This window comes from Haemaphysalis longicornis, unplaced genomic scaffold (assembly GCF_048455015.1).
Source record: "Haemaphysalis longicornis isolate Haplotype H1 unplaced genomic scaffold, Haemaphysalis longicornis Haplotype H1 scaffold_10, whole genome shotgun sequence".
NCBI classification, from domain to species: Eukaryota; Metazoa; Arthropoda; class Arachnida; order Ixodida; family Ixodidae; genus Haemaphysalis; species Haemaphysalis longicornis.
This window is the reverse complement of record NW_027526204.1, coordinates 67,963,319-68,035,052: the sequence shown is the minus strand read 5'-3', so window position 1 is coordinate 68,035,052 and position 71,734 is coordinate 67,963,319. Positions and strand designations below refer to the sequence as shown.

The 71,734-nt window shown below is 46.9% G+C and overlaps 2 protein-coding genes across 2 annotated transcripts; both read left to right on the top strand.

The window, feature by feature from the left end:
* The first annotated feature begins 12,401 nt into the window (after positions 1-12,401).
* LOC144158670 (uncharacterized) lies at positions 12,402-45,470 on the top strand. The gene is made up of 5 exons (XM_077689703.1): positions 12,402-12,598; positions 21,160-21,307; positions 29,326-29,462; positions 36,745-36,856; positions 38,263-45,470. Exons 1-5 carry the CDS (start codon positions 12,517-12,519, stop codon positions 38,447-38,449), a joined length of 666 nt encoding a protein of 221 aa, XP_077545829.1. The 5' UTR covers positions 12,402-12,516; the 3' UTR covers positions 38,450-45,470.
* Positions 45,471-46,715: 1,245 nt separating this feature from the next.
* Positions 46,716-49,063, top strand: LOC144159884 (uncharacterized). The gene is made up of 3 exons (XM_077691541.1): positions 46,716-46,872; positions 47,003-48,393; positions 48,980-49,063. Exons 1-3 carry the CDS (start codon positions 46,716-46,718, stop codon positions 49,061-49,063), a joined length of 1,632 nt encoding a protein of 543 aa, XP_077547667.1.
* Positions 49,064-71,734: the final 22,671 nt, after the last annotated feature.

Here is a 71,734-nt window from a genome sequence, read left to right as displayed (position 1 = left end):
TGCGCCGGTCGGCTATGCTTCGTGGAGGCCCTGGAAGCGGCAGGAGCGGGCTTGAGTTGGAACTCCCGTGGCGCACTTGTACAGGCCGTTCCAGGACCGGACCGTGGCTGATGCCGACCGCCGGGCCAACGGGGCGTGCCTTCCCCTCCCACCAGGGACCGAGCTCTGCAAATGCGGGGTGGTGTTGCTCCACGAGTCTCACAAGAGGGGAGAACTTCATCGTGGCAGTATGCCGGTGGAGCCACGGCGGGCAGCGGCGGGCCACAGCGAAGAGGCTAAACGAATGCTCTGCAGGGCCGAGCGCGAACCTGCCTATGCAGAGTGGCTGCTCGCAGTCAGGCCGCTGGGGAATCAGCGCCTTCGCACCGCCGAAAGCAGCGACGGTCCACCACCAGGGACGAATCGAGGGTCTCGAAAGGAGTCGCTGCCCGCAGCCGGAGTGGCAGTGCCAAGCCGAAACAAGCCCGGGTCAGCGGAAACCCCAATACCACCGCTCTGGGCCCGATGCTGCCGCCGCCACCACCACCGTTGCCGGCGCCACGCCGGACAACACCGTCCCCTTCGCCGCGGCCGCCAGCTGCCAGCGCTCCTGCCCCGCTGGCCACCACCTCCGCCGCCGCCGCCTCAGAGGGAACGGACTGTGCCCCCAAGGCAACGCTCGGACCGCCCACATTACAGTCCGCACGGACAGTCAGGGAGCACTTCGAAGCTTCGCCTCGAATGACATTCCATCCCCTGTCCACACTAGCCTGACAACATATATGCACGCGCATCCCCACCTACACGTTTTCCTCGAATGGATCCCTGGCCACCAAGGCATAGAGGGTAATGAACGAGCTCACGCTCTGGCCCGCGACGCTCATTTCCCGGGCAGCCCTCAGCCGTGGCCTGAGGAATACAATCCAAAAGAGGATAGAGCAATGCACCATAAAAGGCGCCGCGAACATCTCGGCAACCTCCGCAAAGCAAGAATGGTACTTCCCTCCCCATCTAAATTTATGTCACGGAGACACGCTACATATATTAGACAGGCGCAGACATTGTCCCTCCCCTGTGATCTGTTCCTCCACTACATACAAAAGTCACCAGGCCGTCCGCACTGTCAGGTATGCGGTGGCTATCCGGACAATGAACATACATATTGGCGCTGTGTACGGGCGACCTCGTCTTCCACATTTCTTTCGACCAACTCCTTCCCCCCTGATATTCCCTACTCGTGGTCTAGCTGGGCCGCTCCCCCTGAAAACCTACGGGCAGCCCTGTGGTCCCTCTTGGCTGCCCACATTGAAACTCTTTGTGCACCTCCGCCAAGCCCACCACCGTCGGAGGACCGTGGAACACCCCCTTCCTCCGTGGACTGATAACTCCGCGGCTCGGACTTGAGCTGCCTAATAAAGTTTCATCTCTCTCTCTCTCAACGCTGCTCGTCCAGGGCACGGCACACTCAAGCCCTGCCGACCCGGAACCGGGAGCTCTCCGGCCGGCTGTGAAGGAGCCGGCCGGGGTCGATGTGTCGACGACGAGAGCCCCGACCAGCCTCGTCGAAGGTGCGGTGGGTGCTGTCGCCACGGACGCTGCCCTACGTGCCATGGACACCGGTGAGGAGCGACCGATAGTGGTGCTTGGCCATCAAGTGGCCGAGCCAGGGGAACCTGTCGGTGCGGTGGTGAACTGTGACAGCCTGCTGGCACTCGCGCAGGACATGGACATTGAAGTAGCTTACTCGGAGCTTGTGAGGGAATAGTTTTTTTAGGTAGTGAGATGTGAACCGGGTTGGGGGAGGGGTTTAAGGGTGGAGGAGTGTGGGAATGCTGAATTATTCCCGCATTCCTCCAAGGAGGTCCCGCTCTCGCGACGGGTGTCGCGGCGCGCCTGAGCGGCGGGAGGCGAGACACGGTTGTTTCGTTTTCCCGTGCGCCGCGTAGCCCGCGGGGCGCGCTGCTGACCGTCGAGGGAGCGGAGGAAGTGGGGGGTGGTGTCGTCTTCTGTTTTCCGCCAAAAAACCCGAGGGGACGCTCTCTCGGGTCCTGACCACGGAAGGAAACAGACGTAGGCCACCCCCGCTCCGTCGACCAGGGTCCCTTTGTTCTCTGTTGGAGCGCCCCCAGCCCGGATAAGCCTGACCGACCTTTTTTCTCTCTTTTTTAGGTTAGCGTATTAAGATCAGCCAGTGTGTTTTTGTAGTTTTTAGTTATTTAATAAATCTGTTTTATAGGGTTAAGGTCTCCGTTTTCGCCCGAACCCGCCGTGGCCGCTGTCCAGCGCGCCGCGGGTTGGGATCGCTACGTTTCTCGCGCAGGAGCCGCTAGGCGAAGCCCGCTTGCCAGGCTGAGCAAGTAAGGCGACACCATAGTGCACAGTGCGTTTCAAAAAAATGAACAAGACTGCTTCTGTACAATGAGTCTGAACGAGAGCAATAGAACGCGCGTGGTGCAATCCGCTTGGGATGATTAAGCATAAGGCTTAATAATAGCTCATGAAGGTGAACAACATTGTGCTGTTAACTGTGAAGTTGAGAACTATGGAAGCCGTTAAGTGAAATGCGATGGTAAATACCCGGGAAATGCGTGTGACAATTACCGACCTCATGCGAGTAACAGATTGGCGACATACGGAGTACTCCTGTTCTTAATCATGACAGAAAATTATCTATTGGGATAGAAGTTTGAGTGCCTTGGCGGAAGAAAAAAAAGGAAGAATGCTTTAAACCTTTGATGGCGCTGGAGCAACAACTCAAACAATATTTTTTCTCTCACACTTTGGGGTTTTTTTTGACATTTAACACCGTCTATCGACAGACAAAGGATTCCGGACCTTCAAAAATTAAAGAAGAGGGGGCAGCTCGTACTTCCGTGTGCTAAAAAACATTATTTACGCAGTGTAAACTCGCATCGAGTCCGGCTTGCTAAATGGGCTAGTGACAGGTAACCGAAATTGTGCCATTTCATTGTTATTGGAAATGATAGCAATACAAACTTTATGTTATTGTCTTCACTTGAACCATGAATCATGGTGATCGAGGTAGCTCTCTTGGTGAAGTGATATATGGGCAGCCAGTGCCCAGTGTTCCCCAGTGTGTCCCAGTGTGTCCTAATGTCCATCCTAATGAACTGATTTTTCTTCTGGCTTCACATTTGTGGTGTCGGAAGTGCTTTTAGTTCATAAAAAACGTCTCACACGCTTAAGGAAAATAATAAAGTTTTGGCCACCACAGGGTTAATGACCTACTGTTCTCGCTCATGCAGTAGAGTATCAGATATCTTGACAGCAGTTTATACCACAGATGGCCTAACATTCGCGATTCCAGCAATTGTGGAATGATACGTTACCCACCATGCGTTTCGTAGTGTTTTATTGTCTTCCATTTCTCCTTGAGGACACCACTGCCTGTTGAATTTTCTATACTTATTCGGTGGCAAGTTCATGATAGCATTCTTTTACGTGTGCAGGTGTATGATATGGAGAGTGCAGTGCGACAAGAAATCGTTCCTGGAATTTCATCTCGTAATATTGAGCGTGTGGTCGCGATATGTTCCCTTTGACTCTGAACTGGATAGTGTGGGGCAGACATCCCCAAGAGATTTTGAGCCCCCGAGTCATTCGTAAAGCACTGTACTGTATGTGATAAGGGCCATGTTTGCATTGCAATCCCGGCTTGTCTTATCGTGGTGCTATTTCCTTCTCGGGAAAGAATTATCGCTCATAAAGTTCGCTATCTACGCAAGTCGTGCTGGTAACACAGCACGTAGTTCTCTCAGGCAGAGTCGATTTTAGGTCGTGGATGCTATGAGGGGTAGTACTGCGTAAAGCACGAAAGTTGGTATAAATTTTGACAGTGTTTGCGGTACAGCATTCAAACGAGCAACGCACGTTTGAACGCACCTGATTATGAAAATATAAAAAAAATTGACGAATTTCTTTGAAAGTGACAGTTTCTAATCTCTCTCAGTCTTACACGCACGGAGGCACCCCACACACAGACGCACAAACCAACCAACCAACCGACCGACCGACCGACCGACCAACAAACAAACGAACAAACATGCTTCAGCCACCAAGGAAGAGGTTTTGGTAACGTCCGCTATGCTGGTGGCTGGCAAAGTGAAGGTGAATGCAACGCGGCTGCAACCAGAACGTCAGATAATTGCCGTTAAGTTGATGAAACCGTTAACCCATTTAACGCAAGCAACAAAGATTTAGAAGTGTATAGACCAAAGCGTAAAACTGACTCTTTAAAATCTCTTTTACTTCATCTACTTTACTGATCATTGGGTATACTTACGCACTGTGCTTTATGAGCCTAAATAATACTTGCGTTATTGATAATAATCCAAAAGTTCGCCTCGAAGAGAATTTACCTCGAGAACGATATTCGATAAATTTTTAGTTGAGCTCCTAGGCATCCTAAAAGCCATCTCGTGTTGCAGTCATGGGCAATTGGAATGCATGTACACCATAATATGAACCAGAACACGCAAAATTGAAGAATTCGGTTCGTGGAGATTACATAAAGAGGCGGTTGTTGTATATTTAGGAAGTCATTTTACAAACTTTACTGATGTTGTGGTGTGATGAAACCATTTGACTTTCATAGAAATAAATTGCACTGTTTGTGTGTTCCCGTTAATGTTTGCTCGTTTGCATTTCAGTTGTCCATCACTGTACAGCTAAATGTGAACAAACGATTAGTTGCAAGCTTGTCATGGCTGTTATCGTTAACAACTGATCTGCTTCATAGATAAATTGTGCGACGCGTCGGGTGGAAATCCGGCATTAGCGAGTTTTAGCGGACCGTTTAATATGCAAAGCATCTCTTTGGCGAAGGTGGTCAGGTTTGTGGCCTGGGTCTCTCTATCTTACATTTTATAGAGCTAAGAAATAAATCAGAAAGAAAGAATCCATCAGCCTACATGTCGCCCCATGAAGGACGAGCTGTGAAGCTGTGGTGTGTTCAACTTCAACCGACGCACAAAAGGAACGTTTGTTCGTTTGTTAGTAATTGGCGACGGAGCATACTTCGTAGTTAAACAGCTGAAGGAATCTTGTCAGGACCAGAGTTTTATTCTAGCGGACAAACATGGGGGCCGTCTGTTAACCACCCGTAAAAGCCCATGTATTGCGAAGAGACGGGAATTCCGCTATATCTGCTACTAACTGTAGGCTACATAATCGTGAAAATTTGCGAAAATGGCTAATTGTCATGGACTTTCTTCAGTATAGTCACAAAAAATAACAAGAGTTAGAGGCATTTTCTCTAACCATACACCCTTCGTAGAGTGCCATGTATTGTCAGCTTACAGGAATTATGTAACATTTACAACGTCACTGTTACCCGCCGCGGTGGCTCAGTGGCTAAAGCGGTGTGCCGCTGAGCACGAGGACGCGGGTTCGATTCCCCGGTCGCGGCGGACGCTTTTATGATGGAGGCGAAAAGCAAAAACGCCCGCGTGAACGAGATTTCGGCGCAGGTTGACGATCCCCAGGTGGTCATTACGCGGGACCCAGGTGGTCCCGCATAAAAGCAGTTTGCTTACGTGGGCTGGCACTTCTACCTGTTTGTCTTGAAGATGAAATACAATGTGCGCGTGTGTGTGTGTAAGTGCGTGCGTGTGGTCAAAATTAATCCGGACCCCTCAACTACGGCGCGCTTCATCGGCTGCGTTGCGTTGGTGCGTTAAACCCTACAATCAATCAAATGAACAATGTCACTGATAACTAATTATGACAAGTAAATGAAACTCGGCGTAATGACCGAGTCGTGCTTGCGACGAATTTCAATGTAATTTTTTCTAAGGTACCTACATTATGATGAGAGCTACTAAGAATCGCGAAAAACTGGGGACAAAAGTTTCTGGTGTCGATGCGACGCGTAGACGGACACAGTCGTCAACCACCACTGGAGGGTACCATATACAGCTCCGTCGTAAAATAGAACATGGATGTGATGTGACGTAGATGGAGCATTTCTAATTTGGCGGATATACTCTGTGGGCAGCTAATCGAAGGAATAGACGCTTCTCTTAAAAATGTTCCAAAATCGCTTCAGATATAGATAATATTTAAAAAGTGATGCCACAGCAATTTCAGTAAAAAGTTGCATCAATACAAATACTCGCAGCCGCCAAAGTCGATGTTTTTTCAGAGTCCTTGAGTTAGGGGGAGAGTATAAGCTGTTTTCTGCAATCAAACGCTCCCTACATAAGCATTCAGCGAATTTACGTTGAGAAATACGTTTCGCAAACAAAAAAAAGACACGAAAACTCGCTTGAGGGTATTCTCCCCAAAATGCAGTCCCTTCTACATTGTGAGCAAGTTGGAAGGCATTTCTTATCAAAGTGTGCCTGCTTGCTGAGTACGAGGGCAAAACGAACCAGGTTGGAGTTCTCCGGCGAAACATGTGAAAGCCTCAATATTACCACAGATACCGAAAATTAGAAAGCCTCATTATTTCCACAGATACCGAGATCGTATTTGGAAAAAGGAGGTAGAGTGCATTTTTTAGGTGAGTGATAAATTTTTGCGGGGCATTAGCTCCTGAAATATAGAGAAGCAAATTACTAAAGCGACTATGACGTGTCCCCGGAAGCCGGCGATGCCCTATTTGATGACTCAGCTCCGGCGGCCACCGGACACGTGCGATAACGATGCGTTATCCTAACAGTGCCGTTGCCTGTAAGTGCCATGGAGATGAGTAACATCCCACGTATAAAGAAATAGGGAGTGTGACGGAATCCCGTCTCGCCGGGAGGAGAGATTTGAAACAACAAAGAGACGCCGGCCAGTCCGAAACATCCTTCTTGACGTTCCGGCTTTAAGTATGGAAGCCTTGTTCACAATCTGCCAACGCAAGCTTTGTTCACAATCTGGGAATAAGGCTTCCGTGCTGGAAGGGGAACCTTCAAGCACAATTTTTGGGGCTGGCCAGCGTCGCTCTACTGTTTCGTCCTATGTTTGACGATTGTGAGGACGTCATAGGAAATGTTTTTTGGTGCGCTGGGAAACGGCCAGGGCATTTAACGTTGCCGGGACAATGCCAAAGGTTCGCAATGAGGTCTCGAAGGTTGTGCTCTGCGAGGCATACCAGACACACTGGAAACAAGGCGCGAGTGTGAATAGTATCCTGCACCATACGGAGACCGCTGTGAGCGCAGCACTGGCCCTAACAAAGCTGCGCGTAGCGCACGCTAAGGCATCGATAAAGTACTGCTGATTTCTGAAAGGAGTAGTGACACGAAATTTCAAGGCTCAGAAAACTATGTAAAATGCTTTCTTTTCATCAGGCGATATCTCCAAGCTAGTTTCAACAGTAACCATTCAGTATGATATTTTAAATCCGTTTTAATCTTTGCCCGCACGAAAAAAATTGGCCGCGTATCTGCTCCTTTCGTTGCAAATGTCGACCAAAGACGGTAGTCTTTATCGACTTTTGCCAAGTAAATGCCTCCCTTCGCTTTCCCGCTCACCTCTCATGTTGTTCCTGTTGCGTTGCGCTCCTCCCAAGTTTAAGACTCCAAAGGTTTGCTTAAATCATTTTAAATTTACCGCGTTCCATTGCTTCAGCCCGGGTGTCTCGATGCCAACGCTGCCGTACGGCGAAGACGCTCGTGAATCGAGGCGCCCTACTTCAACGTTTATAGAACCGCTTTTCCCTTTTCCACGTGCGTTGCAAGCAGAACGTGGAACCTATCTAGGAGAACCTTTCGTAACTGTTTCCGGTTGATTTCTTAAAATGTCGTCAGAAGCTATAGTGGCGCGGGCGACAGCAGGCGCCGGCGGAGTGAATTTTTTTCTGCAGTTGATCAAGTATTTAAATTCGCAAAAATCAATCATGTATGATTCTTTATAAAGGAACAATGCAAATATCATTTCTGTATTAATTAATTGTCTTATATTTGCGTAATGTCTTGTTCTTCTTCAACAATGTTGACAAGTATGAACATTACACCGGAGTTAGACGGGTAGATTTAGCCGTAACTATATAAGACTATTGCGCCAGCATTGATTTACTTTGGCCGGCTGGCTGAATCGAGTCACAGACAGACAGACAGACAGACAGACAGACATACAAACAGACCAAAATTTCTGGGTTTAAGTAGCCCAAGAAAGACTATCGTCTTTAAAAGCCAAGAGTAGTTCGACATGACATCACCTGCTCCTTGCCTCAAGGTGCCGACGTCGGGGCTCCCGTGACGTAGCAGACGCGCCGGCTGCGGTTGGTGGGCGCTGCTACGCCGTGTGCAACACGTCATGATTTTGAGACTGACGTCATGCTGCCCTGACGCATGGGGATGGTGAAGACCTCGGCCGGTCTGGGCCTGCGCGTGCGCTCACTCGCGCACGCGTCCAGGCCGTCTACGGTGACGTCACGTGCACCCTCCTGTCAAGGCGGCCGCTCGGCGTTTGTTTCGTCGAAATCGAAAGTGACACGAATCAACGACGCCGCAAATGATTGTTTACGCTGCGATCAACCGTCTAATGTGCAATTCTATGATTAGTGGGTTAATAGGCACTAATATAGCAGCGAAAAATAAAAAAAACTCAACACGAAAATTTCGTGTCAGTGCTCCTTTAACCAGCAGTTGTCAGTCCCACTTCCTGCACCGGCCTGCGCGAGGATGACTACGCGAATGACCTTGAGACAAGAGGTAAAGAAAGACGGCCGTGATGAATGCATCGATTCCTCCTTGCCTGTTTTATTACCTACAACCTTGTTGGTCGACTACTGTAGCAGTGTCTGACGTCTTATGACCTGCTCTGCTTAAACAGTTTGTTCTTACGCCTTTTGTAATCATATGTTACCCTAAGTTCTTTCTTTGTGTTGGCGCCCGTGGCTTGACTCGTGGCAGTCACGGCTGTTGGTATCTTTCACAACAGGAATGACTCCCCGAACCACCAGGATGTAGATTGGCGCTGCTGCTTGCTAGGAAGGCATCAGCGCAACGTGCTTATTGACCTTCCTAAAAAAAGCGATCGCGATTGGCGATATTTTCGCCCGTTATCGCCAGCCTTTTGGACCACAGTTATGAGTTTCGTCGACTACTGTTATCGGGAACCGCCAACTTGCGTCGCGCTTGCTGCACTGGTCGTGGCGGACGCCTTATCACTCTAGTGCCAGCTGCGATAACGCCGGACATCTCTGTTCACCCGTACATATAGATTCGGCCCTGAACGTCAAGGCAGTCAAGGCTTGTAGTTTCACTCTCCGTAGCAGCGCGGGAGCCAGCGCTTTTAGCGCGGTAAAAAGAATAGTTTCTATCGTGGCCATCGATTGATATTCTAGGTAGTTTTTCATTATAGTATGTGTTCCTGTCCGCTGATTCAAAAAAGCGCCATATCTTATTCAACCTTTCTGTGAAGGTTCTACGCTGTCAGATTGGGCGCACAGAAAGTAAAAGGGTTTTGATTAACAATGTCATAATTTTGTTTCCAAACACACTTCGTAACGAGCTTAGAAATAAATAATGTTTTAAGGTCACGCATACATTAAAAGCTTGCAACGGGGCTGAAACTAGAAATGATATAAAGTTCGTCGTGAACGTTAGTCTCTGTACAGTCGTTCACAGGCTTCGCTGGAACATCACTTTTCGACTTTAGTGTGAAATGTCTGGAAATTTCTAACAGTGAATCGTTCGAATAAATGTAAGGGACAAGTTCCCCCTCAAACCTGAGAGGGATGCAGCAGTTGTAACTAAACTACTAGTACGTAATTTAGTCACAAATAAATTAAGGCAGGTGAATGCAATGCGTGGGTAAAGCGTTGGTCCCGCTAGGACAGTGGACGAATTTGCGCTCCTTCCCCCCAATTACAAAGCAGTGCATCTTGTTCTTGCATTGTTAGTTAAGGTTCTTCAACTACTTATAGCTTCAAAAACGGTGTCAAACCCTATGTATACGGATTGGAGGCCACAGATAGGGAACGCCAGGTAACATGTCGTGCCCTTACACCTAGTAAAAGAAAAACCAAACTCAAGACTGATGTTAAAGCCGTTTGTTGGGGCAGCAAAGCACAGAGTAGATCTCAATTTATGATTGGGTTGTTTTTAAGATGTGTCGTCGAACGTGCGCAGGTTTCAGTGGGGTTCAACAATTTAAAAAGCGCGAAAATTGCAGTGTGTCATTTGTTGCAGTGAGTGCTGTAATATAGAGTGCTAAAAGGCAACCAGGTGTGAGTTGTTCACAATAGGGCAGAGGTTTTGTTATGCAATGGAAGAACAGCGAAACGAATTCCGAGTAAAGACGCGATGTTTGTTGCCCGAGAGTTCGGGGTCGATCGCGAACCAAATCGCCCGGGCTCTGGTTGATTTGGCGGGAGGCTCAGCAAAGCGATGGTGATTGAAATTCTCGAAGATGGTGGCGGAATAGATAAACTTGACATGTTTTTATTATGATTGAGAGAAATAAAGAATTCACATACAAAAGTGTGCATTAGAATAACTGGTGAGATGAGAAATAAAAGAAAACAAATCAGTTAACCCTCTGTAACAACGACGACAATAGGGGAACGCAAAGCTTTCCAAAATTAAGTTCAACACCAAACGAACAAACGCAGAAGCGAGCGGAACCCACATCACACACGAGCTTACCATACGCATAAAGTATTTATTTTACGCGCGGTTTACTGCACTGCGATTTTGCTCTCTAGTGCTTTCCTGAAGGGCTTTCGCTAGCTTTCCTTAGGGAAAGGGATTCCCCTTCTACGGCTTTCTAGGGATTTCTAGGGCTTTCCCTATCTTTCAATAATGGTCGTCGTTAGACGGAGAGGCGCCTTTTATGTCTAATTTTGCAGAGCCACGGAACCCTCTCCAAATTCAAACTTCTACGACCGTGCTGGAGTGGCACAATCAAACAGATGCCGGCTTCGTAATGCGAAGGACCCACGTTCAATTCCAACCACGGGAAGTGATGTAATTTTTTATTTCTTCACATACAATCATCATAATCATGAGAGAAATTTGGCTTTTCTGGAGTGCGTTTAGGGGGGACTACAGACGAAATCAGTGAGTGGCTGAAAACTTCGCCTTGAAACTTCAAACTTCAGCTAGGTTCCAGCTCCAAGTGCGCAAAGATCACTCGATCGTCGCACACTCCGTGTAACTCTCCCGTGCCCGAAGCGCACGCAAACAAGTTCAGCGACAGTCTTGACGAATCTTTGCCCGCTGCAAGATCCGTATGGTAGTCGGGTGCTCAGTCGCACAGTTAACCTGCGACACGATACCAATACCATATCTATCGGTACCTTAAGGGGCTCATAAGTCCGAACCCTAGTTTCGACGAACGAGAGCTCCAATCCCATTCATTTTCTCGAGGCTTCGAGGTTTTTTTGGGAAACGGACGGAAAAGGCTGGGGCTCTGCCGCTCTGCTGTTAAAATATCAGAGCCCATGTGCTCTGTGAAAAGGATGGTTAGTGAAGGTGGTCACGAAACAAAACACTTCTATTTGTATTTTTGCGATCGAGCATGCTTCCTAGTTGATTAGCCGCCTGAAACTTTGAAGGGCTAGAGTTTTATTCTAGCGGACAAATATGAGAGTGTCCGCTTCGCTTCCGTGGAAGCCAATATATTGACAGCAGACGGGAATTCTACAATATTTGAGATTTCCCCGCGAACTACCTGATTATGAAAAGTAAATGGAACGCCACCATCTGTTAGAGCCGCCTGAGCGGGTAATTGCCATATTTTGTGTTTCGGTATAGGACCGATAAAAAAAAAAGTCACAGCCATTTTATGCACCTATACTCTTTCCGTATACGGCCATGTGTTGACAACTTCCGGATATTCTGTAATGCTAACTTCACTGTGAGCTAATTAATAAGACAAGTAAATGGAACTGGTCGTCCCAGCTGGTAATTTCAGAATGACGTTTTTCAATGTATACCTACATTCGACGGAGAGCTACTTGAGATTCATCGTAAAGTTGACGTTGCCGCACGATTAATTTTTGTGGACGGGAAATCTTGTTACGCAGTCTGTCGACGCACGTCGTATTGGTTATTGCCTAGCCTCTTACAGCTCCGCTGTTAAGGCGCAGAAATAATACTGACGCCATTGGTTGTCACCTAACCTTGCATACCACTGAAATAACACGCACCTCACTGTTGTTGACATTGGAATGGAACAAGACGTTAATCGAAAAGCGTCGGGTACCCCGAATAGTTCGTATTCCATGATGCTCACACCTCTAGAGACATATTCCGGACACAGAGAGAGAGAGAGTATAAACAAGCCCTCTTTCTGCCCGCTGTTTATTGGTGACGCTGTGAACACACCATAGCCCCCATTGCTGCAGAACTGGCGGGAGGGGCAGCTAAACGCGTGTGCTTATCTTTTATCGGAGCGGCGTGGTAGAGGGGCCTGTTCGGTATATAATGGGAAAAGCGAAAGCAAAGATGCTTCATAAACGCTGAACACGTAGAGTGAGCTGCGTGGAAGAAGAGGTTGGTTCGTTGGAAGGTAGCGAACCGTCATTCAGCGTAAGGGCTTGCAACTAGCCGTACTGCTGCCCGAAGCTAGCTGTGGATGTTACCAGATGGTCTGACGATGGTGTGCCCAAATGTCCATCTCCTTTTAGGCGGATCCATACTTTATTTGGTACCTGCAGGTGAGCCTGAAGCACTGTCGTCCAAACTTCATGCCTATTATGACTCCAGGCGTAGACGAGAGTTGTTGTTGCTTCCCATTCGCGTTCCTTTTTGGTTGAGAATTGACAGCTTTAGCGTAGGCTAAGTGCTAAGCGTAAATGAGTATTTTTCACTGTACGTTTTTGAACACGAACAGGAGGCACAGAAAGTTAACATAAAGAGACAAAGTGCACAACCTTTGTCTCTAGTGATTACTGCATCCGGCATGTTTTGAAGAAAAAGTAGAGTTCGACAATTAAAAGCTGAGGAGAATTTCGATCGCGTGGCTTAGTCACAGTTGAGACAGAAACCTATCTTCTTGTTTTGTAATTTAATTTGGCACAACCGTTTCACTTAAAAGTAAGATCGCTGTGGCCCAGCTTGTGTATTGCTTTGTGGAAAGACCCGAAGTTTTTCCGTGCCATGAGAAGCAGGAGGAAGATTCGTGCTTAAAATATTGGAGCGAGAGGAAGCTCAAAAGATGAAGAACATTGCAAAATGTTCACCTACAGTTAAAGCTGTATTCACCCCAACAAGTGTGCTTAAAGTTGTTTTGGAATAGTCACGTCGGGCGGATGAAACAGCACAGACGTTTGAAATTTATTTCTATTTGTTTAACGCCGAAGCTGTACTTGGGATTCCGTGCCATGGTTAAAAATTGCTGTCCAATTGAGAGGACGGGGGTCATTTAGGATACCGAATTTTCTTGCAAAAGGAACCGTTTGCGTTTCCAGCCACGTAAAGCGCAGCGTTCAGTGACACGAACCGGCAGCTTCTCGCTGGTGCAGGACCGACTGAGGTGATACCACGTTAAATCGAAAGTGCTGAAAGTGCTATTACTGGTGATAAATTATGTATCGTAGGCGCAAAACACGACAAATCATTGCCGTATTCGGATGCGCCGAGACGGTATTCTTGCCATAAAGCCTACAGCGTTTGGGAAAGCGTACAAAGAGGTAGTTATCCGCTTTGTTTTTTTTTCCTGTAGTGGTGTATCCTTCCCGGTGTTGTAACGCCCCAGTGTTACTATGAGGTTAAGTGCCAGTTGCAAGTGCCACTAGTAATAAATGATAAAAAAGTGGAGGAAGCCCATACAAATCGCTGCTAGCATCTTCTATTCTATGAAAAGAAAAGAGTGGCTGCTCTGAAAACCGTGCATATACGTTATTAATCAGTCGTTTCACGTACCTCATCTCTGCGGTGACGAAAATTTGACAGGGGTTTCAAAATCGTCCCTTGGAGTAAAATGTGCCAAGTTTGTGTTCCCAGCTTTCTAGATGACTGTGTTGGGGCTATTATTGCCCGCTTGTAATATATAAATACTCAATTTTGTAAAAAAAAATACTTAATGACCGAGTTATAGTAATCTTCCCACTTGCAATTTACGCCAAAAAGTTTAGCGATGACATAAAGCTTCCGCAAATTCTGACAAACTACAACTGGTCATAGTCGCGAAATTGCGTCTCTGGCGCTGCCCACCACCTGTGTGCTTCTTGCCAAGCATTCTCTACACACGGAATAACTATTTCCCAGGAAAAAAAAATCGCATCCATTAACATTGTAGGTTGGTTCATTTATATAAAAAAAGTACCTCTACACTGCTTCTTTGAAAGTCCTAGAGCGACACCTCCTACCTTTCCTGCGTGGCCAGCGCACGCTAATGGGCATGAATGCCACACAATGTATGTGCTGGACGTATAGAGTCTGACAGCGCCTACGGTGCAGAACAGAATCCCGCGCCGGCCAATTTCCGTTAGAAATGGTCTTACCCACCGCTAGAGCGTTCTCTGTCAGCCATGCGTGCGTCGTTGTGAAGTGCACTTCAGGATTGAAAGCACTCCAGCAATAGCACAAAGAAGAGGAAAAGAGATAAAACCTCTTGCCAAACGACGAGGCAGTCTTATCAAGCACCGATACCGTCTCACGGCAAGGTCGACAATATGCTTGATATCAGTGGAAGAGCCCACCTGTGGAGGGTGCAGCTGGCACATGGCCTGATTAGGCGGTGTTCACAGACGCTTCCGTGTGAACAGTGGAGATAAGCGTGAGTTCAAGGTGGGCGTCATCGCAGCCGAGAATAGCAAAAGGCTGACACACGTGGTTGTAAATATTGCAGGGATGATAAACAAGCCTCATTTCAACCGGGCAGTGGGAGCTGCCTATGCGACGCATGTAGTGCCGTAAAGAAAAGTAGGCAAGTTTACATATCGCACAAGCGTAACTTAAAGGGTCCATGAAGAGAAAATACTACTTCGTGTAATTTGAAAGAACTAGGATTCAGTATCTCACTAAGCTCCATTACAGCCCCAAAAAGATGTTTTTTAACGAAAAAAAAGCAAGAAGTATTTAAAAACTTTCAAATTTTGCGCCACAATGACGTGTTATGAGAATAAATGACGTCATACGGGCAAACAATAAAACATAATTTTCAGTGCGTAACTGCACGTTAGCATTCAAGCGATGCGGTCAAATGGAACTAGAGGCCCCATTACAGACGTCCAGTCATGTGTCGTCGCGACAGGTCAGTTAGGCGGCCGCCAATCGCAGAAACAAGGTTCCGTGACGTCATAGAAAAGTTGCGGGAAATTGGCTAGGGGGTCGCGACTGCTTCACACGTTTTCGCTAATATCTCCGTTATTTGTTCGAAGATTGCGATGATATTGGTATCATTGTTATCGGGACTAAGCAGTCTTTATAATAAACCAAACTTGTATTTTGTCTTCATGGCTCCTTTAAGCCGTTACGCTGCTAGCACAGCTAACCCTGCTCTGCGAATGTCAGTGAAAAGAACAACTAACTAGCGATGCTGATAATACCGGGCAGTATGATTTAAAGTGTGTATCAAATACACATCTAAATTGAACATGCGAAGATGGAGTAGCTGTTAGCAAGTAGGAGACATGCGCCAGTGACCGGGAAGAAATGTACGAACCGAATAGGTGGTGTTGCGAAATAGTCACATGGCTACTACCAAGTAGAAGGAATTGGACAAGGATGTCGCACTTGGCGTGGATGCAATATTATTATCGCTTCGGGGCAAGTAGTAGAAGATATTACTGCGTAGAAAGAGTGGATAAGGGTTTCCTCTTATAGACTCACTTATCAATACAATACATCCAAGTTGATGTACTGTGTAAAGTCCACACGCTGTGCGCAACACACACTCTTAACTACTGATACCTAGCTTAACTTTTTTGCCACACATTGTAGCAAAAATGTTGCCCGGCTCATCATTATGTAACTTCAAATTAATGAGCGGAAAGCTATCCCATTGTTAGTAAGAAATTCACCGTGTTGTCAATGGAGATGAGCCGTGAAGTACGTGCAAAATCGTTTTAACATGGAGCTGTTGTAGCTGCCCGTAATGTGCGGCGCGTAACCCGTTAAAAATACCAAGAAAATGCAGGCCGAGCACTCGGGAGTGCGCGCCCCGCGGCGAGCGCCGAGCATCCCCGGCCCGGGGAGTGGGTTTAGAAAAAAAAAATTAAGGAAGCTCACACTAATGCGTAAGACTTGAAAGTAGCGAAGCTGTACGCAACAGTACCGTTTTTCCTCTTTTTCGTCCCACGGCGTCGTTGTTTAAACCTCGATGCTGTACGAGTGGCCACAGCTGGATGTTCGTCTTCGCCTATCGCACACGGTTCTGTGCCGCAAGTGGCCTCGTGGCCTTCCGTCATGGCGCGCACTAAGCGCAGCTGCGGCGGCCTCCTCGCCTTCCTCCGGCGCGTCTCGCGCACGGGTCCCGCGCACGTGTCCTTTCCCTACCCGCCTATATCTCCGCTGCTGCCTATCTCTCCACGTTATCGGGCCGCTGCTCCTTGCCGGGCGCTTGCGGTAGGAGGTGTGGTTTGACCTCTAGCGCTCAAGGGCAAAACTGGTCACCCGGCGAAGACTGCCCGAGGTAGCGTACTGTAGCTTGCGCTACAGAAAACTGGCTACACCCCCGATGAGCGAGAAAATTCCGAGCGCTCGTGAACACGTACCTCGCAGCAACCGACGAGTGCCCCCGGCTAGCGCAGTGGCCTTAGCAAAAAAAAAAAAAAAAAAACGATGGCAAAGATCTTCAGCAGCGCCTCGCGCTGCCCAGAAACCAACAACGCCACAGCTGGTGCAACACCTGTTCCACGGAACCTTGGCACAACTCCAGAAACGCCGCGCAGGCGTCGTGCACGTACGCGCCGCCGTTGCTCGCAAGCTGTCGCCAAGCGCTACCCCGCATGTTATGCTTGGCATGAGGAACACGACGATATTGATGCGTATGACAATGACTAGTACTAGCCCAGTGCAAAGCGATGACAGAACATGTAAATAAACCATTTCAAACTTGTACAAATGCGTGGGGATGTGTCCTTCCGTGTTCACGTAGGAAGGAGTCCTGCAGATTCGCTATGGTTCAGGCCCTGCGCTACGCTTAGTGCAAGCTTTGCCAGTTTTTTGCTTGTAGACCAACGTAAAACATGACCCATCATGAAATTATTTCCTGCTTTCACGTGAATACCAGGTAGAGGCGGATCCATAGGGAACTTGCGCAGCTGCACAATGTCTCTCAAGCCGTCTATGATTTCTGGCGTTATCTGTTACGGCTTAGCCGGAGTTTATGTCAAGTGGGAAAGAGGAGGTGGGAGGCACACCTAGACGTACGGGCGTGCGTATAATTTCATTACAGTGAGGCATGCGTGACATTCTGTGAAAAAAATTGCAGAAACTTGGTCTTGGGAATTGTTGGATTTAATTTTTTATAGCTTAGGGGGAGAGGTGCGGACAACGGACGTACGCCGGACATAGCCCCGAGCAAGAGATGCTTTGCATCTAAAACGCTATTACATCAAGCCGCCCTGAGACAGCTTCGCTCTAAACATAAATATCTTGCTGGAAACACATTTTCACAGCGGAAATACAGGCGTTGTACCTGAAAATATAAAGGCCCCAGCATCTTCATATTTTTATTTACGACGCCTATATTTTTGTATGCGGTCAAAGTGTGCACATGAAGCTTTACAAACGGCCATACCGGTATCAGCGTTCGGCTCAGATAGAAGTGCTTACGCATTTAACATCGCGAGGAGATCACTTTACCGATTGATTGTTGCTACTCGAAGCAGCATGATGGTCTACTGGAGAATTTGTGTATTGCCCGACGGATGTGACTTGCTGCCGGCGACATTTCATTTTCTAGTCTTTGCACGGCGTGCCCTTCTGGTGGTGTACGGAACGTTAAATAAACGTGGTTATATGCCCTTGTGCACACAGAGAATGACCAAAAAGGCACTAAAGAACTCTTATTTACAAAAAAAACATGCTTCAAGTCATCAAAGTACGCAGACTTCTAATATCCATGTATGAAGTTGATAAACATTATATCACAACAAGAGCGATCTTGGGGCGCTCTCTAGGTTGAGATGTATTCACTCCGGGATAGCTTGGTGCTTGCTGGAAGAAAAACGTTTCACTTGCTGGGGCTCGAATCAATGGTGTAAGCGTTAGAATCCAAGCGCTGAAAACCTCGACGCTACCCGATCAGTCACGGTGGTTGAACAGCCTGCTGGTCTTAGCAGTTGATCACGAATATTGCGGCAGTGTTCGAAGCTAACCACTACACGGCGCTAGGTATACGAGGAAGTGCCCTGTCTCTTCTGACTTTGAAACGGAATGTCGCTTTCTGTAGCCAATACGCCGTGCTGTCACATGCTAAGTAACGTCATGGCGGTGCTGCTAGAGATTCCTCGGATAGTGTGTGAAGAGAGTACTTTAGATGAGAGAGTAGGCCGAATGGTTTTATTGTGCATGACTTTATAGTACTGCGACCAAAGCACCTGGCGACGGAGCTTAATAGTACGAGCTTAGAATACCAGGCGTGTGACCTTAGAATATAGTGGTTAATCCTGCTTCCAACCAATTACAGGGGCATGGAACGATGAGCGAGGAACAAATACCCAGTCATGTAAACGCCGGCATTCCTTTTCGTTCAGGGCCCCACTAACATAAGGATCGGATGAGCCCACATTGTGTGTCTGGAGGGGGAGAGTAATTACTCTTCTCATTTTATTGAAGTCTTTCCGGGTAGCCGTGGCTTCCTTCGCACGCTGGAATAGGAATTCGCATGGAGAGTATCGGCTATAGAAATTCATAGTGCGAATTGTTCCGCAGCCCTTATTCCCACCACGGCGCAAAGAGACCATTATTTATTTATTTATTCAAAATACCTTACAGGCCCGGGGGCATTGGGTAAGGGGGGCAAAAACAGCAGATAGACAAAAAATAACAAGAGAAATTATACAAAAACTAGATATATAATACAGCAACACGTCAGTGAAACAAGAAAAAAAGAACATGATAACAGCTAGCAAGAGTGGCAAGACAATAAGAACAAGCAATAATAACATCTAGTGTGGTAGCCGCAACCGCAAAAAAAAAAAAAAAGAAAGAAAAAGGAAAACATCATGGTGCTAACAGAAAGGATTGCCAGCGTTCCTGTTTGGTGGTTTCACATGTAAAAATGCTTGTGCAGCTGATGACGGAATGTTTCTGGGTTAGTCAGCGATACGATATTATCAGGCAGATCGTTCCACAACCGGATAGCACGTGGGAGAGCAGATGAATTGAAAGAGTTTGTGGTGCCGTAGATTCTGGTGAAGCTGCGTTGATTAAATAATCTGCGTGATGTGGAAAGAGGGGTTACAGTGGATAATGGGGAGGGTCTGGCACGATTAATGTATTTGTGGAACATGCATAGAAGCGCGATTTGCCGTCGGATATGCAATGGTTCTAGTGAAAGATTATGTTTTATTTTTGTTATGCTTGAACTGAAGTCATATGATTTGGATATAAACCGGGCTGCGCGATTTTGTACGGCTTCTAGTTTGTCAACTAAATAATTTTGATAGGGGGACCAAACTGAGGACGTGAATTCTAGTTGTGGTAATACAAATGTTTTATAGGCTAGTTGACGAATGTTAGACGGAGAAGTATGCAAATTTCGGCGTAAGTATCCTAATGATCGTGAGGCTTTAGCACATATGGCGTTAATGTGGGTGGACCATGAAAGATTTGCTGTTAGGAGCACGCCTAGGTATTTATATGTTAGTGCCTCAGAAACTAAATGGTTGTTCAGGAAATACGAAAAGTTAGAGTTATTGTGTTTTCGGCTAAAGGATATTTTCTGGCATTTAGTTAAGTTTAAAGACATTTGCCATGTGTTACACCAATCGCAGATAAGGTTTAGGTCTTTTTGAAGCGTTACGTGGTCAGTGGGGTCATTTATTTTCCGGTAAATTATGCAGTCGTCAGCAAAAAGGCGCATGCAAGATGTGACGCGTGAAGGCAAATCATTAATAAATATTAAGAAGAGTAGGGGACCGAGAACGCTGCCTTGAGGCACACCCGAAGTGACTGGGGACAGCGGCGACGTATAATCATTTACTACCGTGAACTGTTCCCGCATAAAAAGAAAGTTACGAAGCCAAGATAATGTTAAAGAATCTAGTCGAAGGGCGGACAATTTAGAGATTAAACGGCAATGGGCGACACGATCAAAAGCTTTAGAAAAATCAAGAAAAATACAGTCAGTTTGCAAGTTATTGTCCATGTTATTGTGCAAGTCAGTGGTAAATACAAATAACTGCGTGTCACAAGAAAACCCTTTTCTGAAGCCGTGCTGGTTATCAAAGAAAAAGTTATTGCTTTCGAGGTGAGAGTAAATGTTAGAAGCGATAATATGTTCAAGCAATTTGCAACATATGCACGTTAGTGAAATAGGATTTACGCAATTTATTACCAATGCTTAATTGTATTTTCACTTCTGTTTCGACAATGTAGGTCCTTTCAAGTTAGGAACTTCACAATTTGTCGGATTTTAGGAGATAATTTGGTGCGTACAGAGAAATGGAAGTGTTACTGAAGCATGTGGCGTGGGTGGCGACAACTTTCGCCTATAAATTTTCAGCTGGTTTGTTTAGAGCCATCAAGACAATATACAACTTGCTTCGAATTGAAAAATATTAGCCTGCGGTACATCTTTACGCTCTATTTCAGCCACGCAAGACGTTTTGTAACCGAGAAAACGCAAGAAATTCAGGAAGATATTAAAATTTTGCGCCACAGTGATGTAATTGGGGCAGGAGTGATGTATTATGGACCAGCACTAAAACGCAGTTAGTGTCAGCGTGTTAATTGCACGTTAGCATTAAAGTGATAATATCCAACGGAGCTAAAAGCCTCGCTACTATGAACCAGAAGTGCAACTTGCCGGTGACGCACATCCGCCAGTCGCACAAATAAAATTTTGTCACGTTATGGATGAATCTCCTGAGAGTGGCTGGGGTATCGCCGCTGCATTATGTGTTCCCTTCCATATATCGAGTATTTGTTAGAAATTTGCGCTTAAATCGGTATCATGTTATTGCACGACGCAGTTTCGTTGATGATTCAAACGTCCGTTTTGGTTTCATGGCCCCTTTAACACTGCCCTTGCAGAAACACTAGTAACAGACACTCTCATATGGTTGTTTGTTTAAGTTTGTAACGCGAATATTTACGTCCGCAGTGTTGTCGTTGCGACCGACGCCGAGCTGCGATTCGCTAACCATTTACGAATGCTACGACCAATTCAACGAACACAGACTACGGGACCTCCTACCCGAAAACAAATCCCCGGAAGAGATTGCTACGGAAGATTACGAGAAGCTGTGCAGGTAAGTGGTAGTATATATGCTAGCCGCGTAGCATATATGCTACGCGGACGTGACCCATGTCATCGCCAATCATTCAGGCTCGTAGAAGATGAATAAAATGTACAGCCGTAGTAGTTAAAAAGCCGTAGCGGCGTGGTTCGAATAGCCGGAACAGGAATTGCTCTGCAGAGAGGATCTTCGAGACAGTAGTCACATGCGGACAAATGGTTACATTTCTATGCGAGAGGATGTAAAGGAAGGTGACAGGTTTGTGTGCAGATATCATCTAATCGCAATTGGCGTATGGGATGTTTGACTTGTCGAAACCTTAGCAGTCATTCAGGCATTGCGGAATCAGGGTGTAGATGAGCATTACGTACGAATACCAGACGATATCTACAATGGGTACAAAGCTACCATCGTCCTACATAAAGAGAGCAGTAAAATACCTATAAAGAAGGGCGTCAGACAAGGAGACACAATCTCATTCAATGTTATTCACAGCACGTTTACAAGAGGTATTCAGAACATTGGATTGGGATCAAATGGGCGTAAGGGTTAACAGGGATTACCTGAGTAACCTCAGGTTTTCTGATGACTTGGCTTGCTAAGTTACTAGGGCGACCAATTGCCAAGCATGATTATCGCACTGGACAAGCAGAGTAGAATCGTGGGCCTGAAAGGCAATATGCCGAAAAGTAAAGTATTGCTTAATAACCTCGCGAGAGCTCAGCGGTTTGCAGTGGAAGTGGTAACGGAATATATCTACTCAGGCCAAGTAGTCACCCGGATCCCAGCCGGGAGTCAGAGATAATTAGAAGGATTAGAATGGGGTGGAGTGCATTTGGCAGGCATTCCCAGATAATGAATGGCAGCCTACCATTATCCCTGAAGAAGAAAGTGTATGACAGCTGCATCTTACCGGTACTCCCCAACGGGGCAGAAACTTGGAGGCTCACTAAGAGGGTTCAGCTTAAATTGAGGTCGATTAAGCGAACAATGGAACGGAAGATGATAGGTTTGACATTAATGGACAAGAAGAGAGCGGAGTGGGTTAGGGAACAAGCGCATGTTAAGGGGTTCAGGAAACAAACGCATGTCAAGGACATATTATTGGAAAATGAAAAGAAGTGGGTAAGGTAAGGGCATGTAATGTGGAGGCAAGATGACCGTTGGTCATTGAGGGTAACAGAGTGGATTCCTAGAGAAGGAAAGCATGGCATGGGGCGGCACAAAGTTGGATGCGCAACTGAAATCAAGAAGTTCGCGGGGATAAATTGGTGGCAGTCAGCACAGGGCCGGGATCAATGGAGATCCATGGGAGCGGCCTTTGTCCTTCAGTGGGCGTACATAGTCTGATGATGATGATAATGTAACCGATTTGAAGGAGTTGTAGACACTTTGTTGAAGAATTCGATCTATAGTTGGAATTGAAAAGTTCACAATTTTAGCTTCTTCAAATATATTTTTCCTTCCCTCCATGATTCAGCCTTGACTCGGCAACATTTTAAGGTCTGTTTTGTTTAAGCATGAACAACGACATCAGTGCTTTGGTTTTGCTGGTATATATCGACAGCCTGTTTTGGCATATTGTGCTCCAAGCTTGCCAGTATTCCTTTCCCGCCAATGCAGAGATGTGCCAAAAAACCAGAAAGCCCACACAATGTTAATCGGTTATGTTTCATTTCATTTCATTTCATTTATTGAAGCCTTAAGGGCCCGGAGGCATTACATAAGGCGGGGGCAAACAATATGTGAGGGACTCTTTATCACACAAGTGGCCGAAAAAAAGGAAGAAAAGACGAAGAAAGGGAACCAAAAACATCGCTCAGAAACGAAACAAGCAAGCAGAAAAATATTCAAAATCATCGACTACAAATGAAAGAGCAATATACATAAGTAATAAGCATCAGAATGCATGGGTCACTAAAAGTTTGTTACAAACATGGTTCAACTAGCAAGTCATTTTAACAAAAACCATTTAAGTGAAATGCACTGCTAGTTTCTCGCGAAAAGTCGCGCGGTCAGCGGACGAAACAATACTGTCGGGCAGGGTATTCCACAGGGTTATTGCATGAGGGAAAAAAGAATCTTTCATCGATGATGTGCGGCACTGAATGTGTGCGATTGGTTTGCTATAGTTGAGGCGCGGCGAGATTCTGGGAGGGGGTTGAAGTCGGGGGTGCCGGGCTATTGGGTGATAGTAGAACGAGTGAAGCAAGCAGAGACGCTATATGATTCGACGTGATTGGAGACATGGAAGGTCAAGTGTGCGTTTGAGTTCAGTGATGCTAGATTTACGCGAGTAGTTTGACATGATGAAGCGAGCCGCGCGATTCTGGATGGATTCTAGTTCGTAGGTGAGATATGCTTGTGAGGGGTGCCAGATAGATGAAGCGTATTCCAATTTAGGCCGAACGTATGTCTGATATGCAAGTTTTTTAACAGCTGGTGATGCAGATCTGAGATTGCGGCGCAAAAAGCCAAGTGTGCGTGAGGCGTGTGCGCATATTGTTTCAATGTGAGTGACCCATGATAATGACGATGTCAAGTGAACGCCTAGATACTTATAGCAGTCTGTTCGAGTTATTTCATTTGAACTGATATGGTATGCGTGATGTGTGATGCTGCGTTTACGAGAAAAGGACATGGATTGGCACTTATTAAGGTCAAGAGGCATGAGCCATTTTGCACACCATGCAACGATAGTGTCAATGTCTTCCTGAAGATCAGTGGAATCGCTAGGGTTACGAATGGGATTGTAGATGACGCAGTCATCCGCAAAAAGACGGAGTCTGGTTTTTGTGTTAGATGGCAGGTCGTTGACGTAGATTAAAAATAATAGGGGGGATAAGCCTGCTCTCTGGGGGACACCGGATGTAACACTAGAAATTTGCGAATCATGGGAGTTAGCAGTTGTGTATTGTACGCGTCCTTTTAAGAAATGTTCTATCCAAGTTATCAGTGTCGGGGGGATTCCAAGAGTAGATAATTTTGCAAGCAAGTGATTGTGTGGGACACGGTCGAAGGCCTTCGAGAAGTCGAGGAAGATGGCGTCAATTTGTAGATGATCGTCCATATGTTGCAAGATATCGTCGGTGAATTCTGAGAGCTGAGTTTCGCATGATAATAGTTTTCTAAAACCATGCTGGTGGGCATAAAAGAAGTTAATTGATTCGAGATAGTTCACTAAATTGGTTGCTATAATGTGTTCTAGCAGTTTGGATGGGATGCTGGTTAATGAAATCGGACGGTAATTAGTTGCTTTTGATCGGTCTCCAGACTTATGGATGGGAATGATTTGTGCTTTTTTCCAATCGTGGAGAACCTCACCAGTGCTTAGCGATTGTTGGAAGATCAAGGTTAGTATTGCGCTTGACAGGGAAATTGTGTTTTTAAGTAGTTTGCTGCTGATTTGATCGCAACCGGCCGAGGACGATAATTTGAGAGAGTTTATTAACTTAGCTATTCCGTCAACGTTAATATGGATATCAGGCATTATGGTAGGCGAGTAGTGTGGTAATTGGGTAAGATTAAAGCTTTGAGCAGGTGAAAACACTGACGTAAAGAAGTCGTTAAGGGCTGTAGCACATTTTCCAGTTTCGATTAATTCGTTGTCTGCGTTTGATAGCTGAAGCTGCGTTTGACGATCTGGCGGGGAGATAATTTGAAAGAATTTACGAGGGTTAGAGTGTAGGATTGATAAGAGGTCAGTTGAGAAGAATTTGTCTTTGGAAGCTTTCAGTTCTTTAATATATTCATTAGCAATCAATTCGTACTGATCCCAAACGATGGGGTTATTAAGAAGCTTTGCTTTCCGATAAAGGCGTTTTTTCTTGTTAAGTAGGCGTTTTAGACGCTGCGTAAACCAACCACTGGTTATTTTTGTCTGTATTTACAAGGATAGTGGGAATATGTCTGTTTTTTAAGTTCAGCATTGTGTTTTTATATAATTCCCAATTGGTGTTGACCGAGCGAGCAGAGTATAAGCGTCGAAAATCGTCGTAGAAGAGTGCAAGTTCACGGTTAAATGCGTCGAAGTTAGCTTTCTTGTAATCTGCGATTGATGTTTGCGTCGGGGCGTTCTTTTTTATGGGCAATGAAATGCTGATATGAAGTAGACTATGGTCGCTGAGGTCAGGGAGCAAAGTCACATTTTTTATGTTTTCAGGGCTAGATGTTAATAAGAGATCTAGGGTGTTGTCGCCCCTTGTAGGGCATGTTACGGTTTGGTGCAGATTAAAGTCCAGAGTAAATTCAAGAAACTGCTTCGGTTCGCTATGTGGTGATTTGTTGGGTACTGAAAGTAGCGGCCAATTTATGCTGGGATGATTACAATCTCCGAAAAGGAAGATTGGTGCCTCGGGTATATCTTTTTTTATTTGTTCTAGGGAAATACGTAAGTTATCACAAAAGGAGGGGCTACTATCTGGTGGACGGTAACAGATTCCAAACACTATTTTGCCAATTGTACTCTGCACGCATACCCATGTTAGTTCAATGTTGTCGTCATGAGTGTATAGTGACGATAGTAAGCTGTTTCTAACGGCAATCAGTACTCCTCCCCCTCGTCTGTCATGTCTGTCACGTCGATATATGGTTAAACTGGGGTTGGATGGAAAAACTTCACAGTCCCTGACGTCCTTGTTAAGCCACGTTTCGGTTAACAAGACGATATCGGCTGCGGTATCGTCTATGAAGCTTTCGAGTTCGTCACGTTTTGGGATTATGCTGCGGATGTTGGTGAAAAGCACACTAATGTTAAGGAATGAGTGAGGTCGGTTTTTGGAGGAAGAGAGGGTAGCATTTCTTGTTCGTCACTGGGGTGGCTCAGATAAGGTATCTGTAGGGGCTGTTAGTGTATTGCTGTTTGGTGCTGTGGGGTGTTCAATAACGCTGTCGGATGCAGCGTCGTAAGAGTAACATCTGCTACCTACGTGTAGTTTGTCCAGGCTAAGCTTAAACGCGCATTTTTGGGGCTTGATAAATTTTAGCAATTTAGAGCGTGCAAAGCGCGTACTCGGGGCAAAGTCTTCTCTTATTGCAAAACATGTATCTTTCAGCTTACGTCCGCAAGCCAATATGTTTTCTTTCGTCTTGAAGTGAGCCAGTTTTACTATTATAGGGCGTTTTTTTGTTGCAGAAAATTTTCCGAGGAGGTGTGCACGCTCTATATCGCTAGCACTTAGGGTTAGTTCAAGAGTATTTTTGCACAGGTCTAGAATTTTGTTCTCTGAATCGCTCCAAGGTTCTTTATCGGAATCACCAATGCCAAAGAAAATAAGGTTGTCTTTGCGCATAGGGTTGTTGGTGTCAATGTTCGCGGCTTTTAGGGTAGTGATGGCATGCTCCAGTCGGTCGATAGTGTTTACAGCAGTCGAGATACCTTGGTTTTGTTGACTTGTATCTGATGTGTTGGAGCGGTTCAGAATCTCAGCTATAAGGTTTTCTTGGGCAGTCTGTGCTGATTTAATTTGTTCAAGATCTATGCGAATTGCGGCTTGAACACTCTCTATTCGTTTGATAGCGTCAAGGATAGGTAAAAGTTCAGCACTAGGGGAGGGTCCGGGGTTAACCTCAACATCACCGGATAGTATTAACAAAATTTCGCACAGCAAATGGAGGACAAACGCATCGCGACACAACGGCATCACTCCGCGACACTTCAAGTCGTAGGGGCACGACACCACCACTATACATCTGTCATCACTTCTGAATTCTTTTGAGCAGGTGAGGTAACAAACCTGGAATTGTAGAAGCACTGTGAGCATCGTAGATGTGGCGGTGCTGTGCCCCGAGCAGTCGGCGATTCCTGGCTGTTTATGTAGCGCTCGATCCGGTCCCGTGGTTGCTGACGTCGGAGAGGGCCAAGGTTGTCAGGCGGTGTGCCAGGCTCGTGCTAAAAGCGGGTGGCGGGTGACATTTAACTTGGAAGGGGGATGTGCGGCGGGCGGAGAACTTTCTTCGTGCTGGTAGGTGGTTCCGGAGGGACTTTGGGCGGTGAAGTAAGGGCAAACGGCTCCAGGCACCAGGCACGTCAGCACCTGGAATTGTAGAAGCACTGTGAGCATCGTAGATGTGGCGGTGCTGTGCCCCGAGCAGTCGGCGATTCCTGGCTGTTTATGTAGCGCTCGATCCGGTCCCGTGGTTGCTGGCGTCGGAGAGGGCCAAGGTTGCCAGGCGGTGTGCCAGGCTCGTGCTAAAAGCGGGTGGCGGGTGACATTTAACTTGGAAGGGGGATGTGCGGCGGGCGGAGAACTTTCTTCGTGCTGGTAGGTGGTTCCGGAGGGACTTTGGGCGGTGAAGTAAGGGCAAACGGCTCCAGGCACCAGGCACGTCAGCACCTGGAATTGTAGAAGCACTGTGAGCATCGTAGATGTGGCGGTGCTGTGCCCCGCCACATGTTGCAACATGTTGCAACAAATGCCACGGAATTGCCGTTGGTCGCATTCTACTAGGAAATACAGGTCATCAAAAGCTGCCTTCGTACCAAGTTTGAGCACTTACAATACAGCCAGCCGTTTTGTAGACAAATAAGACCTTTTGATAGACGCTCGTGCATTGCTGAAAGAGCGTTTACGTGGTTAGTCACGAAGAACTGGCACAAAGCAGGATCAAGGATTTGTGTCTTGAATTCTGCCGTGAAGTCGCACATAGCTTGCTGGTTTTTATACAACTCTTGAGCTGCGACGCACAAGCGGGTGCTCCACGGAAAAAATAGTTTATAGAGCTCCAAGCTTCTCAATGGGAGCGTCGACTTATTGCATTTATAAGGCAAGCTGTAATGTATCTTTTCAGTGTTGAGGGATGGCTACCATTTCCAATCGCATCCATTGAGGAACAGGGTGTTTCAGCAGAGGGGACGGAGTTTTTCGTATGCCGGAAGAGGACTTTAAGGGAAGAATGCACAACACAAATTTTCAAACAGATTTTTCTTTCGTAGTTGACAGCCTTTGAGCATCAGGGCGGTGAATTTTTTTGGTGAACACAACAATGGCTAAAAAACCAATTGCAGTCTCACACAGCGTGATATCTGCTGAAAAAGCGGAGATGTCGTTCTGTTCTCTCGGCTCAAACGTCAACGTCTCCTTCCCCTAGCGGTAGGGACAGGAACCTACCCCCGTGAGGCCACTGAGCCGCCTGCCGGTCTGTCTGGGAACCTGCTCCTACCTCTCCGTGACGTACGATCTTCAGGAAATGGACTAGGTGGCTTGACCAACAATGGAATGACGTCTCCGTGCCGGTTGACCGGACTGTTGCAGCGCTCCGACCTTCTGAGAGAGCTCCATAGATGCGCGTGTTTTCGTAAACGCGGTTGTCTGCATTATCTGCTTTCGACGCCATGGCTCCTGCCACAGGCGAACCGCCGGGCGTCCAGAGGCTGCTAGCTTCGCTGGCGAGAGTTTCTCCAAGTGGCGGTGCCTCGCACCATCGAATTAAACCGACTCTTCAGAGACAATAGTAAGGGAGATGCAGGTGCTTCGCGAACTGTGTTTGGACAGCCACAGCTGCTCAAGTGTAAAATTAGGACAGTAATGATGTAACAGGCCAGATATATGGGTTTAATTCCTTTTATGGCCACACACGGCAATGTTTGGGATGGCTCTGAGATACTGATGGTATTATGCATATCGCGGGTTTTTGTGTGAAAATGTGTTCTTGTGTAATTTTCAGTTTTCTCTTTTGAAAAGCTTGTTCCCTCTATTCTAAAAAAATACTCCCGGGTGTCTGCTCATTCATTTGCAATTAGAATGCCTGCGATAGCCTCGGGGGGCGGGCTTTCCCTACCTGTTATTTAGGCTCTTCAATTTATTCTGATACCACAATAAAAAAGGAAAGAAGGGCTTCTGTGCGATATCTGAAATCTTAACGCACGGTTGTTTCGGCGCAACAGAAGTTCGTGTATACTCGTAGTGAACCCCAACACCAACAACAGTAAAAAAGCCAGCGCAGATCTTACGCCGGCTCTTACGTGAACACTGAAAAGAATCTGAGTAAGAACGAACGAAACAAATGCCTTTTCTTTATTTTCTTTGCAGTTTCATGGAACCTGTCTCCCCCTGCAGGAGGTACATAGAAGAAAATTGCACAAGCGACGATCAAGCGAAGTTTTATTCTTCAGAGCGCGCATATGCTTCGCTGCGGAGGTTTTTCTGCAACAGAAGACATGTGGCAGGTAAATAGCTGTTGAAGTTTATAATTGAAACGCAATGCCCATATGCCAAAAAACAACGAGGTCACCGCTGGTACAGAGAAGTGGGAGCTTCTGAAATCTTGAAGAAGTCTGCGAGTCCATGGGATGGCTTTTGGAACACGTGGGGGAACAGATGTGAGCAGGCAAAACCCAGCTTGTACTTATTTATTTATTATTTATTTCAAAATACTGCAGGTCAGAATGGCCCTAGCGGATGGGCAAGGGAAGAATACAAAGATCATTGGTCGTTATCAGCAACAGCAACAGCAACAGCAACAGCAACAGCAACAGCAACAGCAACAGCAGCAGCACCACCACCACCACCAACAACAACAACAAACGCAACAGTATCTGGAAAACAACATAAGGCAAAACAGCACATGGACAGTATAAATCACGAAGCCGAACAGAATGCAACGTCAATCATAACAACACACTGATATGAAACCAGATATCATCACTGTATTACGTCAATACTATCGGTTCAACAAGACAAGTGCTCCTCCAATGGTCTGGTAAAATTGTCAGCTGCATAATTGATTCCGGAAGTAAATTCCAGTCTCGAATGGTACGAGAAAAAAAAATATTTTTAAATGAACCAGTCCTTGCAAAAACAGGCTCTAAAGCACGCTCTCGTGTGTGACGCGTTCTTCGCGTGGTTAGTGGCTTACACAGACTTCTTTCAGCCGCGAAGAGATCTGCGGCAAGCAAAAAGTTTGGTTTATCATTGAGTGGGGTGACTTGACTGGGAGCTGAGGTGGAGAGTTTTGTGAAGGATAGGGCGGGAAGAACGGAAAGTTGGGCTAGTTGGTATGTGTTCATCTTGGTGGAAAACAAAAGCGCTCAAAAACAAGGAGGAAGAAAGACGCAGACAGCACGGCGCTTACTCGAAACTACTCGTTTATTGGAAAACATACAAATATATACCATCCAGAGTACACGTGGTCGGATTCCCTCCCCCATTATACACACCATTTCAAGACTTAACAGCGGTCGAGGCACATGCGGCAGAAAAAGATAAAGATACAACACACGCCAAACTTATAGTACGCAAAAACCTGAAACAGCGCCACAACCTTAGATAGACCAAAGCATTAGTTCCGAAACGTGTGACACAGATAGGAGTATTCCTTGTCGGTCAAAGTGAGGGAGAGGGCGCTGACACATCGTTCGCCACACCTTTTAATGTAGAATGATTCTATAACTTCTCTCGTGGTTTTGTCCCGAAATTTTGATAAAACTGAAGCCTAGCCAAAAATTGGTGTACATCCACACGCAGAACAGTGTTTCGCCAAGTTAGAGCCATCCTTCGACTTTACTGAACTTCGATGCTCTTGCAGGCGTATATTCAAACATCGCCCAGTCTGGCCCACGTAGATATGGCCACAATTCAACGGTCAGCAATAAACAACACACGTTGCACAACGAACAAAGGGGGGGGGGGGGTTGTGCTCAACTCCGCAGTTTTGTTTTCTTGGGCATTTTTTACTATTTGATAACAACCTATCTACTTTGCTACACACACTGTTCAGTTTATTCGGAGCCGAGAAAACCACTCTGACACCAAACCCATTGGCAACATTCTTTAACCCATGCGCCAACTTATGCACGTAGGAAATGACTGCCTGTTTTGTGGGCTGTTTTTCGCTGTCCTTTTCCTTGGTCGCCCAATTAGACTTCACACACTTTATTAACTTGTGAACAACCTTCCGCAAGACAGAATCTTGAAAAACAGCCTTGTTTAGTCTATCTAATTGATTATGAAAACTTGTGGACATTTCTCTGAAAACATTTCTCTAGTGTGTTTTAACACTTCTTTCATTTTTACCTTGAACTACTGAACTCTGTCTACAGACCGCTTGTCTTTTTTTTTTTTCATTTGTGTCATCATTCACCTGACGTAGCATGTTAGGCTATCTGCTGGACAGACCTCGTCAGTACCATTCAACTGCGTTCTCTCTCTCTCTCTTGTGGACACTCTATCACAACAATATTTTGTAATGGCTGAACACAGACAAGAAGCAGCAATTCCCATCCTTACTACCTTTGAGTGCCCAGAGTTGAAGTTTAATATGGGCTTTTTTGAGCGCGGGACATACGCCCAGCAAACGTGGTTTTCTTCATGAAAAAGCCTTACGCCTAAGAACTTAAGAAGACAATGAACTACTACTACAAATGTGTGTTCACTAGGGCTTATAGTTTGGTGACCGTATCTTCAGAGGTGTCAAAATCGACGTGTGGTCCTCAGTGTAATTTGCGACGGAACAAGGAAAAAACTGTTAAATGAGACGACGATTTATAAATCCTCATCAGTCCATTAGTTGTTTTATCGCAGATGAATAAAACTATGATTTGGGAAATATAACGCCTCATGCCAGGCCAGTTGGAGTAAGTAAACTTTGTTCCGGTGGCGTAATCATCAACAACACAAAAGTACGGCTTCTTACGACGAGGTAATGGTGAATAACACAAAAAAGCGACTTATAACTACGAGGAAGTTGTGCACGATAAAAAAAACAAGTGATAGTCTTAAAGCAGTAGTATCAGTTTATGATAAAGAGATTTAACTTCTGTAGAGGCATTCGTGGATCACGTGAATGAAGACGCATGTGCAAGTAGAATATAGTCGAAAGGGACAATGGCCGTAGCTTGTAAAGCCGGGTTAAGGCAGAAGACAGACTGCAGGGTTCGTGGTCAAGGCTGACCTGTGCGGGGATCATAGGGTTATGTAAACGATGATGATAATGATGGAGTGTACCAAAGCTAGGGGTTCTACATGCTCCTGCTGCCGCCGTTCTCGCTTCTGCCGGTAGAAAGTTGAAGCAACAACCGCAAGATGATACTAAAACTTGCTTGCAGTTGACTGTTTTTTGGGTGCGCCGCGTCCCGATGAAGAGCTAGTTTTCCAAGCAGCGAATGGTACCGGTATGGGTGGGGAAGGACGCGTGTCTCTGCTGATACTCTTCGTTGTATCCAGAGGTCGCTGGATTCTTCGTATCTCGAAATAGCTTCTCAGTTCGTTTCTCCCACCCGCGAGATAATCCAGAGATAAGCAATAAATCCGCAGTCCTAACTCTTGGTTTTCAGTCAGTGATGTAGTTGCTTGCAGATGGTCGTCAAGGCGTGCCACCTCTTCCGCTTCCACCGGTACTTCAGCCGGCGTTTCAATCTCAGCAGTGGGGAGTGTCGCCAAGGTAATGGGCGGCAGAGCCACATAGTGTGGCCCGATTCTGCGATGAATGAATACCGAAGACGGTCCTGGAAATGTCGACAGGTTGGCTGTCTTGTGGTAATTCTTCCGGCCTCAACTGAATGACGTTCGGCGATCGGTCTGGTGCCTGCCGGTGGCCAGCCCTGGTTGCTTTTTGGTGGACTCCAATTCTGACGACGTTATTTCCGTGATGATCGTCAACGCAAAAGGCGGTTCTGCAGGCTTCGCTGTTTCCTCAAGTTGATCAGCAGTAAATATTTTTCTCTCATTGGGACTTGTCGCAAGTGGCGCAGGTGAAGTTTGTTGACTCCCAATTTTTTGTTCGGTATTCTTTCTGGCTTATTTTTCGCACGTCAGAATGCCACGTGAAGAGCTTCTGCTGTTCTCGTACAGCTCCCACTTGAATCAGCGGGGATTGGTAGGATCGGGCTGGACATTTAATGACGTCTGCATAACCGACCCATTAAGCACCGAGCGGTGTTTTGTAGGTGTTTAATTGCCATTGGCGTTTTGCATTTTTATTGTAGTTTTGGTGTATGGTGACCTGCCTCAATGCCATCGCGCCCTGGTCCCTATAGTCCTAACGCAGATCGGCTTCGATTTCATTTTTTAGGTCTGGATTAGAGATAACGCCCTGGGGGCTCGCGTTGGGGCGTGACCTTGATGCCAAGATCGGCCATTCGGGTCTGACTGAGGAGTTTTGTGGCCTGCTGCTGGGTGGTGACTTCCGCAAGTAGTTCTCCAGGTCTTTGTTTTTTGTCTTCGTAGCACTCCCCGATTTTAGTTTCTAGGAACTTCGAGATCAACAACCCGGACAGTGAGGCAACAGGCTATTCTTATTCATTACATTCCATTATGAAGAAGGGGGCGTAGTTATAAGGTTTTGGGAAAGGGAGGGTTGGAATGTGTGGGAACGAGACGTCGGTGCGGAAATTTTCAGGCTCCGATCAGATTTTCTGGGGGGTTTTAGATTACCATTTGACACAGGAAAAAATCACAGGATGGGGGTTTTTCTTCGCCAGCTTCACCGTGATGAAAAGAGAGGTCCCAGAGTTCCCTGCTTAGTAGACAGGCAGGGAGTTAATTAGTAGGAGATTGTTCAGGGCTCTGACGGGCAAATTTCGAGGCTTTTAAACATTAGACTTAAAATACGGCCCTAGGTAAGATACACCGTGAGTATGAGAGCTCGGGGTGCGCGGTGTCGCCGAAACCATAACCTTAAATACACAAGGTACAAAACTACCAGATGATGTTCGCCTTCGTATTTTGCTAGCTTAATGTGTGGTTTAAGGGCGGCGCAGGTTATGCGCACGCGCGTGAGGCTCACCTCAAGAAGAAAGGAAGACGGGGTGCGGCTATAATGAAACATGGAGCACTGTGCGGCTACAACAAATACGAGGTGGTGAGGGAATCTGGAACGGCGTCATGGTGCCAGGATTGACTTTCGGAAATTCGGTTCTGTGCATGAAACCAGAGACCCAAGCGCGCTCGGAGGCTAATAAGAGGGCGGTGGTCAGGCTGGCCCTAGGGGACCACATCAAACCTACGAATGAATCGGTACAGGGGGATATGGGCCGGTAGTCCTTTGAGGCAATGGAGGTGCAGAACAAGATAAAGTTTGAGAAGTGACTTCGTGACATGGGCAACGAAAAATGGGCCACGAGAGTGTTTGAGTGCTTGTATATGAGGAGCGTGGACACGCGGTGGAGACGGAGGACCATACAAGTGATCAAATGGTACGGGGAGTGTGTTGGTGAAACTGGGGTGTACACAACGGTTAAAAATTCCGGGCCTTCTCCTCTAAGGTGAAACCTGGAGAGGGGCGGAACATGCCCTGTATAAGTGTGTTCTTGACGCCTTAGCTTTTTTGCTCATGGAGATGAAACCGCTGGGGGTAGCGGTATGCAGCTTTGCTGTAAGTCTAGTGTCTTAAAAGCAAGAAGCGTTCTAGCGCGATGCGTTGAAATCGAGTGTCCCGGAGTGTTCTTGTAGCACGCGATTTACCAAGGGAGAGGAAACGTCGTAGCACAACACGTTCGGAAAACGAGTGTCGCGGTGTGTTCTTTTAGTCCCCGTTACGTTATAGCACGAAGCATTGGAAAACGAGTGTCCCGGATTTTTTTAGACCCCGTGACTACATGATACTATGGCGACATGAGCCGATGACAAGATGCGACGGCGACAGCCCAAGCACCTAAGATGCTTAGCCCTTAAAAAGTCGTAGACACTGCGTTGACGACGGATTGGGCACGTAGAATGGAAGGGATGAAAGCTCTGGAGACATACAGGACAAAGCAACTAGAAATCAGGAAGGAAGGTTTCTATGACAACGCGCGTAGGAGTGCGTTGATTTGTGAAGCACGGGTGGGTGCGTGAGAATACGGACATGCGTACGTAACTTTAAACAACAAGACGGAACCTTTGCATGCTGCAGCAGGGATCACAAAACCATAGGACCTGTTGTCGTGTACTGCAGAGGTATACTACCGCGGCGGACAATAAGGAAATGGAGTTCACGGAGGCTTTGGGATTTCGTGTGAGGGGGTGTCCTATCTCCAGGGCCATAGATGTGACGAAGAGGTGGCTGGATTAGTGGTGGAAAAAACGTAGGGAGGACAGGGGTCGTAGGAGGAGTAATCATACGGATGAGAATTTAGAACAGCAGGGGGGGGGTTAAGAAAAATGCTAAAGGGCAGGAAAAATCGTAGGGAGCGGTGAAAGTTTAGGAAAGCGAGGGAGGGAGTGAGGGGACAGGGAGGAATGAAATCGATGAAATTGGTTAGTAGAGCAAATACTTTGAATAAAGCAGGCAAGTAGGTTGAGTACAAGCCTTTGCCCCTGACTTCCGTGGCGACGACATTTCGAAGAACTGGTCATGCATCTCGAAGTGAGCTCCGTAAAATTCTTGCTGCCAGTCAAAGAGAGAGACTGATCGCATTCTCGCTGATAGTGATACGTGCGTTGAGGGAGTTAATTGTTTTGATTGTCATTTGCATCTCTACGGCAGTAACGCAAGAGCAAATGAAATACTTATTCGCCCTGTGCTTCGTTTATTACGCACCAGGGGCAAGTGATTACCGGTATTGACTACACCCACGGCCAGGTTGGTTTTCATGGAGCGCTTTAAAGGCGACCCCAGAAATTCAGCAAAGGGGTGGTTCTTGGCCTTCGTGGCCAAGTTTATGTTAATGATATGTTCATCGTTATATGTAAATATAATGTGTTATATGTAATCACTTTAGTGGTCACCCTTCCGACACACGGCTGCAACGTCAAGAACGAAGCAGTCTCTAATGTTTCGCTTGGCGTCTATTTACCTGTGCGCGGGATCCGTGGTTTTTTCGTTGCATGAACCGTCGACCGGGAAGGATGAACGAAATATTGGGATTTTAAACAAATGTAAAGGAGTTACTTGCACTCTGGAGCAGGCATTGCAAGAGAGCGTCGTTTTCTTGGGTTTGTTGCATACTTGGGTTTACATTGCCAAGGCGTTTAGTCATTAACTTGGTGCATTCAAAGCGTTCAGAAATATTGAAAACGAAGTCTTTATATATAATGTCATAACAGTGTCACTGGAAAACTCGTAAAACGGGTGATATCTAATGCAAATTACATATATAGTAATGGAAAGACCTTCTATGTGTTCGGCCAGGTTAACTTAAATTTCTTAGCGCTGGCCTTCAACTATAGTAAGTGAGAATGCATAGTAACGAGACGCACTCGCATTCTACTCTGGTCGAAAACGTGCCATAGTTACGTGGGACTTTTCCATTCTTTCAACTACGATAAGTTAAAAATTTTGCCAAGGACTCAGGGACACCGCAAGTTAAACCATATAGATTTCCCATGAAATATAGTCACAAAACCAATTTTTTGATTTCATGCATGCATAAAAATATACCTCGTGGCGGAAAATTTGGGGTGTTTTAAGCAAACGTGCAAACGAAAATTAAACCAAGCAATGAAAATTCCCTATACTTTGAGCGGCCTTTATTATTAAAAACAGTCTCGAGTGCTCTTCCCGCACTCACGTCGTCCATGTTTTTTCCACAGCATACCTCGAAGCCGATGCTTGCACGAACAACCACACTCAATTTAGAAGGTGCCGTGGAGCAGCCCCTATTTTCAGGCCGACATTCGAAGAAGACAGGCCCGTAGAGTGCAGGTAAGCCTCGCCTTCGGTTAAGTGTCACTGTGTAAAGTTTTCAGACGTCGTAATCGTCATTACCATCACCACCACTTCCAATATCATCATTGGCGTCAAGTTTATACCCACTTCAACCGAAATATCTAGAGGAATAGCCAGTCAGGAAGGTTGAACCCGCAGTTTAATTCTACGGTTCGCGCAAACGAGTTGGAATTTAAACGTCAAGGATGGTTTCCTCTCCCTACAACTGCAAGTGGGAGCGGAACCCGCCCCTGCGCGACCACTGCGGCTTCTATCGATGGGCCTCGGAGCTGCAGACAAGGCGGTGCCCAGACCCACCTATAGAGACCACCGTCAGGTCTGGGACCCGGCTGCTACCTCTGCGTGATGCTCAGCCTTCAGTAGACGGACGAAAAGTCAGCTCCGTGGCTAAGGCGTTGCGCTGCTGAGCACGAAGTCGCGGGTTCGATTCCCGGCCGCGGCGGCCGCTTTTCTGATGGAGGCGAAAAGCAAAAACGCCCGTGTGTACGAGATTTCGGCGCACGTTAAAGATCCCCAGGTGGTCAAAATTAATCCGGAGCCCTCCACTACGGCGCGCCTCATCGCCTGCGTTGCGTCGGCGCGTTAAACCCTACAATCAATCAATCAAAAGTCAGCTCCGCTTTTACAAAGTGCATTCCTACCTTTTTAATATAAGGTCTATATGTGTGTCTTTATTTCGTGCATTACCCACCGCGTTGACTCTGTGGCTACGTCTGCTGAGATCCAGTGTGATCTTCGATACCTCTGCCGCGCCTGTTTTTTTTTTGATGGAGGTGAAAGAAAAGATTACTGTGACTCAGGATTTCAGCCGTGGTAAAGTTCACAAGGTAACTTAAACTAATTCGTGCCCCCTTGCCCGCACACACCTATTACGCGTCCCATAGCCGACGGATAGGTTCGGCGCGTAAAAAAGCCAAGGATTTAAAGTTCGTAACTTTGCGCTTGCGAAAAGTAGACATGTGTCGTTGTTGCGGAGTGAAGTTAAAATTAGGAAAGACTAAAATAGTTCTAGACATAAAATGTTTGTCCAAAGGGGAGAAAACTAGTGATCATTGGACACCTTTTTGGTCATTGCACTTCTTGGCACGTCTGAATATTTCTTCGCATAGTTACAGAATCATTTAGTTACGTCTTCGAGTAGGTGGTGAACTATTAGACTAGAAGTAGGGGAAGATGAAAACGTGATGAGAAAATGAGATCAGGAAATGTGGATACAAAATTGGATTTGGACAGCGCAGGATATTACCAGCTGGAAGCCGTAGGGTAAGAATTTCATTGCCCAGTGGATTAAAATATGCTGCTGATGATGATTTTTTGGAACGAGTTGCTCTCCTTACGTTGCTCAGGGTAACACATTTTTTTTTTGTTATGGTTGAAAACAGGTACAGGGAGACGCTGCTGAGCTGTGCCAACAAGAACGCCGGGCCGTGCGGACACAGCATTGAGGCGTACAAGATGGCTCTTTCAGATTTCCGGGAGATGTTAGGCTGCAGCACAAGTGGATCGACCAAAATTTGGTCCGTTTACGGCTTGCTTGTGGCCCCTATTCTGCTACGGACAATGTTGTAGGTGTTTGGTCAGTTTCAGAAGAAAACTGGCAATTGAAAGCATTATGTCAAACTTGCGCCAGAGGCAACAAGATGAAAGCCTGCCAGAAGACGCACGCCAGACCTTGCGTGGAAGGAGCAGTCGGAGTGGTGTACTGGATTGGGTTGGCATGCAGTAAGGCACACCTCGGACAAACTGGAAGATGCGTACATGACCTCGCAAGGGAGCATGACTGCAGGTGCTGCGCACGAGAGCTGCATGTCAGATCCATGCCGTACTTACACAGAGATGAAAGTGAAGTTAAAGAGCGATTTAGCTCTCCCGGTAAGAGCAAATCAGGTGATATCGACGATGTTCAAGAACTCACTGCCATTATTTCGCTGGTTCTTAGTCATATATACAATTCACCCTTATCAAGCGTGAATTGTCCCATGCAGGCGTTCCATTCAGAGGCTTAAGAGTGTGTTAAAGACTGTCATATTTATTAAAAGAGGGAATAAAAGGACGTGCAGAAATGCATACTAATTTCTGTTCTTGCATTTCTGAAAAAGAGAGAAAATATTCACCCAAGGCTCGAAAACTGTTGCACTAAGTTTAAACTGGTAGGTCGTGCGCAATATGGCTTTCTTCTAAAGAGGACCACTGAAGGAGCTATGTTAATGAAAAAGAAATAACCCTTGTCGTACTTGTAATCAAAGAAATTGGTGTGGGTGCTGTCCTAAGATTTTGGAAGGTCCTTATGTCCTTAAACACCGCGCTGTCTGCGAGAACTTATTGTATTGTCGCGAAGCTAAACTGGACGCAGTTGTCGTCAAGGAAAACAAGTTTATTGGAGCGAACTTGTGCTCCCTTAACAACTCAAAGAATTTCTGCTTTTCTTCTCAGACCATAATTAGAACATAGATTCCAATGCGTCCACCCTTTAGCAAATAACTACAGGAGTTCTGCACGAAAGAATACAGACGTCTTTAATTTATATTGGATATAAATAAAAAAAATAACTACTACCAATGAACCACATTACATTCATACCCGCCATAGAAGAGGGATTTTTGCAATTTCGTTGGATTATTGGGAAAATGTCTGTTATAGATATTATACGTGCACGGGAAGGGGTTGGATGCACAATGTACTTCTCTGTGGTTGCTTATTTGGTAAAGAAAATATATCAGCCATTATGGCATCAGGAACGTGTACGTATAAGTTGGTGAAAATCAGTTAGTGTAAGCGGCTTGGTTATGGCTACCTTTGTTGTACCTGTTTTCGTCAAGCCTGTATTTGTTATACCTATCTTTTTTATCGTAGCTGGGGGTGTACAAGCAATCATTTCCAGATATAAAGACTGCAGGGATAAGCCGTGAACAAACCCCACGTAAAATAATCGAGGCGTACCGCAAGGACAGGTGTTAAGGGGGGGGGGCTGTGACAGATCGCAATGTTTATGTGGCAATGAGAAAGCGTCTTTGAACATAACTTATAACTGCGATATTAAGTTGTTTAGTATTGAGCTCGATGTTTTCTGCAGAATAACTTACGGTGTAACAGAGCCATTGTCCTGTGTGTTCGTCGTGCGTCCTGGGAAGATTTTTTCTTGTAATCTTAAGAGAAGCATGAACCAACCCGCCCAACGGCAAGTAACAATGTTAAGCCATCTTTCTCGTAGAGCGAGTACTTTTTTCTAAGACTAAGCGCGAATCTTCTTTCTTTGTGAGCCTCATTGCAACAACAGCGTGAGGATCAAGCATATTCACCTGTGACTCAAAAAAGAGGGACCGGTACCAAATGAAATTTATTCCTTGTCTGGTTTGGTCACACCGTCGTTCGGACATGCCAAACGCGTGGTGACCATCATTCGGACAAAGCTTTGGAGACAAGAATGTTATGTGCCTGGAAAGCACCATCTGCTTCAGCCAACGCCATGAAGCGGTAGTGATAAACAAATTGCGCTATTCCAATCGTCTGGAGCGAAACGCAACCGAGTTCTTATAGCAAAAGACACTGCTGCCAAGAGGCATGGTTATAAAAACGGTACAGGAGAGATTCGTGATTATGGGAGGTGTACAAATTTCTGAGGATTAGTGGGTACGTTAACGAAAGGCCCTGCTTTTTCTTTAGCTCCGGACGTCCGACGGATGAAGTACTTACAATAAATCGACGTATCACGGTTAAACCAAGAAGACAAATGATGATGGCTTCTAGACTGTGTAGGCCGCCTAATAAAATACGCCCCAACAAAGTATTTTATGCCTAAAAACGCCACGGAAGGTACTTTCAAGGTTTACCAAGAAAATCAGCTGTGTTTGTTGCAAGCCGACAAAGAAGATGGTAATGCGCTTTTGGCACCAGTAAGCTTTTGTGAAACATCCTTTCAAGCTGTTTCCAAGAAATTTGCTTCGTGGAAAGAAAACGCAAACAAAAAAGTTCAGAGAAGAAGCCACTGATTCTTGCAACCAATTGAGTTTGACAAAAGTATTGAAAGACTTCAACAGCAGCAAACGACACTGTCTTCAGATGTTCGCCGCAAAGTCCCACTACCGAGCTTACCACTTAGGGCCATTTTTACTGCGCGAGATGCATGCCATGGAAAGTTAGGACGTTTTTCTTCAAATAGGTAACCGTCCTGAATGTTGAAAATGAGTGCTCGACTAAAGATTTCATAGATGTAATTCGTTTCTGTTTTGCAGTTTGGTCCACCTATCGGCAGTGCCTTCTCCTTTTTTTGAACACCAATTTTACTTTTTGCCGCATGAACTATTTATTGTTGTTAGGGAATAGAAATAGAAAAGTGAGGGGTGTGAATTTATAAAAGAGTTCCACAATTTCACTGCAAAATTAACGACGCTTCTGGAGTTTGACCCTGTCTTTACGTTCCGTGCTCCATTCAAGCCCGTTTTATCCAGCGTCAAGGAATTTGAATCGGCCAATGCTTAGCCCCCTCCTTCAGTAGTATTTTTCGTTTACGCTTTGACAGAGACCTGGAACTAACCCTGAGCAAGCATCAGCTTCTGAAGGCTTCCAGATGAATTGATGATCCGGAATCGTTTTGAAAGAAAAAAATCAGAGGCATGCTTTAAAAAACCCTGCAACACTTTCCCGAACTTTTTTTTCGAAATCTGAAATGCTTGCTGAACATAGTTAACCAACACATCTAGTACTTAGGTTAGGTGGTCCAAAGTGCGGCAGCCAAAAACTACTGCTCGATGCCGATCAGATAACATAGAAGCTTGCTCAAAAAATTTCCCTCTCTTTCCCGGTCTCTTTCCCGGTCGCGTAATTTTACCCAAAATGTAGCTACCAGTCCGAACGAGCCTTAAGGAGCTACAGCTGCTCACGGAGCCCGCAGCTACTCTTCCGGTCCTGTGAAACGCGAACGTACAGCAGGCCTATTGCGGGCCTCTCAGGACGACTACGTCCGAGAAAATGATGCGGAACCTACACTTGGTAACCCGGAGCAAGAGCGCCTGCTAAGTGCCCTCAACATCGTCTGGTGCTCGGCGGTGCTGCCAATTCTCTGGCTGCTTGCCCTTGTTTCCCCGCTCATCTAACGGAAGAAACGGTAAAGTGCAGCCAGGTCATACAGATGACGTCCCTGACCTCGGCTGCGGGGAAGCTGATCGAGTTGATCATCCTAGCTCGCCTAGAGTGGATTGGCTTAGCCCTTGGAGTTATTGCTGAGGGACAGACAGGGTGTCGCCAACTCAGCTGCACTGATGACAGCATCGCTGATGATGTATTTGTGTTGGAATGAGCCGACCATAGGGACGAGGTGGCATCGGTTGTTTTGGTGCATAGTGAGTGTGTTTTGACCACCTGCCACAACCCAACATCGAGGTTGCGCTGGACCACATTTATGTCATCTTACAACAAAAAACTACGTCCGGGCTTTCTTGGCAGATGGCCAGCTCGAATGTCGGTTTGGCAACGTCCTAAGCAGTTCAAGCGATGTAGTTGCGGAGTATCACAAAGTTCTGTGCTTATTCCGCTGTCTGTCAAGCTCTCGCTGGCGGGTCTGCCGCATAGCATACTATCACACCTGAAACAGTGTTCGAATGTGCATTTATGCTGACGATGTTACACTGTGGGCCCGGAGACCAAAGCATCAGAGCAGCTGAACGAGAGAATCTTTAGGGAGGGAACTGGGCGTGGTTTCGAAATATATCCCGGCCATCGGACTGCGGATTTCACCCACCAAGCCTGGAGCCATGGATGCTCCGCCGCAATTCTAGAGCACGGTTTCGAATCTCCCCAATTGAAAGTATACGGCTTTCAGTGCCAGTGAAAAACCTAGGTCAGGCATCTTGGGAGGCGCCGAAAGAATGCAGTTTAATGATACTGACGAGGCCTCTCCAGCAAAGAGCCTAACATGCATTTTGAGGTGAAAAATGAGACGAGTTGAAATAAAAAATCATAAAACAAAGAAAGAGAAAAAGGAAAACAAAGAAAATCATTGAACTGACTTTAGGTCTGTACACGGAGTTCAGTAGTTCGGTTAAAAAACGTATGGTAAAGTCCACTTGAGAAAAGGTTCACTTTCAAATTGAGCAGAGTGCGACACTGGCGAGTATGACACATTCAGTGCTAGCATAGAAGTCATGCAGAACGCAAACCCGAAATGTTCTCTTGGACACCCCGCAGAGTTTGAGAGTGGAAACGTGAGGAACACAGTCCGGTAGCATACGTAGTATCAATGTTCAGCACTGTTAAGAAGGTGAACTAGGCCTGAACTATGGAGGAAGCTGAGAGAGGCTTTCGTCGCACATGAGCAGGGGCAGGCACATAATGCAACGTAAGACACGATGTCTTTAGCCTGCCCAATGTCACCTCGAAGGAGAGTCTGGGTGTATCATATCGTTGACACACACATATGACAAGGTGGAAAATCGCAGTCTTTGCACAGGGGTGAGCTGGTCTGCTGAAGCTTAAAACGGAAAAGGCGTGTGCAGGCGATGTTCAGACGTATGCGTTGTGTTACAGCTGCGTCGTGCTTGTTCAGGCCAGGCGGCAACTTTCAAGTACATTGTTGGTCGATGGAGTTGAGGGGTGCATAGCGGCGTGATGGAGCAGCCCATATAGAAAGCTGTACCTGCCGCGCAACACGAGACGCAAGTGCAGCCGTTTCTTTCTTGGAGAACGGTATGGCCGCAGCGGTGATTGTGAGCTTGAGAAGCTGTAGCGTCTGCTGTACAATTTCCCGACACACCGCAATGTGCCCGTATCCCCTGGAGTTTAGTGAAATAGTGAGCACTGAAGGTTTCATAATGTAAAAAACGAGTTTCCCAGACTATTTGCTCATTAGGAAAATACTGAAGGCATTGAAGGGCCACACGGGACCATAAAATAGCCCATTGGCTGGGGGACTGCATGGCGATGTAGTATTCAAAAGTTGCGCGCAGGGCGGCAAGCTCCGTTACTGTCGATTACGCCCTCTGACTGAGTTGGTCGGTGATCGTAGGGCACGACGCTGGAATCCAAGTACCACTCATGGAAGATCCTTCTATGACTGGGCCATCAGTATACATACATTTGTACGGCTGGCGTATATACTGTGCATACTCGGCGACAACTGAAGAACGACAAAGGAAGTTTCCCCTGCGCCTCATAGCCGGCTATTTCTCTGGGCGGCGCACAAACTACCTTACTTCGAGTATTTTGGACGTGACACGAGCCGTTTCCGTGATTTATGGCGCTTAATCTGCTTTTGAATTTCTGCAACGACTGCAAAAAGGCTAGGCGTGAAATGAAGGCGCCGTTGCGCATTAGGCGTAATCTCGTTTCGAAATGCGCGCGCGCGTTACGGTGGAATGATACACTACATGAGATATTGCCGTTCTTAATTTGCACCCGAGGATAGAATTTGTGGAGTAAAAGTTAGGGGCTGGTGATGGATAATTTGCTCTTCTCGTGATTACTGGCGTGGTTGCGTAAATACTTATGGGTGGGAGAAACCATAGCGGATGCGTAGGCAGAGATGGGATCTAGTAATCTTGCTACAAAAGGTCCCGCACATATTTAGCAGAGGTCTGAGGCAATGGGTGGTGTCGTCTCGTCACTAAATATTAAGCGTGCACATAGTGGTGCCTGCTTACGCAGCGCTATCGGGATGAAGCGTCTACATACACTGATGTCGTACATTCCCTGAAAACGACATCCACATTGTCTGTCGTTTTTGGTACGCCAATGCATATGTGCGCCTGCATGCTTCAAAGCCTTGACAATTCCTGCTGAGGGGGAACATAAACCAGGAAGGCTGCAGTGTAGCTGACCTTCGCAGAGAGCGTTGTAGAGACGAAGAAGCGAGTAAACTGTACAGCCGCCGGTGTTGCTATAAAGCATTCGGGAGTTGTTGAAAAATAATAAAAAAAATTCTTTGGAACTGCGAATGTGTGGTGTCCATGTCAATTATCCATGAAACGTAAAACCGAGAAATTTGTGATTTGTAACGCAGGGTATTGGGATTCTCATTGCAGTGAGCTCGTACCGTGTAAATCATCGCTTCGTGAAAGCGATGGCAGCTGATTTTGCTGCGGAGATTTCGAGTCCACGTACCGCGAGGAACGCTGATATCGAATTCCCAGCAGACCTATCCCCAGCAGACGTGTCGTACGGAGCACACGCTTATTGCGGCCGGAGCACCATATGCAACTATAATTGGCATATAAAGAATTCAACAAGTCGTGGCACACATTTTTCAATGCCGACGAGAGAAATATTAAAAAGTACTGGGCTCAGTACTCCTCCTTATGGAAAGCCATGAGTTACGCTACGCTTAGTTGTGTCGCCATCAGAGGTGGCATAAAGATGCTTCTAATACTAAGATAATTCGAAGGCCATCCGTGCATACGACCACCAATACCGAACGAATTCATTTGAAAACGGATAACGTAATGCGTGATGGAGTCATACACAACCTTGATATCCCAAAACACCGGTATGGCGGTGTTACACACTGCTTTTTCACGCTTAACACAATTTGCAAGGGCGATGACATTGTCGATAGTGCTGCTGTCTTTTCGAAAACCGGACATCTGTGGCAGGTAAATATTTGTGGTGGTTAGATCGCGATCAAATCTAAGAAGCACTATTTTTCCATCAGCTTGCCTACACAGCTCAAAAGCGCAATAGGTCGGTACGACTGAATGTCTGTGGAACCTGCTCCTGGTTTCAATATGGGCAAAATGCGAACGGTCTTCCAGGAGGGCTGAAGGCGACCGGCCCTTCAGAATTGGTTGAAAATATCGAGGAGAAATCTCTTTCTCGCATTCTCCAGATGGGCACAGATGTATAAAGTATGCGGTCCGGGAAAGGGGAAGAAGCCTTGAAAACCGAGGATACAGCCACGAAGACTTCCGTCATTTTAAAACGGTCGTCCATGAGGGGCGTCTTATGTGATGGGTGTGTAATATCCGGGGAGGGAAGTGACGGATATGATTCTGATGTGGCCGCAGTATTCGCATAGAGCATCTCAGCGACGCCTAAGAATGAAATTGCTACGCAAGAATACGGAATTAAATGGGTTTTCTGTGATACGCGAGGACTTCTAACCAGTCTCAACATTCTAGTGAGTAATTTCCTGGGGTCCAACTTTGAGCAGAAAGATGGCCACTCAAGCTCAGCCAATTTGCAGATGTGCCGCTGAATGCGCTTCTGCACGCGCTGGATGCTCGAATGTCTTTAGGTGCCAGTATTTTACGCACTCTTCTTTCTGCTCGCTGGCGTATGGCACGAGGCCTTTCAAACACTGCGTCGGCGACGGAGTATGACTTCGGTAATACGAAAGCAGTCGTGCTCGTTTTTGAGCCCTAGCCATAGTTCTTACATAGTCATCGTAGGACAACAGTGAACCCAGGCTCTTTTTGGACTCTTGTGGAAACAAAAACCAGTTTGAGAATGGGACCTCATGTTTTAGACTGCCCCCTGGAACATCGTCCAGTGTTATGTTGGGAGGGAGGTGGTCGCTGCCATGAGATTCGATGTCCACAGATCAGCCTGTTCAGGAAAGAAGTATCTTGAACTCATTAGTGACCATCACTTGACCTGGGGTCCAGCAATCAAAAAGCTACTCGGCCTGTCCAGTCGCGTCCTCAAAGCCATCCGGCAACTCTTGGCCTATGGGCGTGGATTCTAACCGGCGTGGATGCTAACCTTAATTGCTCTTTCCTTCGCTTCAGCAAGGCAATGTCGTCTGCCTGTGTCTAGCAGCTCTACAATGGCCGAAATCAGGACCACTCACTTGGCTGCGGACGTGATTATGGATTGTAAGCCGAATCCCGTCCATCAGAAAGTAGCCATGCGCTCAGATTCGAATGCTTCCCACTCCAGGCCCAGGCGGGCCCACCGCAATTCTCTAGCTGTGGAAAGTCCTGCCAGCAAGGTGCACAGCCTCAATACCAAAGGCCCCATCATTCCCCTGCAGTGGTTTCCTCCTCACGCAGGAATCAAGAGAAGTGAGGAGGTCGATAGTGCAGAAAAAGAAGCGCATCACCCATCCACTTCGATCAATGAGGCGACAACCCCCTGTACATCACGAGGTACCTGTGATGAATGGCCATTTGAGTGATTGGCCGTGCAAGTGAGCCAGCCAGAACGACAGAGAAGAGGACAAGGAGGAAGAGCCGCGCGGAAGTGAGCCCGGAGGCTGGAACGGCAATGGCTGGAAGCCAAGCGGCGGAACAGGGCACGGTTCGTTGGAAACAACCCCGTGCGCGACCGAGGTGGTGACTGGCAAAAACAAGGAGGCCTTTCTCCTAGTGAACGCGTACAGTAATCCGGCACATCGGCAGCAAAAATTCAAGGCCCTCCTGCACAAGGCGCTGCAGTTGGCACCGGAAAACACGATACTGATATGCGGCGATTTCAACGCCCCGCATAAAGACCTTGGGTATGGCAGAACAACCGTGAAAGGAAAGGACCTACTGGACGATGCCGCGGACGCAGGCTTCCTGCTGCTGACGGACCCCGCGAACCCCACCCGACTGGGCACGGCGGCGGCCAGGGACACCAACCCGGACTTGACATTCGTCCGAACGGCAAGCAGAGCGAAGCGAGGGGTGAAATGGCGGAACGTGGGGCGGAACATGGGCAGCGACCACTACAAAATCGAGGTGATCCTGCCCGCGTCCGTGCCGTCCGTCGCGGAACCCCTACGCAAGCACAGAATCACGGACTGGGACCGGTTTCGGCAAGTCCTCGAGGGACAACCGGAGCAGGGAGAGGAGATCACGGACATCGGCGAATGGGCAGACGCCATCGTCCGCGCGGCCGAGAACGCGACCACCGAGGTGGAAACGGACGAAACCATCCAACAAGTGGACAGCCGCCTGGCCCACATGCTAGAAGCCCGCGAATCGTTACAGCGGCGATGGAAGACGCAGCGCACGAACCGCCGGATGCGCAAGAAAGTGGCGCTACTAAATCAGGCCATAGAGAAATACAGCCGAGAACTGTGGGCGCAACAGTGCAACGCCGTCTGTAACGAGGCGGACGGGCAAATGCACAAGGGGAGAACCTGGAACCTGCTCCGGCACCTCCTGGACGAAACCGGGACCAAGGGCCATAAACAACATCGGCTAGCCCAGACGATGCACACGACCGTCCGAGCGTTGGGCGAGCGCGAAACGTGCAGAGGAATTAATGCAAGATATTTGCCAAGTACCCCGAGCGAACGGCACGGAGAGTATAGAGGAGCGGACAACCCGTCGTTGGACAGAGATGTCGAAGAGTGGGAAGTTCGCGCGGTGCTGCAGACGCTGAACTGCAAGTCGGCAGCGGGCCCGGACCGCGTTACAAACAAGATTCTGCGAAACCTGAGTGACGGTGCCATCGTGGCCCTGACAAGGTATTACAACAAGTGTTGGCGAACGGGCGAGCTGCCCCCCCAGTGGAACACGGCCCGCACGGTGTTAATCCCCAAGCCAGGAAAGCCGCCCAGCATTGAGAATCTGCGCCCGATCTCCCTCACTTCGTGTGTAGGGAAGGTTCTGGAACATGTTCTAATGAATAGATGGCAGCGTTACCTAGAGGCAGAAGGGGTATACCCCAATACCATGCTGGGGTTCCGGGAGAGGCTCAGCACACAAGCCGCCATGCTATTACTACAGCATGAGGTGCTCGAAGTGAAGGCCCCCACCCGCGACAACAGGGTGGTGCTGGGCCTCGACCTACAAAGCGCCTTTGACAAGGTGCGCCATTCTGCCATCCTGGCAGAGGTATCGAAGCTGGGCATGGGCAGGCGCTCTTACAATTACATCAAGGACTTCCTGTCGGAGAGGAAGGTGAAAATCCAGGCCGGAGAATTGGAACTACCGCTAAAGAAGCTCGGCAGCGTAGGGACGCCCCAGGGCTCGGTGATCTCGCCGCTGCTATTCAACCTCGTAATGATCGGGGTGGCCAACCGGCTCACGGAGATCCCACAAGTCCGCCATACCATCTACGCGGACGATATCACCCTGTGGGTCTCCGGGGGCAGTGACGGCCACATCGAGGCGGCATTACAGAGCGCGGTGAACGCTATCGAAACACTTGGAGGGCTCCGGCCTGACATGCTCCCCGCAGATGTCCGAGCTCCTAGTGATCCCCCCGCCGGGCGCGTACCGAAAACGTGCGGCGGCGGATTCTGCGGCGATCACAATACGGTAGAAGAACGGCACGATCGTACCCAAGGTGAGCGCGCTCCATGTCCTCGGGATGACGTTGGAAAGCAGCCGGTGCAACGGCGCCACAGCAGACCGCCTCGTCACCAAACTCGGGACGGCCACTCGCCTCATCAAGCGGGTGGCAACGCGACACCAAGGGATGAAGGAAGCCAGCCTGCTCCGGCTGGTCCAGTCATTCGCGGTCAGCCATGTAACCTACATCGGAGCGTACCATTACTGGAAGACGCAAGAACGAAACAAGATCGATGCGGCCATCCGTAAAACGTATAAGGCGGCGCTGGGACTCCTGAACAGTACCAGCACGGAGCAACTCCTGGCACTCGGAGTGCACAACACGCTCGATGAAATCAGCGAGGCCCAGCGCACGGCCCAGCTCGAACGTCTTATAACCACACGAACCGGTCGTAGCATTCTCGCACGGCGGTTTCGCGGACCGTGCGGCCCGTCAAGCCGACTCGAAGGAACTGCCAGAAGGTGTCCAACGGAGACTCCGGATCACCCCGGTGCCCCGGAACGTGCACCCGGAGCACAACAGAGCCCAGAGAACTGCTAGGGCCCAGGCCGTGACGGAGTTGTACGCCGGGGACACCGGCGCCCTCTTCGTGGACGCAGCGGAGTACCCCGACAGACCCGGAGCCTACGTCGCGGTGGCGGTGCGAGCCACCACCGGGGAGGTGTACAGTGCTTGCAGTGTACGCGTACCGTCGGCACGGCACGCGGAAGAGACCGCAATTGCCCTGGCCCTCACGGACCCCGGATGCACGATAGTGTTGAGTGACTCCCGCTCGGCGATTGTGAATTACACGCGTATAGCGTCGGTGCTAGTGCTGTGAATGTGCGGTGCAGTGCAGTGAACAAAGCGGTGCCAGCCACATACTTGCGGTGGTTCCCGGCACACACGAACACACGAGAAGGCAATGACAAATACAAGGGCGGTCACCCCAACCGAAACGAGACGGCCGACGCCGCCGCGCGCGCGCTCACCAACCGCGCGGCGGCCCCTCCCACCTCCCCCGTCTCTCCAGCGGAGCAGCAGCGACCGAGCGAAGACAGCATTCACCAGGAACCTCTCGTCGAATATACCGAGATCCTGAGATGGTACCGGCAATGCCGTCGGACCAGGCCACCACCACACCCGAAGCTATCAAGAAATGAGGCAGTGCTCTAGCGCCAGATCCAGACCAACTCGGTGATCACGCTGGCGCTGGCACGACACGTGTGCCCGGAGGCTTATGAGAGCGCCTTGTGCAGTGTGTGCGTGGTTACGAACGCAACTTTGACTCACATTCTGTGGGACTGTACTCGCAATCCGGTGGAGGCGGCCGCACAGGAGCGGCTGCCGGACAATATTGCAAACGCGATTGCATCGCCGGACTATGCGGTGCAGTTACAAGCCCTCCAGCAGCTCGAGGCAGCCCTTGCCAGGCAGAAGCGTGGGGAGGCGAGAGCGGAGGGTTCGAGGGGACTTCTCCGGAGACCCGCCGCGCGCCGAACCGGCGGACGCCAGCAGGGCACAGCCTTGAAGACGTGAGCGGCCGCGTCGGAAAGTAGGCAGGCTCCGCGGAGCCCTTGCTTGCTCTCTCTGCAGGGGACTATCCAATAAAGTTGTTTCTCTCTCTCTCACCCCGTGGGACGCCTGGTCTACGGGCCACCTGAAACACGACCGTTGTTACCCGCCGTCAGGGCTCGAGAGCGCGTCTGTCCACGTACCGTCATTGTGGTACTGGTGCACCAATTGCTGACACTCCATTCCGGCTGTCGGGCGCTGCCGTTCCTGCTGTTGAGCCGCCAGAAACACATGGCGACGGAATGTGATCTTAATCGCTACCGGGCATTGTCCTCATACCTTGCGATGTGATGAATGGCCATTCATCAGAGTACCTTACCTGAAGGGACATCCAAGCCATGCACCCTGACCTATGAGTTGCATACGGCGAGCCACCTCACACGCCTCCTTCAAGGGGTTGACACTATCTAACCGGGGCTCTTTTCCTTCGTCTGCGAATCGGCTGTCCCCGCTACGCCGAAAGACGTTACAGGCTTGGCACCGCTAGATTACCCACCTGCCCACACTGTCCGGCAATAGAGACACTCGCGCATGCGAATTCCTTGTGCGAGCGTCCGCAACATTCGCAGGATCGAATCGGGCTTACAGCGTCATGCGGAAAAGTCTTCATGCCCCCCTTCTGACCTGTTGCTGGTGGAATGTAGCCCGTCAAATGGCGAAAACGCGTTTCATGCACAGCTGCGCGTTTAAAAGCACATGGGACTCTCGTGCCGGTTATGATGCCACCAGTGCTGCCCGTCCTGCGCTGCTTATACTTCCTCATATTTATTCCTCCCTTTTACTGCTCTCTTTCCTGTCTGTCCTCTTCCCAGGCCCCGTCTTGATTAAGGTGATCTCAACGCGAGAGGCAGTAGTAGGCTGAGTCATTTTCTCCTTGCTCTTTTAGTAAAGCATCACAAACACTCGGGCTTAGGCTCCCCGGATTGTTGAGCGGACCCGGAGAGAGTACTCGGGTAAGCTCGTGTGCTCGAGCATTGCCGTACAAGTCGGCGTGGTCGGAGACCCATACCAGCGTTATCTTGTGGGGAGGATGGGCGCGAAGGGTGAAGTTGAGGGTGTCAGAGGTATGAGGGTGCGTGGTAACCCAAGGCTTGTGCGCTACGCGGCAACGAACTACGGGCGCACCTCGGTTCGCCGGTAACTACTGCCGTTCAATTTCATCTGCAAACCTGCAAAAAAGGAAAAAATATATATAGGCCGTGCCCCACAAGCACATCGGCCGCCAACGAATGCTTAACCAAGATGGCTGGCCATTTTTAAAGATAATACCACCGTGCGCACAACAATGTCTGCTTTTCCTACCAGCCTAGGTCACAAAAGCAGTTGCTTTACGTGCCACCTCATTGAAAGACCATTGAAAAAGCCATAGCGGCGTCATGATTAGGATTCTCACTTCTTACGTTTTGCATCTACACCGTCCAATAAAGCTCCAAAGACATGATATCTCGGTTTTAAAAGTCGAATTTTTTTGCACAGAGCAGGTAGCAGTCGCTGAAACCCTCCGTCAATCGCTGAAGGGCAGACCTCGCTGTATGGCGAAGCTAGTGGCTGAAATTTAGGCCGACCATAGCGTCACACATCGCAAGTGGGCTAGCAATTTAAAGAAATATCCGACCGGCAGAATCACCAGTTGTGTAATCTGCCTCAAAGAAGCTTTCGCAGCTATATCGGTCAATTTTCGCCGGAGTGATGTCGATTGCGGGCATATGTCGTGAAGGCACTGTTCGCAAAATCACCGTAGCGTCACACATCGCAAGTGGGCTAGCAATTTAAAGAAATATCCGACCGGCAGAATCACCAGTTGTGTAATCTGCCTCAAAGAAGCTTGCGCAGCTATATTGGTCAATTTCCGCCGGACGTGATGTCGATTGCGGGCATATGTCGTGAAGGCACTGTTCGTGAAATCATGGAGGCGTACCATATTAAGTGCAGAGCACTTTAGGGGCTCGCCTTGTCGCCGTAGCTCGCTGTAACGGTCGATGTCAAGCGACTGCCGGAATCAGGCGGCAAAGCGAAATAACGGACCCAAGTAGAGCCCGGCGTAACCGTCGTAGGGCGTCCCGCAGAGGCTTCGAAAACCAAGCGGTTTAAATAGTCATAGCTGTTCGAAACTCCTGAACCGCTGGAGCTCGTCATACATCTCCCCGTTTCTTAGCACAAAGAAAACTGCAGGTATATTTGGGGTACAATATACGTAATTAACCCGCAGCACTCGCGTTCAATTAGTCAGGAACGCTCGTTGGGTTGGTTTTTACGAAAGTAAGCGAAACACAAGTGGCAGTGCAACGCCGGCACGAGCGGGAGAAAAATTCCCTCGCACTTCCCCGAGGGGGAGCGTGTGTAAGTGCGAATGCACGGTTGTTGATTGCGCGATTACGGTGGATATCGTGATCTTGGAGTGGAGAGGAGGCGCCCAACACCCGCAGTCACTGAGCGGAGAGAGGAGGAGGAGAGTAGCGCCCGCCGTTACGGCGAGGGCTACACGAGCGCCCTCACGCGTCGGAATGCGGAGCGCCCGCTACGCGAGCGAGAGCTCTCCCGCCCGAAGTGGAGAGGAGGCGCCCAACACCCGCAGTCACTGAGCGGAGAGAGGAGGAGGAGAGTAGCGCGCGCCCATCTCCCCCCGTTGCTAGGGAAGACGAGGAGGAAGACGAGGAGCGCGCGCACCCGCAGCTGTTGCTATGCGGACGACGGCGGCGGACGATTCAGGCTCGCTTAAGAAGTGTATTCGCACTTAAAAAATCAAGCACAAGAAGAACAGAACTTCCGCTGGAGCTGTGTTATTCAGGGGGAGCGCGAGGGAAGCAGGAAATTCGAATTGCCTTGGGTGGTATCAGTGAGCGGATGACGGCGCTACAGCCCATTATGACGAATCCCTGCTCTGCAGTTCCGACAGGTTTCACGTTGAGTGGAAAGGCTTTTTTTTGTTAGACAGGTAATATGTCACCCAGCGATACGTCACTATGTTTGCGTTTAAGAAAGGGTTTTTTGATGATGAGAAATTACGTGTTCAGTACACAGACGTATATATGTTCTGTAAAGACAGTTGTAAGTGAGCGTTCATCGGGACTATTGTTCGTGTGTTTTGTGTCAATTTTGTGGTCAATTTTTATGGAACAGTACACACCATATTTCGGCAGAGTAGCCTGAGTAAACGAATAGAATTGAGCTGGATATATAAGGTCGTTCAGTTTATGCCCTGATGGGGATAGTTTGCTTGGAAAGCTAACCGAGGTTCGTGGTCAGACATAGCCCAGAAACCATATGCGTTTTCGGGCGACAGCAGTACGATTTCACTGTTCTAAGGATGTCGCCCTTCGGCCAAGGAGGTTAAAAATTGCAAATTGCTGGAGTGGAAGGGGCGCCCGTAAAGTGAAGCCGCCGCGACACCATATCACTAGGGGAGAAGACGCGTAGCTGTTGCAGCGCGCGTTCCTTGCGTGCACGAAAAAGTGTTGGTGAGTCGTGTGCGCGCCATGTAACGAGATCAAAACAAGTATGGTTGTTTCGTGTGTGGCTTACGGTTGTACAAACAGTGTGAACACGGCCCCGGGAGTCGCATTGCGCACGTAACTTGCACGCGTGCAAGTTGATTCCAAACTGCGGTCATGCTCGTTGCATTGTGTCGCGTAGTATGCGCCTTCAATGTTTAATTTCTTTGCTGCTAGGCTTCCGAAAGATGTTGAGTCACTGTCCTTTGTCAGTGTCTTTTGTTTGCCATTTGATAGCATGTTTTAGCAGTTTAATTGAGAGATGTTGAGTCACTGTCCTTTGTCAGTGTCTTTTGTTTGCCATTTGATAGCATGTTTTAGCAGTTTAATTGATGTCTGGTATCATAAGTCTGCCTTCTTTCAAAAAATAAACACTTTGTTTCCAAAAATACAAATTGGTTCATCTTTGTTCGGTAGTTCATGTCACTGGCAATGTAACCTCATGGTGTGATTTACCAGAAAGATTGTTGGTTCTTTTTTTGCAGTTTATTTGTGTGTTAGGTTGGGCAGCAATGCAATGAACGTAATAGCATTGGTTGCTATCATACACTCATGAAAGGTTTCTGTATCGGTTTGTTGTCACTCCATTATGTCTATTATCACAATAATTCTGGGTGTTTCCTGTTGTTTTTCGGAAAATGCTGCATTTTCTGGTCATGACTGCTGTTTTTCACATTACAGTTGTAACTCTATTGCTTATTGTTTTTTTTTGTTCTTAGAACTTTCACGACCAATTTCTGCATTTGAACAGTTTAGAATAAAGAAGGTAAACGAGTTCTTATGTATTTTTTACTTTGTGGTAGCTGCATATCCGAGCCATAAGGTGAAAAAAACAATGTCCCTGTACTCGGAGATCTGACTTTTAACGAAATTTCTGCTGTAAAAATCAATGCGGAGACGTCGAGCATGGCTCGCAGTGTTGAAATAAAGCATGAGAATCCGTTACGTAATTTAAAACCGCTGGGAAAGTCGGCAAATACTGCTGCAAAGCAATCGGAATCTGGTTTGTTTCCCCGAGCAAGATGGCCGCCGGCGGCTTCAGCCGAGCCCATTGGTTGGTATGGGTGACTTCCACTTCAGCAATTTTTTTAACCTCCTTGCCTTCGGCCGACTCAGCGAAGCAGACCGCAACTTATTGACTGAGCAAAGTAATAGCGGAAAGCGTACACCATAGAATTTTGCCTTGAAGACGCCCTGACAGTGCGGGTGTACACACAACTTTGGGTGGCAACTATAGCTATGCGCCAACTGTAACTGTCAATGGTAATCATAGGTCAGCAGGCTCTCTCACGACTCCTCTCACCCCCCCCACCCTCTCCCTCCCGCCCTCACCACTCACGAGTGAGCGATAAGCGCTATTCGCAGTGAGCCCCGCGCACCTCTAGCCAGTGCAGAAGCCAGTAGTGGGAAGCCGCGCTCACTACTCGCGAGTACAAGTGCGCGATCCACTTGGAAGTGGTCAACCACACTCCCTAGTGCAGAGACCCGCCTGGCACTCACGAGTGCACTCGCTCTACTCGCGCCACTTGCGCTTGTACTCTTGGGCTTGTACTCGGTAAAGGCTATTCGTCGTAGGAGCCGCACGATGTGACGCTGGCGCCATTGCGTTTAGCTTCGGGAATATATTGTCACTGCAATCCTTTTGTGGGGCACCACGGAATTAATTCTCTGGTGGCATATATTTCGGAATACGATTTTTGTGGACTTGTGAAGCCCTAATGCACTGATACGTTTCCCTGTCATGAGTCATGGAGGGACTGCTGCGCGCACTGGCGTGCACGTGGTGAGGACGAGTGGCGAGTGCGGGTGGTGATTGAGAGTGCGAGTGGTGACGGCGAATGGTGTGCGTGGGCGAGAGGGACTGCGTGATGAAAACTATATTTTTCTGAGTGTGTGAGTGAGTAGGTGTGAGTGAGTGGCGCCAAGGTTTGACAGGTATGATGGTAATTGAATTACGGACGCTGCTGTGTAAAATTGATGGAGGAACTTTACGGCGCCGTTTTAATTGACAGTTGTGGAGCCGCGGCGCCGTGTGTGCGAAGTGCGCCAAGCCTTCATGCTCCTCCTAACCGCTGTTTTGTATGTAATTTGTAAAGTCCGTGCCAAGGAATCACGTGACCGAGAGCAGTGAGCAGAAGACACATTCAGTGCTAAGGCAAACCTGAAGAGAAAGAAAAGTTTGGTTGGTTCAAAGCAAAGACTGTTTTGATACACAATGCGTCTCTCAAACCGCAAACCTCAAACAAGTAATCGGCATAGGGAGGAAAAAAATATAAAGCAGCGACGCCTCCCCAGCCACTATCCGGAGACTTCTCTGAGCCGTCACAGACTTGTTTTCGTGACTGGCGGCCGCCGACCTAACCGACTGCCCAGAAAATGTCTGGGCGATTTTAGTGGGGTCTCCAGTTCAGTTTTTTCATTGTAGGACATGAATTCTCACGCGCATTTAGCCCGCTTATAGCTTTCTTAAAATACCGGCCCGTATTACGTCAGACCCTCCACTATTCGATCAGTGTAGCGCGAAATTCGAAAGTTGCCCAGTAAAGCCACGTCGCCAAGAACATTGTAGGGTTCTTCGAACAAGGAAGCTTTATTAGAGCAAACGTCTGCTCCGCTTCAAACCAGGATTGAATAGAAGCGACGAAGAAGCGTTCAAGAAAGCCACACCCACGGAACAGCGACGGCGAATGGAACACTGGCGGTCGAAGAATGTTATAGTCTAACCCATTCAGCCCTGGATATTTTATTTTAATGGAAATTGTTTTTCTGCATATTTTCGTGCAGTTTTAGACCCTACGAGCGTAGAAATAAAAAAATAACTCTGATAGTGGAAGTGTTTATTATTTGCAGGCATGACAATTAATTAGGCGATAAGCTAATTAAAATATTTTCATATGTAAAAAATTGTGTTCTCTTTGTCTTAAGAGCTGCAACACCCTTAGCGTACAGGAGAAAAATGAAGATGATAGTGCAAACATTTACAGATTTGCAGACATTTTTACTAACCGGGATTTCACTTTGCTTACCCGGCCGGTCATCGTACCCTATGTCTACAGGAGATTCGCTTTTAAAGACGATAGTCTTTCTTGGGCTACTAAAGCGCAGAAATTTGGTCTGTCTGTATGTCTGGCTGTGACTCGTTTTTTATTACCAGTCTTCAACACACCCGTACAACACAACAATAACCACACTCTGTATATGGTACAACACACACCGACATAAACATACCTGCAGTGCCTCCGGCTAGGCTTTGTCATCTAATCACTGCTTTAGAGTAATTAACGGCTCTAGACAATCCAACTAATCTGGTACTGGCTACTCGACTCTCAGCCCCTCAACAAACTGCGTGACACTCTCTCGATTCAGCCACTCGGCCAAAGTAAAGTAAAATCTGCGCAATAGTCTTATATACTCACAGCCTAATGTAAACTTCTAAGTAGGGTGTAAGTGTTCAAACTTGTCAACATTGTTGAAAAACAACAGGACATTACGCAAATATAAGGCATAAAATGAATACATAAATGATATTTGCAGTGTTCCTTTATTAAAAATTCATAGGTGCTTGTTTTTTGCGACTGCAAATGAAACATCAACGGCAGAAAGCCGCTGTCTGCTGTTGCCAGCGCAACCTCCCGGCGGCATTTAAGAAATCAAACGACAATAGCAACGAAAGGTTCCACTAGATGGGGTTCCCTTGAAACGCTTCCGCAGCAGAGCATCGTGGTTCTATAAACGTTGTAGCAGGGTGCCTTAATTCGCGCGCGTCTCCGCCGTACGGCAACGCTGCCATCGATACACCCGGCTTGGAGCAGTGGAACGCGGTAAATTTAAACTGACGTGAGCAAACTAGCGTGTTATCTTGGGAGGAACGATACGGGAGAGTAACAGCATGAGATATGAGCGGAAAGAGAATGGAGGCCTTTACGGGGCAGGCGTGCCAGTCGACTATCGTTTTTGGGCGACATTTGCAACGAAACGAGCACATACGCGGCCGTTTTTTTTCTCTTAACGTCCAGCCCCGCGAAAACGCAACAATGGTGATGTCTATCGTGAGAGGCAACCTTGAAGAACCCTTGCCCAGAAAACTAGCAGTTTTCGTTTTGTTCTCAAAGTGCTAGAGGATATTTTGTGCAGTGTCGTCAAATGACGAGAACAGGGCCGAAAGGGCTAGTGACAACCGGGCGGAACACTTTCCCTATCAAATCAGATACCCCGTGCGGCATACAAAAAAAGGATAAGCGGACATGCGCTTCGCTTCGATAATAGATAAGAGAGCCATGCACGGGCAGGCGCTGGGAACAAAGCACATCAGTAAACAAAACTTTAAAAAATGCTTACATTTTTTTAGTTATTGAACGCCTTTTGTGCTGGAATGGAGCTGAGTGTGTTTCGAAGGGCACGTTTTTTAAAATTTGATCCAAGTTGCTGTTTGTCTTTGTGATGTAAGTATGCGCTAAAGGAACAAGCAGGAACGAAGTGGACGGGACACGGCGCTACTATGAACTCGTTTATTTTCAATGTGACGTCCGATTTTATACGGGAAGATACACAGAGAATGAAAGAACGAAGGAAAGGGGGAGGAGCACAAACAAATACAAAAAACGAAAAAGTGAAGGATGACACTTCGAACGCCTGCGTTACAAAGGCACTTTTGCAAGGTAAAATCTAATGATTGGATAAGAATTTCAGTTCTTTCTTTGTCAATGCTAAGAAGCTGTGCTAACGCATTTGTGTCTCAAAGAAACTATATGGTAGGCCTCGATGATTTTTCTTGTTAGCTGATCCTCGTGTCGGGCTTCAATGCTGGTCTCATCAAAATGTGGCCTACACTCACAAGCTCCGCAGTCTCTGTCATTAATCATCTTATCTACATTGTTCCTCTCTAAGCCGATCGTTTAAGCAACGACCTGACTGTCCGACGTACTGCCTGCCACACGATAAGGGAATGAGATAAACTGTGCCTTCTGAACAATTCACGAACCCGTCGCGATGCTGCGTTGCACATTTGTTTTTCTTTTTTTCTTTCCATTTACCCTGTTCATTAGTTTAGACAATTTTTGGGAGCAGATAAGACAGCGTTAACGTTGACGTGTTTTCCCATTTTCTTGAGATTGTGCGAAATACAAATGCAAATTTGAAAGACAAATGCATTAGTACAGCTTCTTTAGCATCGACAAAGAAAGAACTGCAAATCTGATGCAATCATAAGATTTTACCTTGCAAAAATGACTTTGTAACGCGGGTGTTCGAACTGTCATCCTTCACTTTTTGGTTTTTGTATCTCCTCGTGCGCTCCTCCTCTTTCCTTCTTTCTTTCATTCGATGTGTACCTTCCCGTACAAAAGCGGACATCACAGTGAAAATAAAGAAGTTGATAGTAGCGCCGGGTCCCGTCCACTTCGTTTGTCCTTGTTCTTTTCGCGCTTACTTACACAATGAATGACCAACTTGCCCAAGAAACCACTGTTGGCTATGTGGTTCCTTTAGTGGAAGCGAAAACAAAACCGAATTTCACATTTGCACAACCTCGGAGTGATTGGACAGTGGCAACACTAATATTAGTAGGACACGAAAAGTGCAAATTATCCGCCAAACTTAATTGTCTTCAATCCAGTAAATTTCAGGAGCTACAAACTCAAGAATCAGCTTTCCAACAAAGGATATCAGCGCACGTAGGAAAACAATTTATAAACAAGGCGGGTCTGTGTTTCTAATAGTTCACTGTTAGGAGCAAGACTTAGCCTTGGACTCGGAGGGGGGGGCTGCCGCTAAAGCAATTTCTCATGGGGCAGAGGTAAGAAGTTAATGCAAAAAGTGCGCGAGATCTTGCGAATAATAAACAGAATAAATATTTATTTGATTGATTGATTGATTGATTGATTGATTGATTGACTGATTGATTGATTGATTGATTGATTGATTGATTGAGTGATTGATTGTGGGGTTTAATGCGCCGACGCTACACAGGCGACTGGGCGCGCCGCAGAAGAAGGCTATGGATTAATTTCGAGAAGAAATATTTGGGAATATTCCTCTGAGCTGGGGAACCTGCCAATTACCGTAATGACCCCTACAACTCCGTTCCTTAACCCTGCTAGCTAGGTAACAGAGCCGTGGGCTGGAACGTAGTCGATGGAAAAATGCTAGCAATGCATAACTACTCTTTGCAATCTAGATGCAAATAAAAAAACTGTCTTGCGAACAACATGTCCAATTTATTTGAAGCTCTCAAAGGGCCAGATGACTTTAAGAAACTGAAGTTTAGACTCAAAAAACAATCTGTCGTTATATTATTTAAACAGCCATATTCATTTTCAAATCTCGCGATTCGATTTTTAAATAAATCCGCGGTTCTTTTTACATTCTACTTCTGCTCGTTGCGGTATTTGGGGCATAGTCGTGTTACTGCTACTGAAAACTCAAGCTCCCACCATCCCGTCAGCGCTAAGACCTATCTTAATCCTCGAGACTTACCCAACTGAGACCTTATCGTTTGCCCTATCTATGTGGACGTTGAACATAGATGACTTTGGCGATTCCTTCGCACTCGTTGGAAACGATTGATATGTGCCTACGACACGTTATCAAACGCGCATCGACCCCTCCGGATAAGCCTAGAGGTCAACATAGAATTTCTCAGGGACCGCTTAGCAACCACAAAGATCAGCTGCTGTGTTTCAATAAAGCTTCAGTTCTCGCAAATCCGACAGCCTCTGCAATAATGTGATGCCACGAAAGTTAAAATACGCGTTCAGGCATGTTTGTTCATATACCTCAGTTATGATTTTGGTTAGTATTACGCGCCCTAGCCGACATATGGAAAATTTAGTGTTAAGCATTGGCAGCCTCATAACTTTTATTATAATCTTCGTCTGTAGTTTATCCCAGTATCAGCTTTGTGCTGTGGGCACATGGAGTTTGGACCCACTTCACTCACTACTTCTCCCGCCTTGCAGTATATGAATGAGTGATTATGAAGCTATTCAGCTTTTTACACAAGGCGTTATCTGGTTTTGAAAGATAAAATGTCATCACTACGGCAGAATTTAGACACACGGAACGTTTTGTCATGTTCAAGACGTTCTTCTTTATGTGCAATGTTAGAGCAATGCAACATTTCGTTCTGAGCGATAATTTAGGGCTTTTGACACAACTGTAAAAAGATTACAACTGCGAACAATATTACAATGCTCAAAAGACAACATTAGAGCAACTACCTGAATACAAATATTACTTTAGTACTCAAGAAGGCACTGCAAGCTAACGCCACAAATATAGTAATTGTTATAACGTTCAATGCAAAACTATCAGGTAAAGCAACGAATATTAACATTACATTGTTTAGGACGTAACACTGAAAATAAAGCAACGAAAGTGAACATGATGAAAATATTCGAGACAATATTTAAATGTAGCTAAAAATAATACGTGACAAAAATGTCCGATGTATAAAGGCCAGGTAACCTAACAAATATATTTTCGAAACTTCTCCAGAAAAACAAAATTGGCATTCGGTAGGAACTCACAAAATAATGTTGGTCGAGCCTCTAGATATATATATATATATATATATATATATATATATATATATATATATATATATATATATATATATATATATATAAATCTTCAAGAACCTCAATTCAGCTCTTCTAAATGTACGCCCCTTCATTAGAGGCCGTTGTGAAATATCGACGCCTCGTCTTTGCACCACACATCACGGAGAATAATCTTGGCGTGTTTGTATGCAAGAAATTGAGGAATATAACAGCCACAATTCAAAATTTGATAGGGGAAGGCACCATTCAAATGCAGGCAAACCACGTGTAAAGCCATTAGCGGAAGAGATTTTGAGTTGTGGAACTACATGTATGGTTGCTGCTCGGAATACAAACAGCAGTGTATAAGACAAGTAATTAGAGGATTCTAGTAAGTAGTATTGCCTAAAGAACAAAGTTTCAAGATGCTTGAATAGAGGAGAAGCATTGTTAGGTATAGTTTGGATGGGGAAGCTGTTTTTGTATGAGGTAGTAACGCGATATGATTTTGTGCTACGAGTTCAATATTCATGTTAAGAAAAATACAACGATAAGAAGAACTGAATGGTTAGTGAATCCGCGAGAGAACACGAACTACGGGAAAAAATGGGGCACTTCTACATGGCGGAAAGTATCCTCTCCCAAACGATTTATATCACATGAAAACACGGATGAATATGTTGAAAAAAACAGGCAGTATTGTATCCCATGTAAGGTGTATCCCATGTAAGTATTGTGTATATTTGAGCTGTCTAAAGCTATGCTTTTGCTTTGTATGATGTGTTGCAGAGCACAATCCTGTTATGGGTTTTCTAAGCGAGAAATATCTGTCATGTAAAATTTGTGAGTACGCTTATTTTCATTTGTCTATGTTTCCACAAGCTGTCTTAAAAGCCAATAAGCATTCAGTGCTCAGGTAAACCATAAAAAACACTCCGTACAGCAAAAGTGAATAAACGTGAATGTGGATCTGATTCTGTGGACAGATGCAGGGCGTATATTAAGCGTGGCACGGAGAAGACGAATCGGTTATACAATCACTTATTTTTGAATAACGAAATTTATTACGTAATAATGACACAGACGTTATAATTGAACATCTCATTATTGGTGAAATTCTAGCTATAACTTACTCTTAGATACGCCTTAGAGTATAAATAAGAGATACAAAATGCCGCAATAGAGTTCAACATTTCCATCAAATTTGCAATAAAATGGTACGGAGTAGCAAATGACGATGCATATGTTAGCAATATAAGGGGGCCCATTAGTGAAACACACAAAAAAGAATGTCATAGCGTATTACGCTGGGGAATACTGCAGACGGGAAGTGCATAGAAATACAAGTATACCGAAAAAAAAATTAGTGCCCTCCCACTCGACGAAGACGGATGACCAGCGTAGTTGGGCGCAGTCCAAGTAGGGCACAAAATACGGCGCCTTTTTTGGTAATTTGCGATTGAGGATAATTCTTGGCTAGATGGCTCAATAAAACTTGGAAGGAGTAGAGTTTTACTCAAGCGGACAAACAGATGGCTGTTCACCTCCCCCTCCCGCGTCGTAGGCTTCTTGCTGTCAGTGTAACGCACCCACCGAAGCCGCTGTCTTGGAGGATAGCAGTCACGTCACATCGGGCCGTGAGGCGTCCTCGTTGAAATCTCCTAAAAGCTGAACAGGCACACAATCAATGAGCTCAAGAGGCCTGGCTAAGCGTGCATAGCCCCTCCCATTTCATTACTCCCTAACGTGGACGCATAAACGGGCAACCGGTGGTGTGCGCGCGCTTAGGCGTGAAAGACACCTGCCAAAACGTCGCTCCGGAAGCCCTTCAAGCTGAGCGGCAAAAAAAAAAAAAAAAAGATTGGCGGCGTATCCGCTCCTTTCGTTGGAAATGTCGACAAAAGACGATAGTGCTCGTCGACATTCGCAAAGTAAATGCTTCCCTTCTCTTGCCCGCTCACCTCTCGGACTGTTCCTCTTCCGTCGCGCTCCTCCCAAGGTAAACACACTAAATGTTTGCTCAAGTATATTTATATTATCCCGTTCCACTGCTACAGACCGTGTTCCTCGATGCAAGCGCTGCAGTACGACGGAGACGCGCGTGAATCGAGGCGCCCCACTTGAACGTTGTTATAAAACAACGTTGCCCTACTCCACGGGCGTTCCAAGCAGAACGTGGAACCTATCTAGTGGAACATTTAGTTGCTGTTGCCGTGTGATTGCTCAAATGCCGCCAGGAGCGCGGGAAACAGCAGGTGACGCTTTTCGGCAGTAGGTGTAGTATACAATTTAATATCGCAAAAACCAAGCATCCATCAATTTTGTAATAAAGGAACATTGCAGATATCACTTATGTATTATTGTTCTGCCTTACGTTTTGTTCTTGTTCAACAATGTTGAGAAGTATGAACATTGACACACGACTTAGACGTTTAGATTTGGCTGTGAGTATATGACTATTGCGCAGATTTTGTTTCCTTTTGGCTGGGTGGCTGAATTGAGTCACAGACAGACAGACAGACAGACAGACAGACAGACAGACCAGAATTTCTGAGTTGAAGTAGCCCAAGAAAGACTATCGTCTTTAAAACTCGCTAAAACTTCCCACTAGGAGCACTTTCAGGAGAAAACGCGACGGTGCGTGAGTAGAACAGGTGAGTGCGGAGGACACTTGTGACTGCGGTGAAGCTGCCACATGAATTACGGCCGGTCTGCTTGTCGGAGTAATTCAAGGCGAACAACCGAAAGTGAATAAAAACGCGGAAATGCGATGTAAAGTGAAGGATTCCATGATTACCTCCAGGCTTTCGCCTTCGAACCACAGGATGTTTTAGGGGCGAAGTCCTTTAGGGGCTGGGGCTGCTGGCGTCTCCTGTCGCGTCATCGTCGTCTCATGTAGTCATGGTACTAAAACACCGGGAAACTCGTTTACGCCTCGCGCTAGAACGTAACGCGTACTAAGAAACACCATGGACACTCGTTTCCACCTCGCGCTTGAGTGCTTCGTAAAGCGTACTAATACAACACCAGGGCACTTGTTTACGCCTCGCGCTGGAGCGCTTGGTAAAGCGTTCTAAAAGAAAACCGGGAACTCGTTTACGCCTCGCGCTAGAGCGTAAGGCGTACTAAAGCAACACCGGGCAAATTGTTTAAGCCTCGTGCTGGAGCGCTTCGTGACGCGTACTAATAAAATACCGGAAAACTCGTTTACGCCTCGCGCTGGAACGTAACTCGTACTAACACCGGGACACTAGTTTCCACCTCGCGCTTGAGCGCTTCGTAAAGCGTACTAGAAGGAAATCGGGAAACTCGTTTATACCTCGCTTTAGACCGTAACGCGTACTAAAACACACCGGGACACTCGTTTACGCCTGACGCTGGGGAGCTTGGTAAAGCGTACTAAAAGAAAACCGGGACACTCCTTTACGCCTCGCGCTGGAACGTAACTCGTACTAAAACAACACCGGGACACTCGTTTACGCCTCGCGCTGGAGCGCTTCGTAACGTTTACTAATAAAACACCGGGACACTCGTTTATGCCTCGTGCTAGGGAGCTTCGTGCTTCAATGACAAGAGACTTTTACAGCAAATCTGTATGCCTCTACCCTTAAACTATTTCATCTCTGTTAACAAAAAAAGTCAAGGCGGCAGTAATACACTTGTACATTGCATGCTTGCCCATCCCCAGGTTTCACATTAGTGGAGATGGCCCGGGATTTTTTTAATCATATATAAGCCTTGCTATGTACTACTCCGCAGACATACTTCAGTTGAAGAGGTATCAAAATGTGCAATCGTAGGCCAGCTCTTGTTATCAAGCAACTATTACTGAATTACCGCATAGTGTTGTGTTGTCGTAAAACCGTGTGCACGGTGGTTTGGGAGTCCAAGGCAACCCTTATAAGTTGTAAGTGGGAGGCTAGGTCAATTGCACAATCGATGAGTGGATTTCATAGTCTCATTACGTATCGGTTCTCGAACTCGTAACTAAAAGGGCTGGCTAATTAACACATGAGCACTCCGCCATCTTTAACTGAATTAGTGCTTCAGGGAGGGGGCAAACTCTCAGTATAAAAGCGTGGGATAGCCTTAAACAAACCTTTACTAAAAGCAGCATTGCGCTATTTAAAAGTTTGGCAGGTATTGTCTAGTCGCGTTTTGCCTGTTTAATCAAACACGACTGGGTTTATTTTAGGACCTATGTGTGTAGTGCACTTCGCAATCTACAGTATCAGTCCGCTGCGCGAGAAACCAATGAAGCCGCCTGTGAACATACATAGCGAAGCATCCACCACAGAAGAGGACGTACAGTGCGCAACATGCTTGTCTATAACTGCGAGTGTAGCAACACAAACTCTTTGCAGAAATATTGAGGACGAGTGGGGTATGCTGAGTAAGTTTTTATTTTCAATCTCGTGGTAGTTCAGATATTTTAGTAATCCATGAAACACAGGTCTCTGATATTGCACAATGCGCTAAATGAATCGCTAGTGTCGGTAAAATGTAAATCCCACAGACAATGCACACATCGCTGTCGCTAAGGTAACCACAGACGGACGAGCTGTACTCTAGATGAGCAAAGCACACTTCGCTGGTCTTACGTGCAACTTTTTCATTTGTGATTAACTTAGTCCTAGCAATGTTTCGATGAGATATTTGCTAACCCCATTCCAAGCCCTGTTTCATATACAAGCAATGTACATTTTTACAGGATAATCTATCTCTATAGCTTTCCATATGCATATGTTTCGCGAGTTTTATTTTTACCTTTTAGCTTCTCCCATGCAACCTGACATCGAAGCATCAAAAATCAAACCCCTTTCGTAAGCGGAAGAAGGAAACCTGAATCGAAATCATAGTCCAAAATCCAAACGCTTCGACCGTGTCAGAATGGCGCTATAGGATAGCTGTCGGCTTCATAACGCGAGGGAGCCAGGTTAGATTCCGAACACCAACGACGACATCGGCCCGTCCGCAAGCAGGGCTCCTTCCCCCTCCCTTCGACGAGACTCGCCGGCAGTCGTCAAGAAAGCCCCGCCGCCGCCGTCCCAACCGGTTGACCTTGGAGCGGAAGCAGCCGGTCTTCGCGCACTCCTCATCGACGCCCTGGACGGCATTTCTTTCCTGAGCGACCAAGTGGACCGGCTGCGGGAAGACAACGACCTCCTACGCCGGGAAAACGCGCAGGCTTTCGACCGTCTCCGTCATCTCCGTCAGGGGAGGGAGGGTGACCGCGCCCATTATGCGCAGGTGGTTGCCTCCTTTGCGAGCGGAGGTGTGCTCCTTGCGTACCGAACTACTTCACCACCCCGCCGCGTTGCCGGAAGGAGTGCGTCACAGCTCAAGGCAGCCTTCTTTTGCCCAAGCTGTAAACAAGGACGTGTTGCCTTCGGCTACGTCTGCTCCGCTGCAGCCGGTGTCTTCGGCTTCTCCTGCACTGCCTCCTACTCCGTCCCAACTTTCCCCGGTGCATTCTGCGCCTGTGCTTGTCTGTCTCCCTCCTACTGTTGAGAAGAAGCGTCGAAGCCGGGCATGTGTAGGTGCCGATCGGACATATGTGGACTGGTCGTCATTCCGCAGCCGAAGCGCGCCAAAGCAATGTTCGTTTCAAAGCTTTCTCCGTCCACGACCTGTGCTAGTCTTAATGCCCATCTGTCAACCTTAGGTGTCTCGCCCTTGAACTGCCGATGACTGAAGTCTAAATTTGACACGTACGCATCCTTTCATATCTCCGTCAGTGAAGAGTTTTTGGAGCGCTTGAGTGACCCCGCTGTTTGGCCGAAAGACTGCCTCTTTAAGGAGTTTCGAGGCATGTTTCGCGAAGGCATGCTTCACAGCTCTGAGCGCAACACATCAGAAAAAGAATCATGACTAGTTTAGATGTTTTTTTATCAGAATGTGCGAGGTCTTCGAACTAAGGCGACTGAATTTCTTGGTAACGTTCTGGCTTCTTGCTTTCCGTTAATAGCTATATCTGAAACTTGGCTGTGCCCTAATATTCCATCCAGTGATTATTTTCCTCAAAATTACCATGTATATCGTAATGATCGTGCCTTAACGGGATGCAAACAAAAGGGGGGTGGGGTACTTCTCGCAGTTAACAAATCTCTCAATTCTCCTGTGTGTGCTACGTAGCGATATTGAAAACGCAGGTGAGTCTTTATGTGTCGAAATTCGTATCTCTAAAACTGAAAAACTTCTAGTTGGTGTTTTTTTACGTTCCTCCTGATGTAGTTCCTGACCGTTCAATAAGTTAGTCTCCTCCATTGAACAGGTGCTCACTACTCATTGCGACCTCAAGGTCCTCCTCCTTGGAGATTTTGACGCTCCTGGCGTTCAGTGGAGCCACCTCACCTGTTCCCACTACAACCACCACTTCAAACAGAAGTGTAACAGGTTACTAGATTTTTCGTCTTTCACTTCCATGGCACAGCGTAATCACATAAAAAACTGCAGTGGAAACATTCTGGACCTGTGATTTTCAAAGTTCGATGGCGTTAGTGTGTCGCGCTCCGATTGTTCTTTAGTAATACCCGACAAATATCATCCTCCCCTTTCTATTTCCTGTTGCCTTCCTACAATGCTCCACCGTTCTGTAATTTCAAGCAATGCACAACCTTGCTACGCTTTCGCCCGGGGAGATTACGTTGGGCTGTATGGCTACTTTTCTGCTGCCCCTTGGTCAACAGTCATTGACCACTCTGATGTCAATGAACAAGTTGACCATTTTACTGACATTGTGCTTTTGGGTATGAAGAAATACATCCCGAAATATTTACCAAAGAAGTTCAAGTTCCCACACTAGTTTTCTTCTGAATTGCGGGATGCCCTAAAACTCAAAGAACGTGCGCACAGAAAGATGAAGCGCTCTGGTGCGAATCAGTTCGCTCAGGAGTTCCGGCGCCTACGTATGCAAAATATTGCACAAGCGTGATCATGCTTTGTACCTGGCGTCAGTTGAAGCTAAAGCAACTCATCAGCCGGAGCCTTCTCGAAGTACATTCATTCTAGATCTAGTACAACGAAAGAATCTATTCGTCTACTGGATTCCAACGGCGATGAGGTTGCAGATGCGGCCGACTGCTTTGCTCGTCAGTTTTCTTCTTTGTTTGGGCTTAGCGGTGGTAGTGATGACGGCAGCGTCCCTTGTCACCAGGACGGTAACTCCGCTTGTTTCCAATTGGATGAGAACATCGTGCGCACCAGTATAAAGCGGCTAAAGCCCTCGCTTTCTTGTGGATCAGATGGTATTCCTGCCGCCATTCTAAAAACGTATGCAAACATATTCGTTCGTGTGTTCACTTCAATATTTAATAACTGTCTCCGGTCTGGCACGTACCCTCGCTCATGGAAAATCTCTCGTGTATTCCCTGTTTTCAAGTCAGGCCCAAAAACTGACCCCATGAACTATAGGCCAGTGTCGCTCCTTTGTTTTGCCTCTAAAATATTCGAGTTATCTCTTCATACGGTCTTGTCTTTCTTACTTAAATACGTCCTCATTCCTAAGCAACATGGCTTTATGCGTGGTCGCTCAACTTCCACAAACCTCGCATGCGTCATGGAGCAGGCTCTCCCAGCAGTCGTTGGTAGAAGCCAGCTTGATGCGGTCTACTGTGACATGAGCAAGGCTTTTGATGTAGTCAACCACTCGTTATTGCTCGCCAAGCTCATTCTGTTAGATGTTCACGCTTCTTTAGTCGGTCTTATACGTTGCTATTTCCAGGAGCGATATTGCTATGTAAGTGTTAACGGTAAAACATCATTTAGGTACAAAACAACCAGTGGTGTACCCCAGGGCTCCGTTCTGGGCCCCCTTCTTTTTTCCATTTTAATTAACGTTGTTGCTTTTGCCATTCAAAATTCTTCTTTTTTGTTGTATGCTGATGATATGAAAATCTTCAGAGAAGTGCGTAATGTTCAGGACTGTAATTCTCTTCAGGCTGATATCGGGTCATTCCATCGTTGGTGCACCCAAAACGACTTAATTTTGAACCCCTCAAAAACGAAAGTTGTTTCCTATAGTAGGAAAACTCAACAGCTGCAATACTCCTATAAAATAGCAAGCACTGCACTGCCGAGGGTGACCGAAATTCGGGACTTGGGAGTAGTATTTGATTCTTCTCTGACTTTCTCTTCCCACGTTACACAAATTACCGGACGCTCTCTTCGATGACTGGGTGCTGTTTGCAGTTATTCTAGAGAGTTTAAAAGTCCTCTTCCTTTCTTAAAGTTGTGTTCCGCTCTCTGCTTACCTCTTCTCGAATACGGTTCTGTTGTTTGGAATGGAACTTGCAAGTCCAATAGTGACCGCATCGAAAGGGTTCAAAATAAGTTCCTTTTTATCTTTAGGCACCGTTTCCGTCATGTACAAGAAGACGCAAACGGCAACATGTCTTGTCTCAAAAGTATTCCTTCCTTTTGGTGTCGACGAATGAGGGCTGATATTATCTTTCTTTATAAACTTCTTCATGGTGATATTTTGTGTGATGACTTGGTTGCACTTGTCAATGTCAACTTGCCGAACAAACTTTTCCGAAAATTTCGAACTTTCAGAACAGATGCTTTAAGTAGACGACGCTCGTCCATCTGCAGAATACAATGTGCATATAATGAATATTCCGATCGTCTTGATATATTCCAGAGCTCTTTGTCTTTGTTCTCTAATGAATTCAAAACTGTTGTAGCTTAAGTGCCTTTATGTCATTTATGTGCCGTATTTATGTTCCATATTTATTTTATGCAAATCATCATCTTGCTTGTTTGTTTTTCACTTTTCCTGATTTTGTGCTACGTGAATTTCTGTCGGTTTAAGTGTCAGTGCTTGTAACGCTGAACTTCGTTTTTCCGTTTTGAAACTTCCTAACATTTTGTTACAAAACCTTTGTTTTATGTGTATACTCTATCTCCGTCATGTTCATTAAGTATTTGCTTGTGTATTTTCAATTTTTCACGTGCCTTCAACGTTTTGCTGGCCGGGTGTCATGGCTTCTAACAATAGGCTTCCTTTTTTTTTCTGTTTTGCTTTCTGGGATCTCTGTAACTATTGTTACTTTATAGTTTCTTTAATATATATGGTTTTCTGTGTTGTGTTGTCTTGATTTTAGTTTGTTTTTATGAATGTTTGTATATGGTGTACCAGTACCAAGACCCCAGGGGTGTTCCTGGGCACCGAAAATAAAGGTTGATTGATTGATTGATTGATTGATTGATTGATTGATTGATCATTATTAATTTTGAATACCTACAGCGCCTTGCGGCTTTATGGTAGTGGGGGGCATACGCTGCAGCTAACAAAAGACACACACTCACAAAATGTACCCTTAGACAAGCTTGTGGGGCTGGGTATAAATAATGACAAAGCAAACAAAACCATACACAAGGTTCCAACCACCACAAGAAGTAACACATACTTATAGACAACAGCGTTAATCCCAACAGTATAAAAAAGAGGTGCTCGTTGCAAGACTCAAGAAAATACAATTCTTCAAATACCAGAAAAAATACCCCAGAAGGACTGTCAATTGGGCTAGTTGGTACTTGTTCATGATGGATGAAACAGCTCAAAGACGACGAACTAGAAGAAGAAGGGAGACAGGACACGCGCTGACTAGCAACTGAATTATTTTAATCCAGAGGAAAAAACATATACACTTACGAAGATTAACATAAAGCGCATAAATTTGCGCATACTGATAGCAAAAAAAAAAAAAGAACCACAGGCCGCACGTGTGCTTGCACAATCACTGCCCTTGCTAGAAAGTCAACATCGCTATCAGCAAGTCTGTTAGAGGGTTTGCTAATGCATCTGCTGTTTTTTATTATTTTAAATGCCTCCGCAACCTGGCTGGGAAGCCGCTCTTTGTGTTGATACAACACCTATGTATGTGCAAAGCATGGGTTGCATTTGCACTTGCCACAGTGCGCAGATACATGTGAACCTTTATCAGTCTTTAGTTGGTTCCTGTGATCGCGCAGGCGCGTGTTGAGGCATCGGCCAGTTTGGCCCACATACATCGAACCGCATGATAAGGGTAGGCGATAGACAACCCCCAGCCGGC

Excerpts from the sequence above, each read along its gene's own strand:
- LOC144158670 (XM_077689703.1), top strand. The coding sequence starts at position 12,517 with ATGTTACCAGATGGTCTGACGATGGTGTGCCCAAATGTCCATCTCCTT. Across the intron at positions 12,599-21,159 it reads ACTTTATTTGGTACCTGCAG|TGTTGTCGTTGCGACCGACG; the intron begins GTGAGCCTGAAG and ends TTACGTCCGCAG. Across the intron at positions 21,308-29,325 it reads GATTACGAGAAGCTGTGCAG|TTTCATGGAACCTGTCTCCC; the intron begins GTAAGTGGTAGT and ends TTTTCTTTGCAG.
- LOC144159884 (XM_077691541.1), top strand. The coding sequence starts at position 46,716 with ATGCGCTCAGATTCGAATGCTTCCCACTCCAGGCCCAGGCGGGCCCAC. Across the intron at positions 46,873-47,002 it reads TCACGCAGGAATCAAGAGAA|CCAGCCAGAACGACAGAGAA; the intron begins GTGAGGAGGTCG and ends CGTGCAAGTGAG. Across the intron at positions 48,394-48,979 it reads CGATCTCCCTCACTTCGTGT|ATGTCCGAGCTCCTAGTGAT; the intron begins GTAGGGAAGGTT and ends TGCTCCCCGCAG.